Consider the following 72,089-nt stretch of genomic DNA (forward strand, 5'->3'; position numbering starts at 1 on the left):
AGAGTTTTCTTTTCCGTCATTTCAATTGTACATTTTATTAAAGAATAATGGAAACATCAAAATTATACTGACGCCATTGCATTTCACTACTTCCGTAGATTCTTCAGCCAAAGTTCACAAATATTTTCACACTCTTTTCTTCTGCATCACACCTTGCCAAAATTGTATAAGGCAATCTCATTAGTATAGCAGTCACCTTTATAGGGCCAGAATTTTTTTTTAACATGTTAAAAAATATTCAAATAGTGTAATCCGAATTGATTTCACACTCCCTGGGAATATAACTGTTCATAAAGGAACTGTGAGAATAAGTGTAGACATTACATTTTGCAAATTTAACCCATAATCTAATGTAATTTGTTTATTGCTCACGCGAGGTTTATATTTTTTGTTCTGTAGTTTCGTATTGCAAACGAATTAATTCAGGATGTAATTATCACAAATAGCCACTAGATGTCGGCATTGCACAATATTGTAATACCCCATTCATAAAGTATAACTGTCTCATTATTTCCTTTCTATGTGTTGTTCTATGTAATTCAATATAAACACGGTACCTGCCTTCTAATTCCAACTCAAAATAGACACTTTACCATTTATTTGACATGTTTCATTTTCTATTTACACTTTTAGGATCTTGTCACTGTAACAGTATTGCAGATCTGTAGTCGTACATTTGTCACCCGTGTTATTCAGTGGCATATACGAATGCATTTTCAATCACGTAAAAGTGTTTGAGGATTCGTGTATTTTGGAAAAATACAATAAAGCTGGATTCACGTTTCGTCAGGTAGGCTTAAAAATCAACGAAGCGACACACGCGCAGCAGATCAAATACCTGGCGAAGTTAAAAGTCTCTTAAGTCTCCATTCCAACTTCTTTTAAAATCGGACTAAAAAGCATTTGTAGGCAATTCATATTCATTTTTTTAATTCCAAGTACATTTTAAATGGCCGAATATGGTTACATTCATAATTTTCAGCATGAACTTAGTAGTGTTGCGGGCATAGACGTCTTTCGGGGTCACCGGTGTTTGCATCTGCGAACCCTAGCATTGCCTCTGCTACTCCTGGCCTCAGAGGTGGCAAAATCAGGAACACAGGGCAGCTCGTCCTCATGGACGCTGGGCAGGCATTGTTCTCGTTTTCTGCATTTGTTTATCACACTAATAGTAAATATTAAAAAAATAACTATTTGTGTAATAGAAACGTAGAACAATCAGCTGGAATATGACCCTCCCTGGCACCTGTGGTAAGTACAAAATGCGTTTAAATATAACTTGTGTGCGTGCTTGCGGGTGAGTATGTGTATGTGACGCAGTATGTGTATGTGTGAAAGTGTGCATGTGTAAGCACGTGTGTGTGTGAGTGAAAGGAAGGCCCATATTTATACTTTTTTTGCGCCGCATTTGCGTCATTTTTTTACGCAAAAGAGGAGCAAACTTAAAAACAATTGTATTTGTCAAAAAGCGGCACAAATGGGGTGCTAAAAAAGTATAAATATGGGCCTAAATGTCCAGTGGCATGTAATGTGACTTCCACTGCCCCTGACATTTTGGTGAATTGGGGCTCATGGCTGCGGGGTTCACATCACAGTTCCTGGCATATAACGCTGTTTCCCTCATTAATGATCTTTCACAGACAAGACTGCACTATGACTGCCATTCATTAGCACAGACAGCCAGAACTGGTTATCCTAACATGCAAGTGGCTGTGGTCTTCACCTAGTCACCATTAGTGGTCAGTGTTCTGACGTAACTAAACATGAACCTGCCATCCATGCTGTTCAGGGGCAAACCTGCAATGTGACTGTCTTTCCCAGCCACACGGGCCTTTCATATGCAATCCTAGAATGTGATGGAGATGTCTTAAAACAGATGGAATTTCTAGCCAGACCTAAAATAATATTCACGGCTGAAGGCAACGGGTAGTCTTTATTCTTCTCTAGGTTTGCCTGGGTTAAGGGCAACTGCTGAAGCCACAGTGCTTTCAAAATACTATTGCACGTGTGAAGGACAGATGTCGACAAGAAGGGTCGACGTTTCTGAAGATATAGCCCAGCGCATAAAAAACCTTCAAAGAGATGGTAAGCTGTCGTTCTTCGGACTCCTGGGGAGACTGGAGCTTCCAGGGGGCGCTATAGCACCAAGCAGAAGTGAAATCTGATCTGGATTCAAAGCTGTAGAATAACTACTGACCGATTTCACTGCTACCTATAATGGCTAAACTAGCAGAGAAGCATGTACATACTCAGCTCTTTGCTCTTCTGGAAGAGAGAAAGATCTTACATACCACACAGATGGGTTTTAGGCCATTGCATGGGACAGAGACCGCACTGATCGCTATTATGGAGGAAGCAAAAAAGAGGATGGATAAAGGAATTGAAACAGCCATCATCCACCTAGATCTGAGTGCGACATTCAATACGGTTGACCTTAACATTCGTAAAGATAGAATGCGGGGGATTGGAATCTCTGGAGTAGCCTTAGATTGGATCCCATCATTTACTCATGGAAGATCCTTCCAGGTGTTGGACAGATCTTGCACATCCAAGTGTATCATATGCAGCTGTGGAGTCCCACAGAGTTCTGCCCTGAGCCCTCTGCTTTTTAATATCTATATGCTGCCATTAGCGGAGATTGTTCAGTCATTTGGTCTGAACTTAGTATCATATGCAGATGATACTCAACTTATTGTCTCCCTTTCCAACACACAACCGGATTTGGGGCCAGCATTAGGTCCCTGCCTAAAAGCAGTTGCTGTATGGATGTTGGGAAGTAAACTGAAGTTCAATGATGGAAAAACTGAGGTTATGTTCTTTGGGCAAACAAAAAATGAATTAGCTAATCCAATTATAACAACAGGAGTGGCCACTCTCCCGTCCCCTAAACACCTTATAAAAAGTCTCGGGGTATGGCTGGACCCCCAACTCTTAATGTTGCAACACACCAACGGAGTAGCTGGAACTTCCTTTGCCCTGCTTAGGACTTTGAGGAAGGTTTTAGCAATCCTGCCTTTTCTAGCCAGAAGATTGGTTATTCAGGCATTAATAGGATCGCCCCTTGATTAAGGCAATGCTCTGTTTGTAGGATCACCAAGATACGTAATAAAAAGACTACAGAGGGTGCAAAATGCAGCTGCACGACTACTTTTAAAAACATCCAAGCAACAATCCATACGGATCAGAATCTCCTCCTTACATTGGCTCCCAGTAAACAAAAGGATTCAATTCAAGGCATTATGCCATATTCATAGAGCTTTATACAATCAAGGCCCTAAAATGCTAAAAACACTGGCCTCTTTCTACATACCAGGCAGACCTCTTAGATCCTCCTCAGCTATGTGAGTCACAGTTCCAACAGTGAAGAAAGCAAGATGGGGAGGAAGTTCGTTGTCATATCAAGGTCATGTACTTTGGAATAGTCTTCCTCTTAATATTAGATTAAGTTCTCAAGAGATCCCCTTTAGGAAGGCCCTAAAAACCTGGCTATTTAGAGCATGATTTCCTATGCGGTTATGAACAGTGACGATTCTGCGTTGCAGTATAAGCGCTATGAGGGCCCTGGGCAGTTTAGGCGCTATATAAGCAATTTTAACATAACATAAGGAGACACGACTGAAAGGAAAAACAACCGGGAGCAGAATATTGAAGGAGCAAAATAGGGTCAAAAATGCTGACATTGAAAAGGTGATCAACCCGCTGAAAATACTAAGGCTGCATTACCATGCAACTTCGGTGGGGAAAGGCCAGTGTTTAATAAAGAAACAGAACAATACAGGAAGAATAAATAATCACATGACTGGCATTCACGGTTGAAAAAATGGAAACAAGTAATGTATCCTGAACTGGGTTAAGAGACAGCTTTCGTTCCAATGAAGGTGCGGATATGGCCAGAGTGCTTCTGCTCCGGAAGCAGCATCATGTTTGGGAGCAGCACTTCCTGGGAAGAGTCACCAGGCCAGCACTGAAGCACCAGGGACCGACGAGGAGGAAGCGCCCATGCTCCAAGAATTTGAGGGTAAGTGAACTTGAGCCTTGTGCTCCTCCCTGCACTGACACCTGCCCGGCTCAAACTGCGGCCTGCTGGAGCCATGGGCTTCAGGAAGTGACCTCTCGAGACCAGACACAGGCGTAACAGTGTACCCTGTCTCCGCTGCACATGATTTCCAAGGGAAGGCCTGAAAAAAGTAGAGATATTGTTCTTTGGGAATTTGTGGATGAATGGGGAATCCAGGATCGTCCACTGGAAGGATAGCCATTCCAGGAATCCTTTAGCCATACTGGTAGCTGATTGAATGTCACAGAAAAATGAAACAATGTGACATCTTGGACAAACAGGGCTACTGTGACCAGGAGAGCACACGAACTATCGGAAGGTGGAATATCAACGATAAAAACGGTTGAAATGGTATGTCAAGGTGGAAGACGTACTGGCAGTTGTTGGAGGTATCCAAAAGGTGTATTATGAAATGCCTTAGCTTGGATACACATTTGACACTTCACATAATACTTGAAACTTTGACGAACTGACGACCACCAAAGTGCATGTAGAATTAAATCAAGTGTAGATCTCATGCCTCGATGCTCAGCTACCACCGAATCTGACACACCAAGAAGACCTCAGTTTGTAGTTCTTTGAATTAATTGAGAAGGAGCATCTCTGACCCATTGTCGGAAGGACTGATTAAAACTGATTATCCTTTTGGTAAGTAGAAGTGCTGGAGTATCTGAGGAATCTGCACCTGAATAACATCCGTCCAAGCCATCTGCCAGCCTTGGAGTCCAGAGAAATAGGCGATATAGAAGTCATATTTAGAGAAGCCGTAAGCCAAACAGGCCCGTCGACGGGTCCTTCCTTGCATTTGTGAAGGAACTGCACCTGTGACCTGTTCGGATTTCGAATGGTTCAATTACCCCTTCAAAAGGTATCTCCATTCCATACAGGCATGAGTGAGATGAAGGGAAGGGAGCGTCTGGCAGAGGGTCAAAGACACGTGAGTTGCAGCCGAGACCAAAGAGCCTTGGTATTCGGGGCACTGACATGTAATAGCTCCGACCGCGGGCTTCTGAGCACAACTTTTACAAATTAAGCACTGATCCCCAGGAGTATTCCCAGAGAACTAAGAAATACTAGATTTCCAGGCATAGACCACCTTTTCCCAGTCGTGCTCCTGAGAACTGTCCACATGTGGGCATGATGCAGATTTAGAGCTGGGGAAGTGTGTACTAGGATGTTTCTTCTTTCTTTTTCCTCCACATGGAAAATGTTTTTTCATGTTCAATCGTCCCTTTGAATATATGGTATATGCTTGGGGAACTTTCCTGCATACTTGCTCACATTTGCTCACTATTGGGCTGTTTTTGGTGAATTCCATAAAAGCTCAGGCGCTGTGGGTATTATCAACTTTCCGAGTGCCATCGTCCGTATCCCACCGAGGATAACCCCATTCTTCCGCCCTTTCCAAAACGGAAAACGTTGTGAAAATTCTTGCTCCTTTGGCGACATTCCTCACTTTGAAGTTCTGTCTGGGACCGTAATTACCACAGAACCTGAAATCACGACACAGGATATTTCACTTGTCATTGTAGGTTACTCTTCTAGTAATTGTGCGGACGTTGAAGTGCCCATTCTCGAGTTTTTTTTTATTTCACTAATATACACAATTGCAAACGAAAACAGTATTTTCACGACCAGACGTTTTCAAAGGTGTGCAATGCAAACATATAGGCGGCCGTAAAGATGAGTCCAGAATAACACTCCCAACTAAGCAACCCGTAAGGCTTAATTCGAAATAGCATGCGCAGATGGTCATCGTCGGATAATTGCAGTCTTCCGTAGAACCGCTTGGTGGCAATGTTGCTCTGTTGCAGTTAGCTGTCTAGTATTTTGTTAAAATAATGTAAACTTTTGATAAATGTCTGAATAGATGCTTTCTAGCTGAAATGGTAAACGAGGCACCCTAGAATTGCACGTTTTATTTTTAACTTCTGGTTTGGTGGCGTAGCTGGCTGCTGTACCTATTGTTAGCAATGCTTAAATAATACACAGACTGGGCTTTGGCTCAGCCCACAGGTGTATTTTCTCTAACCTCATTCTATCGGCTGTTTGCTGTATCATTCGTCCTCTTGTGAAGTAAGTGCTTGTATTGTATTTCACGAGCGATTTCTTACAATGGGACCCTGTATCATCACACGTTATACTATCGCATTCACATATTGTGTACAACATGTAGTTATTTTTGTTTTGACTGATGCAGTTTTTAACATGTAGGTTAACTGATTTCAAAACATGACAACCTTTTCCAACAGTTGACAATCCCCCGCCCCCCCCCCCCCCTCCACCCCACACCTCCGGGGACACCATCCTTCTTCCAGAGCATCATCCTCCTAATGGCGTAAGTGGGTACCTCAGTCACTTTGTAGTTGGTCGCTGTGTGTGTGCACTAGGTATTGTCCTAAAATGGCCAAGAGCCTGCCCCTCCCACTCCGCCAAGTCTCCTGTTGCTTGCCGTACGCCGCTAGTTCTCTCCCGTCCCATTCTACATTTTATCAAATGTTTTGGGGCCGCCTCTCCCCCTATAAATCACCGTTTTCTGAGCATAACAAATATCCATTTCACGTTTGGGGCCCATATTTATACTTTTTTAGCGCCGCATTTGCATCATTTTGTGACGCAACAGCGGCGCAAACTTGCACATTACAATTATATTTTGTACGTTTGCGCCGCTTTTGCGTCAAAAAGTGACGCAAATGCGGCGCTAAAAAAGTATAAATATGGGCCTATAGTCTCTCACTGGTGGTACCTGCTGGCTAGCCCCATAACGCACCAGGTCCCTCTGGGTCAGAAGAAAACCCAGGTTGAATAGCAGTCTTTTGTAGGAAGAAGCGTCTCTCACTCTAAATCCCCAAAAGCAGTAACTGTGCCCCAGGTCCTATATATTGCTGTTCCGCCCTCTAATTGTCGCCACTCCTTCCCCATAGGTGAGGAGCTGCGACAGTACCACAATGTATTTATAAATGCGCCCCTCTGCCCACAACCTCAGAGGCACCGCTCATCAGGAATTTCCCCCATTTTCTGCTGTGGGACCCTAGTGTAGTGTAAACAATATAGAATTTTCAGGTGCATCAGTCGATAACTGGCCCTGATTGCTGCTGTCCTATGGAAGTGCAATGCACCCTCCCAGTCCTCATCCTCTATACCTCCCAAACCCCCCCTGTCGCCTGCCCCCTAGGGGCTCTGGGTCCCTTTGCGTGTTTCTCAATAGTGTTTGACATGTGAGGAAAATCGCCTTAGTGAGCACCGGGCCGTCCAACAAACGGTACTTCAGGGGAGAAGTCTCCATAACGTTCTCATCCATCGGCACCGCGCTCACAGCGCATCTCTCAGTTGGGGGTACTTAAACACTTGGGAGGCCGGCATATCGTATTCCATCCTAAAATGGTCAAACGGAACTACCCATCTGCATCCCACACCTCGGCTAGGATATTGATTCCTACAGCATCCCACTCCCGGAAGCCTGAAAGACCGGTACTGCGCCCAGCTTCGTGCCGAGCCAGAGAGTTTTCGGTGAGAGTCACCTGACACTCCATTTCTGTATTCAGCATGTGCCAGACCGCAAGTACTGTCCTCTTCGTGGGGGGTGGAGGGACCAGAGGGCACCCTCCCACCATACAATGCATGCAGATACCCTAGCGCCTCCCAATCTAGGCGAAAAGCTGGGCCATCCTGCTGTGCACGTGCCCATTCATTAACTACGCTGACCTGAGCAGCCTCATAGTAGCTCTTTACATTCGTGAGCATTATACCCCCCTTGTACGTACAGCGCCATCCTCGGTGGGCCGCCCTGCCACAGCAATATTTCTCAACAATGCATTTACGGCCTGAACAAACTACTTGGGTATGTCATACGGACAGTTTTGGACTATGTGCGTGAATCGAGGCAGGGTTACCATTTTAAACAATGCGGCTCTACCCATTGGATGGAACGATAGTGCCCCCCAGTGGTTAATTTCCGGATCAGCAGTACTAGATTATCCTCGTAGTGGGAGTCCTCCCCCAAGGAAGTCCACAGTCTCAGATATTTAAAATGCCGTCGCTCGATTCTGAGCCTCATGGGGAGACGCAGCTGCGCCCTCCGTGCACCCACTGGAAAGACAAGGACTTTCCCGATTAATTAGCAGCCTGGAGTATCTCCCATAAATTGCACATATGTCACCTACTCTTCCCAAGTTCGGGTCAGGCCTGACTAAGTACAACAGAATGCCATCTGCATAAAGCGAGATGCGATAGGAGGGGTCCCACCTCCTGCCTTCAATCGGGGCATCAGTTCACACTCATTCAGCAAGTGGTTCCATTGCCAATGCAAACAGCATTGTTGATAGAGTGCAGCCCTGTCTGTACGTCTCCAAACGGCAAGTCATGAGAGAGGGCCCCGTTTACCTGAGCCTCGCCCTATAACTGGTATGTAGTAAGAGGACCCAGACCAAAAACCTTGGCCAGAAGCCCATCTTATCAAGGATAGCGACTAAGAAGGGCCCCTCCACGGAATAAAAGGTCCTATGTTTATAAAGGGAAACCACCGCCAATGGCGCCCCCACCCCTTTGGAGGCTGCAATTTTATTCTGAAGCCTCAGAAGAGTACGTTTGATAGAACTATGAGGCATAAACTCATCTTGTTCCGGATGTACCAAGTCCAAGATAACACCCCTCAATCTGTTGGCTAAAGCCTTGGTCAATATTTTTGTGTCTATATTGAGGAGGGAAATAGGTCTATTTGAATCCCACCTATCCGGATAGGCATCACTGTAATCATCTTCATATCTTGTGGGAGCTCCCCAATCTGGTGGGCTTCTTCATACATCTTATGCAGCAGGGCTGCAATTTTAGCGGACAGCATCCTCATGAGTTCCACAGGGAGTCCATGGGGGCCCAGGGCCTTCCCAGCCTGCAGCTGTGAAGCACAGTTAGTGTCTCACACTCTGTCTGGTCTTCTTCTAACTCTAGCACATTGGTGAGCTTTAATGCCCTACAGGGACAGTCCCTGCCAAAATCTGGAAGATCTGAACAGGCAGCCTCTCTGAACAGAAACGCCTCAGGTACTCCCCATGACCTCAGCTATTTCTTCTCTGCCTGTGACCTTCTCTCCAGTGGGGCCAATGATCTTGTTAATGTGTGATCTATTCACTTTCCCAGCTGCCAGCCATGCTAGAAGCTTTTTCGTCTTGTCTCCCACTTCATATATCCTTCCTTGTCTGGCCATTATAGGAAGCTGGGTTCTGGTTGCCTTACCCCTCTCCACACTTTTTGCCTGGTTTGTGATGCAACTTTGACTGAAGTGCACTGGGTTTCTACTAACCAGGTCCCCAGTGCCAGTGTTCCTCCCCCAAAACAAGACAACTGGTCACTTGATACCCAAGTGGCCAGGCCCTTTAGCACCTCTGTAAGTTCCTAGTAAATGGTACCCCTGGTACCTAGGGCATGGGTACTGAAGAGGGCCCCTAAGAGCTGCAGCACAACTTGTGCCACTCTAAGGGACCCAGCACCAACCTCATGCAGACTGCCATTGCAGACTGTGTGACAAGGTGCTCCCTAAAACTGAAAATACACTATGGCACACAGCCTGTGTGCCATGTCCCCTAAACACTGCATGTAATATTTGTAGGCACCATTACAGTAGGCCTTACAGCCCAAAGGCAGGATGCACTATTTTACATGTGTGGACATACCTGCAAGAGCAGATATGCCCCTACAATGTCTGTGTCAATTCTCAGACATAGTAAGTGAACAGGGAAGCCATTTTACATACATGTGCTGGACACCGGTCAGTACGAGTTCCCCAGCTACATGATGGCTTCACTGAAAATAGGGATGATTGTAATCAAACATCTCGTATTAATGAACCCTCACTGACTCACACTAAGTGATGGATTTATTAATACATGCACCCAGAGGGCACTTTTGAGGTGCCCCCTGAAAACCTTCCAACTGCTGCTGAGCTCACAGATTAGTTCTAGCCAGTCTGCCACCAACAGACCAGAATCTGACCACCAAGGGTGAGAGCCTTAGGCTCTCCGGGGGTCAGAAACAAAGCCTGTTCTGGGAGAGGTGTTTACACACACCTCCCAACAGGATGACCTGCAAATCTGCAATCCAAGGCTTGAAGCTGCAAAGAAGCCCATCGCCTTTGGTAAGCAGAACTGGCCTTTCTTAGAGAAAAGATGCCAACCCACCTGCTCGAGGGCCCATCTGGAGCTCGGACAGGTGGGAAAATTAGACGGGTGCAGGAGGGGTGTGGCACTTCCAGGTTGAACACACCCTTGGGTGACCAGCCTGAAATGAACACAGCCTCAAGAATTCCGCTATCTTGTGTGTGGTGGAATTAGTAATTCTGGTACAGAGTGATGCCCATTCTACAAAGCAAGTGATCATCAAGGGGGGTGTAGTAACCCCAAGGGTAAGTAGCCCATTGGCTACCACCCTTCACTTCCCTTAATCCCCCTAAATTGAGTATTTAGGATGCGCAAACCGGGACTGGAGGGACTACATATCCCAGACTGCTTTGTGGCCCCAGGAGGCGGCCATCTTGTGCATCATCTATTCCCACTTTTCAGATCCAACGAGCGCTACAAAGCGCGAGGGGGCATACCGCAGTGCGGGACGCGCCAACCTGGACCAGAGGGACTACATATCCCAGACTGCTTTGTGGCCCCAGGAGAAGGCCATCTTGTGCATCACCTGCTCCCACTTGCCAGATCCAACAAGTGCTATAGAGCGAGAGGGGGCATACCGCAGCACAAGACGCACTAACCGGGACCAGAGGGACTACATATCCCAGACTGCTTTGTGGCCTCAGGAGGCGGCAATCTTGTGCATCACCTGCTTCCACTTGCCAGATCTAACGAGCGCTATAAAGCGTGAGGGGGCATACCGCAGCGCGGGAGTCGCTAACCAGGGCCAGAGGGACTACATATCCCAGGCTGCTTTGTGGCCCCAGGAGGCGGCCATCTTGTGCATGACCTGCTCCCACTTGCCAGATCCAACAAGCGCTATAAAGCGTGAGGGGGCATACAGCAGCACAGGACACGCGTGAGCCGCGTCAGGGCCCTGTGTGCCCATTCACGACCGTCCGGGCAGGGCCACCGTGCTGAGTCTGGATCCTTTTTTTCTTCTTTTTTATCATTAGCCACCTGAATAGTTTTGTCTGCGTCTGGTCCTCCCCCAATTACTATCCCAGGCCCCCTGTCCCGTCCCAATACATTGCCACAGACATGGGAAAAAGAAAAGCAATTGAGGGCGGGGGTGGTGAAGCACAAGAAAAACTCCAAAAAGTTGGGCTGCAATGAACTACTTGATCGCATTGATTACCTCCTAGCTGATTGCGGGGTAATATTAGCCCTACCATCCGGTGTGGACCAATCACTGGGTCCCAAACCGTGCCTTGCAACCCAACCATTGACCAGTATGCAGGAAAGCATATCTAATATGTTCAACAAAGCCAGGGTACGGATGAGAATGAAGACCAGCACAGTGCCCCAAAACTCCGCAGACTCAGGTCCTAACTCCGGCTCCCCTCATGATTCAGCAATGGTACCCCCTCCCTCACCCATCCTCTGTGCCAATCGCTTTCTTCTGCTATCACATTCCTCAGACCCACACACAACTCAGGATTTCACAGTTCCCCCCCGTCCAGGCTAAGGTAGGTGGTTTTCCAAACAACCAGCCACCCCCCCCACCAAATGACGACTTGGTAGGATGCATACAAACACTCAGGTCAGAAATAGGAGCCCTTAAGTGTATGATAGGCAACCTTGTGGTTACAGTGGGGTGCCTTATGGAAGAGAGAGGGAGAATTGCCAGGGAAAGTGCCGCCACCTCAGTTTCGATCAACGTCGCTGCTCTGTCACCATCCATTCCCACCATGCCCCAGCATGCAATGCACTATGGAGGCCACTCAGGTCTATCACACGAGGATACCATCTCTAGGACTTCAGTCGGAGCCCGTAGACTGGGTTCCCGTACACCAGCAGGTGTGCAAATTGAATGTCCTTTCATCAACCTCCAGGACAAAAGTTTCAACTCCACACCTTTCACACTAGGGGAGGGTTGTCACCTTGGCAGTATACATGTTCCCAAGAACACCACTCTCCCTCCTTGGAAAATGTTCATGACCAACATGCCTAAATCTAATTCTCAGGGGGGAGAGAAAGGGAAGACTCCTTGATTAACAAAGTCACCCACTCGATTCAACACAATAGAGGATGTCTCTCAGTAATCAGAAAATATATTCTGAGGGCCAGAAGGCACAGGTCTCAGAGCTCACCATCTGACTGCATCAAGCTATTTCTAGAAAATGGGCAGCTAGCCCATGATTTAGTAGCTCTAGACCAAAGAACTAACCCCTCGGGGTTCGAGCCACACACCACTTTTCGTGTGCCAACCTCCCAAGCAGCTTTACATGATGCCACTGTCTGTTCTAAGATAGATTGACCAACAGAGTCCGAGGCACAGGCTTCCTACAATAGACCTGATAGGAGCATAAGCGCTGACAATTGTCTCCGCACCATCAGTCAATCAGCGGGCATCTCCGACCAGAGAAATAGAATGGCCTCCATTGCATCTCTCAACTTCGCTGCACCAGTCACCTTAGATCTCCAGGTAAACCCGCTCCCATCGTCCATCTCCACGACCACCGGTTGGAAAGTTAAGATCGTCTCATGGAATGTGGCAGGTATCAAATCCAAACTCCTGTTGCATCACCGGAATACCTTTATCGACCACCACAACATATGTATTTTTCAGGAGACCTGGCTAACCGAACCTGCCCACAAACCTGGCTTTGCAATCTACTACGTACCCGTGGCACGCGCAAGGCGGGCCGTCCATCAGGGGGCCTCCTAATTTGGTTGAAAACTGCACTACAGTGCGGAGTGAAACTGATACCCACTGACAGCCCAGATATTCTTGGTATCAGTCTCAAGGGAACAGGGTCCACTGTCACCGACATTTTCAACATCTACGCCAGGGGGACAAGGGGGCCTAACCACTCCATCACCTTGCAGTCTCTTGAGACCCTATTAGGTGAAAGATCCTCCAAACATGCCCTCATTGTAGCAGGGGACTTCAATGCCACCTTCGAACCCCGCGGTCTGGATCACATGGGCGATTTCAAAGAAGAAGATAACATATGGCACACACCTAGGCTGGAGCTCCCCCTATCATGTGACACCTGGCTGCCCTGCAACTAAATGACTTGACTCTTGGCCAAGGCCTGAGGGCTGTAAACGGAAGAGCTAGATCCGAAAAGCATGCTGCCCACACGTTTACTGGCACACAGGGGAAGAGCTGCATTGACTATATACTGATGGAGCTCAGATACTGGCACTTGGTAGACAACATGGCAGTCTGGACCCAAATGGACAGCGATCACAATCCACTCTGTCTCAGTTTAGAGCCACCGTGGGGAAGGGCGCTCATTGCAACAACTATTGCCAAAGTAGCCAACTTGGTCCAGGTTGAGAACAACAGACGGCGACTTAGATGGAGTAATTTGATCCTGCGAGACGACATTCTCTCCTCCATTGATTTAGATCTGACACATTGTGTAGCACTGATATCCACAATGGGAGAAGATGTGGGAAACTGTTCCTCTCTAATCGATATACACACTGAGTTTTTCAAATGATTGGAAAAGCTACTATCTTTGCCAGCTGCCCACAACACTGGTAGTGCTCCTCCCTGTGAGGGATATAACTGGTACAATCGAGACCGCCGGATGGTACGAACAAATCTAATCAATGCAATAAAACAAAAGGATGTCGCCCTAGTTAGGACTCTGCGGAACTTGTACAAGCAGATCCAGAACAAGGCCAAGAAGGACTAGGAGGACGAAAGGTGGAAATGCTTGAAGATTGCCTGCGAACGCAGGGATTCCAGATCCTTTTGGCTAGCAAAAGATACCAAAAGGGAGTTCCTGCAATCAGCAACAATATCCAGCCCTCAGATTGGTTCCAACACTTCAACTCCCTTTATAATGTTGGAAGCCAATTCACACCTATTTCTGTCCCTTTACACCCACCACAGCCGAATACCAGCTACTGGGATGGTCTGGTCAACCTGGGAGATATCCGACATGCAATAAACAATATAGTTCGATTGAAAGCTGCTGGCCTCGATGGCATTTCCGGTGACCTTTTTCTCCACAACATCGACAAATGGGCTGAGTACATCCTTCTACTATCCATTGCAATTGTTAGGGGAGCCCCCATTCCCGAGTCCTGGAGGGGTGCTGAGGTAATACCCATTTACAAGAAAGGCGATAGGCCCCTACCCGCCAACTAGAGGCCCATAAGCCTTATCGATACAGTGCAAAAGGTAGTCTGTTGTGCCCTACTATCGAAAATCCATGTTTGGATTCTATCACCATTCCAGGCTGGCTTCAGGTCCAAAACAAGTACCATAGATCAGGTGTTCAGGTTTCTGCTTCTGTATTGGAAGGTTGCAGTGATAGGGAAGGGGAGTCTCTACGTAGCCTTCATAGACATTAAATCTGCATTCGATCTGGTCCCTAGAGGTAGCCTCTGGGAGGTCCTCAACAAGATGGACATGCCCCCAGGGCTCCTGACTACAACCATTTGATTGCACAAGGCCAATTATGCAAAATTACGCTGGGGGAACCAGGGCGATCTTACCGATCCGATCAAGGTAATCAGGGGTGTTCGGCAGGGTTGTGTACTAGCTCCAACTCTCTTCTCCCTGTATTTGAATCAGGTCATCCAACACCTTACCTTGCAGCCCTCTGACACACCAAACCTAGGTAACGAAAAGATTGCAACACTTTTCTTCGCAGATGATACCCTGATAGTATCCAAAACCATGATGGGCCTCCATTCCTTGCTGAATCGATTTGACGATTTTTTCTCCAAGAGAGGCTTAGAAATAAACACCTCTAAAACCAAGTTCATGGTCATCAACCTACCTTTCCCTAGGCGGGTCTAAATTAGAACAATTTAACACCTTTGACTACCTGGGGATCAAACTATCTGACTCAATGTTCTGGAAAGCCCATAATACCTCCTCATCATTAAAATTTAGCCAGTTAGTTGGCGTCCTTCTAAGGGAGCACCATGCATCAACTACACGACCAATAGCTGCTGCTCTCCGTATCTATAACATGAAGTCTGTTAGCGCAGCACTTTACGGGGCCGAACTCTGGGGCTTTGAGGATGTAAAGAAGCTTAGCGGTATTGAGAACATGTTTATGAGAAAACTCATCTCCCTGCCCCCAAGTACCCCGCTTCTCCCTTTACACTTGGATCTGGCCCGCAAACTACTAGCTACCACAGTCGGTCTCAGACTGTTGCTGTTTTGGAGGAGAATCATGGCAACCCCTGAACTTTCCTCCTATGCCACTGTGTTCAGGGAAGTCTGCCTTTGGACACCTCTAATAAGATATGGTGGATTCATTCACTTAAGTCAGCATTGATTGCCATTGGGATGGGAGACTCATGGAACTCTTCACACACAGGGCCACTACCGACCAAAGAAAGAGTGAATTCCTGTTACTGGGAGTGGGTAACCCAGTCCATATCTCGCTCCCTCTCATTGGGGTGACTAACTAGTGAGTTTCTGAACTTCAAGTCTACCTGGTCGCTTGAACCTTATCTGGTCAGCATTCTAGACCCGACCGATAGGAAGCTCTATATGCATTTCAGATTTGGTTCCCTCCCTTTTAAAACCTTTACCAGCAGATGGCAGAACAAGGCCCCTTGCAATAAGTTATGCCCCAGCTGCAACCTGCACCAGGAGTCTACTGCCCAAGTCCTCTTTGTATGCCCACCCTACGCTCACCAATGAAGGAAATGGCTTATGCCAATCTGCAAATGGCTTGGGACTCGAGATTACTCTGCAGCATTGATAATTTTTAAATCAGACTCTATTCTGCCCATTGCCATTGCAGTTGCCAAATTCCTCAGAGGCATATGGCGCATTAGAAGGAAATTGGCTAAGTCTGCTTAGCTTTTATGTCCATGCAGTCTTACATGTATACTTTTTATCAATACTGTACTTCGGAAATGTGCTTTGCTAGATTTCTCTTTGATCATACTGTTTTTTTTCCTTTTATTATTTTTGATCTATGTTAGCCAAAGTCCATTTTATGAGCTTTAATTTGTTATCTATAGTGGTGTGATGTGACTTTTATGGCACTGGATGCCGAAATGAAGTTTTATGATGATGAGTATTTAGGGGATCCCCTAATACTAGGATCTCAGATCTTCGCTGGACTCAAAGGAAGGAGTGGACAAGAAGCCTGCTTAACCCGAGAACAGAGGAGCACAACAGGCTTGGCACCAATCCTGCTAGCCTGCCTGTTTCACCCGACCCTTGAGGAGCAACTGACCTGTCCTGACGTTGCAGCCTCCAAGAAACCGGGAAAGCTGCCAGTGCTTCAAAACTTGCCAAAGACAACTCCGTTGGAGCAGAGGAGCTACTTCCCTGCATCTGCAGGCACCCAAAGAAAGAAATGTAAGGACCGGGGACAGCCAAAAACCTGACGCTGGACAGCACCACTGTACCCAAGCCGCCTAGTCTGAGCTGAAGTGGACCGACGGTGTCAGTGTGGTTCCCAGGCTCTCCAGAAACAAAGCCCATCCCGAGCTTGCTCTCTGTGGACTTCCTGTCGGCGTCTGCAGCCTGATTCCGCAGACCCCCCTTTACAAGACTGCCTCTGGTGACGGACACCCAGCGGTACACTGCACTTCTGCACCCAGACACCCCAGACTGCGGCGAAGAGGACCACTGGTGTCCCCATGCCCCCCAGACTTGTGACACCTGAGTTCACTTGTTTGTTTGGCCGGACTGGACCCTCAGTGTCTGCCTGCAGCCTGTTTCTATAAGCCCCTTCCACGTGACCGCCCCTGGTGACAGTAAACCCGATGGTCCAAACCACCTCTGCACCCGGATGCCCCAGACCGAGAACAGGAGCACTGGTGTCACTACGTCCCCAAGCATCGCAAGACTTGAACCCCCTAGTTGGTTTGCCCGGACTAGACTGTCAGTCCATCTCGGCAGCAGCTCTGTTACCGGATCAATCCTCATAGACTTATACGGTGCACCCAACACTGAACTGCACCACTGCACCCGGCCGCCTCAGTGCCACTCGAGATGACCTGTTGGTGTGGCCTTGGATCTCACTCCATACTTACCTTAAGTCCAGGAGATTGGTCCTGTAAGTCACTGTGCTATACCTGTATGCACACCACATGTGAAAAATGCACTGTCAACTTTTGCAGACTCTAAAAAAATCATAACTTGAAAAGTATTGACCTCAGTCCGGTGAACTTGGTATCAAAGTTTATATAAAAGTACATGTTATTTTTATAAACTGGTGTTGGCTCTCTTTATTGAGTGTGTGCCTTATTTTCTGTATGAGTATGTGTCTTACATGCTTAGCATCACTACCTTCTGATATGCCTATCTGCTCGACCACCCTACCACGAATGAAAGCATCTGGGAAGTAATTTGTGCCTCTGTGATACCTCTTGGATTTGCCTGGACTCTTTGCACAGTGTACCTCATTTTGGTCCACTATATAAAGAGCCAGCTTCCTACATTGGTAGTACAGTGGTAGGAAAACAACTTTGCGTGTAGTGTACCACTCTGACAGTATTATGATTCAACTAAAGAATCCACAATTGGCTTTAGTTGCCAAAAATATTTTTCGATTTTTGCATTTTTTCAAAACAAATTATTTGGTATGTTAGGGCCTTGGCCCTCCAGTCACGTTGTGTTTCAAAACTTAAAAAGTTATATTATAGCCAGGCCTCAAAAACTGTTTAGGATTTTTGTGTAAGATTTGAAAAAGGTCCCAGCCATTTAAAAACCATGCCTGAAGCAGCAGGTCAACCTGGGCCCCTACAAAAACCTTTAGGTTACCCAACTTAAGGCACTCTGCCAAGCTTTGAAACTTGCCATGGGCCCTAAGCCCACAGAAGCCCATCTGCAGCAGTTACTAGCAGAAAATGATAGTGCCATGGCAGAAAAAGAAACCCCCACCAGAGAAGAGGAGGATGAGGATTTCCTCAACACTCCCTCTGATAGTATCGCCACTGGGAGCACTATAGACAGTACCCCAGTGGATGGAGACAGTATAGATGCTGATCTCACAAAACTAGCTTGGAGAATAGAATTAGAGTCTAGACTCCTAGCTATAGAAAAATAAAGGACTGAGATGGGCCTCAAACCTATCTCTGATGGCAGCAACAATTTACATAGGGAAAAATAAGTAGCTTTTGACCCTAAAATCCCCAAAGGGATTGACCACCAAATATGAGGAAAGTGATGACCACCAGATGGCTCTCAGCCTTTGAGAGGGCTGGTAGAATGAGGAGACTCAACAAGAAGTATTGGGGCTCTCTACTCTGGAGCTGTTTTCAGGCAAGTGCAGGGATAGACTCCTGACACTTGGGGAGACAGATGCTGAGTTCTATGACCTCATAAAGGGATCCCTGATTGAAGGCTTCGGATTCACCATTTAGGAATGTAGAATCAGGTTCAGGGAGACTCAAAAAACCCTGAGTCAGTCCTGCTTTGATTCTGTAGACTTTTCAATGAAAACACTGAGTGGTTGGTTAAAGGGAAGTCAGGTACACCAATATGATGGACTTTATAATTTGATTATGAAGGAACATCTGTTAAGTAATAGTACTTCTGAAAAGTTGCATCAATACCTGGTAGACCTTGGGCCAGTCTCTCCCCAAGAGTTGGGGAGGAAGGCTGATCACTGGGTTAGAACTAGGGTGTCCAGGAAAAGTCATGAATGGAATGACCAAAAGAAAGGGTCAGGGATGCCCCCCATGAGAGAAAAGAGTGGACAACTCTAAGACTAAAGAAAAGGAGTCCCTCTTATGCCCCTAAAAATATGTTGAGGAGCGTGGATCCCAAGACACCTCACTGAGAAGTGGGAACAAGTTTGCTCTAAATTCATGTGATTTTAGCATGAAATCAGAGTCTTCATCTTGTGTTTGTATTGCTATACCATCTGGTGTGCAATAAATTCAACAGTTCATTTTGCACAACAAATCATGATCCAACAAATTAACAGGAGGTTTGTCACATTAAATATTGATGATCATTTTCAGTTGAAGCAATTGTCACAGGGGCAATTGCTTGCACCTTATTGGCAATCTGTATATTTGAAAGAGCAACATGTTGGACTTCTTTTAATGAGAGGGGTACCTTGGGAGCCTCCATTTCTCTAACTATGGTGCATTTATCTCCTGAATCAGTCAGACAATATGTTTGATGGCCATTCAGCTCACCATCTAGATGTGGGCCACTCTGGCCTACCATTAGGACTGCACCAAGCAGGAGCATGCAATCCTCATCGCCCTATAAAACTGTCATTGTGCCTGACTCAATCCAGTAGTAACTCTGAGAGTTGCAGCAATTTGTGGAACATTGTTACTAATTAATGATGGATTGTGTTGAAAACCAGAACTTTGTTAAAAATGTTACATTTTACTCTGCATATTATGATGTGTCATTGGGGGCTGTAGGCAAGTTTCCATTCAATGCCTTTGATTTTGTATGTTCTGTACACAAGTGAATTAGGATGGGGCTATATATAGATTGTGTCATCCCATCTTATGCCATTTGATTCATCTTCCCACACATTTCAGGAGACATTTGGGACTCAATTTATATTCTATCTGGATGAAATCTACACTTTGATTTCCAATGCTAAGATTTACACAAATGTGGCAAGGTGCATGTCTTTTCTGCATGTCAATGTTGGTATTCCCCACGTCGAGTATTAAAAAATTTCTACATGTGCTCTGTGAAACATTTTCAGTTTGTACGGGTTAAAAAAATCACTGCTCTGCACACCAATACCTTACATGCTCAAATTAGTACCTGCATCAAAACCAGAATCAAAACTAGGATCTGACATGTGATAACCTTTTCTGCCACCTTTCTGGAAATACTTGCCTGTGCTACCATCATCTTCTCCTTGATTTTTCTCTGTTTAGCACCAAAACAATCACTACAATATTTTGCATATTAAGGATCTTAGCCTGCCAACACATTACACTTTGCTGAATATGAAAACTAATTTCAAATGCAAACCCAACACAAACGCTGAAACAAATCCACTAAAACCCTTTTTTGTAGGGTCTCCAACTCCACTATACTGCCTATAAATCTGCATTAATCTCTCATAAATACATGCACTGGTTCTTTAGGCTTTTGTGTCATCCTCATAATTTTTAATCAACGTATTTCTCTCTGTGGAACTTTAGTCTTCAAATGCTCATCACTAATTTATATTTTTCCATTATAATAGGAGACTGTTCTAGGGAGCTACTCTTGGAGGTTCTGCATCTGACTAGTTTACATTTCCTTTGTACTCTAGCCACAAACCTTTAGGGATGATGATCTCAAACAAAGTATTTACATGTATCCAAAACACCTTCAAAACTGTCATAATCCTGTCTGCCTCTGCATAATACTTATCTCTATGCTTTGAAAAGTTTTCCATAAATGTCAGAACATCAGATTTAATTCATGCATATGGACATACACTCCTCTATGCACTTCTGTCAATGGATGTCCCGAGGACACTTCATACTCAGAATCATTCAAACCTGTTTCTATTTCCTTTTTCAATTTCTTTTGTCTTTGTATCGTTCCCTTTTCTTTGACCAATTATCTCTACATCCTTTCAAATCCTCCCACTCATTCATACTTTGTACTAAATCTCAGGGATATGTTCTGAAGTTGACATGTACCAAATCTTGCATTTTTTCATCACTCAAATCCATTCTTTAATTTCTATGTTATCTGTTTTTGTACAAATCCACATCAAATGTATTTGCCAATTGTTCAAGTTCGTCATAGGCATCACACTGATGTCTTGCTGCTTCTTTACTCATGTATCACAATTCTTTGACATTATATCATGTTATTCTTTTAACAATTGCTCCAAATTCAACCTTGGGTTTAGAATTGTGAATTTTGTTAGTTGGCTCACTGAGTGTTGAGGCAGTAGCAAGAACACCAGGCCCTGCTTCACTTCCGTGTCCAGCACTTCTCTCCTACTCTTTCAGTCTTGGTTCATCTTTATACAGAGATGGTAATATATTTAACAAATATTCTGAAACCCATCTTTCTGATCAGATGGATTAAAAGTGATCCGTCTCTTTTTCTTCTTTCTCACTTTTGGTTTCATCTCTGTCTGCATTTACTTTCTATTTTCTGTTTTTGACTAATAATAGCAGGGATCACACTCACACTCTATATCATGTCTTCTCTCCATGCCTTCATTTGCATATGCCATTTCCATTCCAACCAATGACTCACTGCATTTCTAAATTGTCCTTTCAACATTTTCTTACACTATTTTTCATTTGCTACTTGATCCCATTCATTGTGCAGGTCTCGGCTGTGCCTTTGCCTCATACAATGCATGGCTCAAATACTCAATCTTTCTCATATTGAAATTACCATTCAATGGAAACTACATGCATTCAATGGAATTGCATTATTGTTTGTAATCTTATTCCATTCTCAGTGACATAAACATGTATGAAGTCCTAAATCTAGCTACATTCCGTGAGCAGGGGAACCTTCAGGTGAAACTTTAGCTCCCTCACAAACCAGTGGCGTAACAAAACTTGATGGGGCCCCCGTGCAAAGTAGATAGAGGGGCCCCCACCTGAACTCACTTAGGAGCTCTCAGGCCAGGGTATTGTGCTGAGGGGGCCCACTGGAGCTTGCCCCCCCCAGACTGCAGGGGCCTTTGTTACACCACTGTCACAAATAGGGACTGCAGACTTTAATACACTAGGTTATATCAGTGCATTGAGAAGTTTGTTTTTAAAATGAACTTAGAAACATTTATGCCACCCCCTCCAACCCTGATAAAAATGCCAAAAGTGAACTAAGAGGCAAGTCAGTTGTCTTGTGCACCCTATGGGATGCCTGGGTTGTTATTATACATTGACAGCATTATAGTTTAGTAAATCAAACACAAGAAAAGGTTGTGTACAGTGCACATCCTGAACTCTTGAATTTCAAGGTGCTCTTATATGTGATCATAAAGATCACATATAAGAAAAAAGGAGGTAAAGTGAAATCAAACAATTGCCTAGGATCACACAATTTAGTCAAGTGGGGAAGCCAGGATTGATCCCAGGTTTTCGGGTTTCGTATTGCAATTCAGCCACTAGCTGGTTATCGCTTTCCCTCTTTCATTTTACATAACAAGTTAATGCTCTGTCTTTAAGTCTTGGTGAATGAGGTGAGACCGTGGGTGGAAAAAAGAAGCTACATGAAGTATTGACGTGTTTTGGGCAAGAGAAACTTGAGGGGAGCCACAGCAAAGCACTTGGTTTGAGCATTTCATGGCTCACCCAACTTTATCACTTATGGGCAGTTAAGGGGACAAAGCCATATGAAGGATATGGTTTGGCGCTGAATAACATCAGCATCAAATCATTACTGGCAAAACTCATAAGCTAAATTGACATTGATTACCAATTTCAATGCCTGGAAACATTATAAAAATTAGTATTATTCAAGGTAAACAATTTTCAAAAAGCAATTTATAAGATCACTTTTATCAATACAATTTAAAACTAATCAGTCTTACAAAAATTCGAATTACGTTCAAGAAACTTATCTATTGAGACCCTTCTACTTAGGCCCCCATTATGGGTTGTGGTATTTTAACAAGAGTGGTAACTCTGAGTGAAATAATGCAATTTAGAATTACACATTTATCAGGACCTGGAATTTCTGGGTCTGAAATCTCGATCCAGACCCAGAGACACTGGGCCTCTCAGAAAGGGTGCGGGGATGGAGGGGTGGAGGGGGGGGGGGGTTTGGCCTGTGACAATCGGCATTGCACAGCTCTGCTGGCTGCCTGCTGCAGTCTTTGGGGGGCAGCTGGTGTTCAACCCCAATCATGCCCATTACCCCTGCCCCAATCAACACCCCCACCACCAGTCTCGCTGACATTTTCCACTTGCTCAGAGTAGGAGTAAAATTGTGAAAAACTGCATGGAGAAGCACTGGTCAATCACGGGGCAAATAGTTATTCCCATTTTGTAGTAAACCTTTTAATGTGGGAGTTTGCAGGGAGATACCGGCTGGTAAACTTTATGCTGACACACTGGTATCTCACGGGCAAACTCCAGCCGCCTCATAATGCTGACCTTGAACTCAAACCTTGAGGCTAAAGTAACAAGCATTGGTAAAGCCAATAGGTCTTGCCTTTGTAAGGGCTACTTGCTTTGCAAATATGTTTTAGCCATGTTGTTCACCAGCGTGGCTGCTGTTCAGCCTGGCTAAAAGTTGGTGGATTAGAGAGAGTAGAGTGGAGTGTCATAGAGTGGAATGGCGAAGAGTGGAGTACACTGTTGTTGAGTGGAGTGGTGGAGAGTGTTGTGCATTGGAGTGGCGGAGTGTGGAGTTGTATAGAGTGGCATACACTGGAGTGGCGCAGAGTAGAGTGGACTGGTGTAGAGTGTTGTGCATTGGAGTGGCGGAGTGTGGAGTCGTATAGAGTGGCATACACTGGAGTGGCGCAGAGTAGAGTGGACTGGCGTAGATTGCATTGGTGTAGAGTTTTGCAGAGTATAGTGAATAGAGTGGAGTGGCATTGAATTTAGCGATGTGCAATGCAGTGGCGTAGATTAGAGTGGTGCATAGTAGAGTGCAGTGGTGCAGAGTGGAGTGGCTCTGAGACGATTGGGACAGAGTAGAGTGGTGCAGAGTAGATTAGTGCAGAAGAAAGTGGTGCAGAGTAGAGTGCAGTGGCGTAGAGTGCAGTGATGTAGAGTTGTGCACAGTGGAGTGGCATAGAGTTGAGTGATGCAGAGAGCAGTAGCGCAGAGAAGAGTTGAGTGGAATAGGGTGCAGTGGCATAGAATGGTGCAGAACAGAGTAGCACAGAGTGGTGCAGAGTATAGTATAGTTCCACAGGGTGCAGTGGCATCGAGTGGAGTAGTGTAGAGTGGTGTAGGGTTCAGTGGTAGAGAGTGCAGTGCTTCAGAGTAGAGTGTCAGAGTGCAGTAGTGTAGAGTGGAGTAGAGTGGCATAGAGAGCAATGGCATAGAATACAGTGATGCAGAGTAGAGTGCAGTGGCATAGAGAACAGTGACAGAGTGCAGTTGTGTAGAGTGCATTGGTTAAGAGTAGAGTGGCAGAGAGTGCAGGGGCATAGAGTGGAGTGGTGCAGAGTGGAGTAAAGTGGCATAGAGAGCAGTGGTGTAGAGTAGATTGTTTCAGAGTAGAGTGAAGCGTTGTCGAGTGGAGTGGTGCAGGGTAGAGTGCAGTTCTGTAGAGTGACAGAGTAAAGTGGTGTAGAGTGTAGTGCCATAGAGTGTAGTGGTGCAGAGTAGGTCAGAGTGGCATACAGTGGTTTGGCGTAGAGTGCAGGGGCTTAGAATTGAATGTTACAGAGTAAAGTGCATTGGTGTAGAGAGCATTGGCATAGAGTGCAGCAGCGTAGAGTGCAGTGTTGGCAAGTGGCATAGAGTACAGTGGCGTAGATTGGAGCTGTGCAGAGTACATTGGTGTGGCCTAGATTGGAGGAGGTTAACGTGCAGTGGTGAAGAGTGCAGTGGGGTAGAGTGGTGAAGAGTGCATTAGCATATAGTAGAGTGGTACAGGGTACAGTAGAAAGGCGTAGCATAAACTAGTATAGAGTACAGTGGCATAGAATGGAGGGTTGCAGAGTGAAGTGGCATGGAGTGCTGTAAAGTAGAGTAGTGCAGAGCAGAGTACAGTGATGTGGAGTGGTTCAGTGTAGAGTGAAGTATTCTTGGTTGTAGCACACTGCCATTACAAACAACACATTTTCAGTGAAATGGCCATTACATATGCACAGACGTACAGTTTTACTAGTAAAACTTTACAGTGGCAGACTAAAATGTGTGGTAATTGCATCACCTAGTTTCGTCATTTGTTTTGATCATATTAAAGTATTTGTTTCCAACACACTTCAGAAAAAAACAAAAAATGTGCTTCATTTGTGTGTTCATAATTCTGATACATTCTGAAATACTTACACAGTTCATTTAAATGTAGTTTTGTGCTAGAAATTACTCTTTTTTACCCCCAGTATCCAGAAAGATTGTCACATAAATCCTCTCACTTTGAAATCAGAGAAAGAAAAGTAAACAAGCGTCCTTGGAAGACAGTGCCTGATATTTGACCTTGGTCTCTGAATGCATGGCAAGTGTGACGAGATAAGAACAAGATTTAAAGGCCTGTTAACAGAAAGCAAGTTTACGAGATAAGAACAAGATTTAAAGGCCTACTAACAGAAAGCAAGTTCATGGAAGAATACAGAAAACACGGTTTAGGAAACAGGAGGGACAAACTGAACCTGGAGAGCCTAAAGCAAATAGAGCCAGCAAATGGAAAACCAGAAAGTGTGAGTTACACATCACAAAGCCAACGGTAATCAACGAGTAGAATGCATTTCTAGGTCAAATTTATGAAAATCCCCAAGATGTCTTTAGCAAACCAGATAGTTGCATTGTCTGGTAGGCTGCGGCATAAAAGCGGACTTCTTACGATTATTAAATATTCCGATCTTACAGATCAAAGGTGTATGGTTTAAATTGTGTAACAATTGAGATCCTGTCATTCATGTTCCAGAACAGATTAAACCTTGGAACATATAATTTATTTAGGCCTGGTTTTGATAGAACTAGATAAAAAGCTCTTAAAAGCTGTTCGTGAGTGTTTGTAGAACATTATAAGAGTCTACTGTGTTCTTTTCCGTTTAGAAACAACTAAAACGGGTGTACTTTTTTCATCATTGTGAAGTCTTGAATTGTTCAGGCTGCGAGTAACCACTTTTTTATTTCTGTACAAAGGTTCATCCTATATTTTTTGTTTGTGCTTATTATTGTGGTTATAACATTTCATTTTGCTATTGCGAATGCTATTTTTTGTAATTGGGTTTTAAGACAGGCAATGACGTTGCATACCTTCCTATACTTACCTGTATTTGCTTACTTCCACGATATTATGATAGCCCATATTTTAGCCACATATTTTGAGAGGTCAATGTTTATGTCATCAATATTATGACATAGAAACTGTCTCTGTCACCACATGGTAGACTTCCTCTCCTGTAGGGATAACGTTTGAACCAATGTGGATCGCTCCTGTCTTGTAAATTGAAGCTTCAGTGTCTGATTACTTTGTGGGAAGAAAGAATTGCTTAGTCACCAATCTGGGACGGGGGGGGGGGGGGGGGTGGGAGGTGAGTCATGCAGTTGAAAGAGCAGGAATGGGGTGATCACTGTAGCGTGTTAGGAGCACTCCAGACCGGTGAGGACTCCCTCTGGAGCCGTCTGTATTCAACAATCATTGACAACGCCAGAAGACTGATGGTCAATCCGGACCTATTGACTTTGCCAAGGCTTGTTCGTTTCTCTAACCACAGTGTTGTCCAGGGGTGGCGTGCAGGAGGCACTACGCGCGCGCTCTTGGAGGGATGAGCTGATTGATGCTACGTGTGCTCAGACATGTCCACGCGCCAGCAGCACCTTATCTTTATTGAACGCTGACGCAGCTTCTCTTCTCTGAGTGATGTGTGTGAGTGCGTGTGTCCCCTGTCTGGAAGAAGCAGCACTTACAAGTCTAAAACGAGGCCCCTAGAGGTGATTAGAATGTATGTACAGTTGCAGTAAAACCTCCCGGAAGGGGAAGCTGTGTTCGCAAACATAACCACATGGTGTGGTGGAAGGCAGTGGCCATCAATGTCAAGAAATTTTACTGACAAGACAACAGTGATACACACACATGCCAGAAAGCGGTAAATTGAGATGCATTGCTCCCCCTAGTTTTTTAATCAATGCCTCATCCTTATCAATTCTTATGGACGATGTGCTGCACCTCGGATGGCAACATAAAGGGAAATCCCTCATTTATATGCCACGAGGTTTCTTCACTAAGCCCGTTAGTTATCTAAGAGCGTTATGCAGCATTTGCTTTGGAAGTGGTCCACACGTCAGCCCAGGAGGTTGCCTCATGGCCAGCAACTGTAAATGGCCACTAGAAAAACTTGGGCAACAGAGTGGTAACTTTCTAAAGTTGTCCTTTACTCACAAGTTACTGTAAATTAGACATGGCCATCAGGTCAGGCTTAATGTAACAATTCTTTTGATACCTTGAAGTGCCAACTTTAGTAGTCCCATTCAGAAGTTAGCACAGCTGAGAGGTCATTCTGCAACCTTGTAGTTGACAATGGGGCTACTAGCCTTTCCACAGTAAAAGCAACACTGTAAGGACATATAAAAACATGTCATACTTTTTAATATTCAGCACTCTGCCTCTGTTTTCGACAGGCCTATGCTAGGGGTGACATATATATTAAAAAAGAAAGTCTGGATTTTTTCATAAGTTTAATTGACAAAGTTGAGTTAGGTATTTAAAACTGCTCTACCAGCAATGACAGGTTGGGAAACACATTTTACTTTGTCAGACTCATAGTGGTACTATCAGTGCTGCAGCCCATAAGGGACACTTTATCATACAGACCTGGAAACTCCTGGTACCATATGTTAGGGACTTATAAGTTAACTTAGATCAATTGGGTGTAAGACAATTAAACATACACTTTTAAGAACTAGAGCACTGGCACCGAGGTCTGGTTAGCAGGGTCTAGTGCACTCCCAAAGTCATTACACCAGTACCTAATAGTCAAAAAGTGGAAGTGAGCCTGCAAAAAACCATTGTCACGACTTACGCGCTGCTTTAACCTGGAGTCCGCTGAACGGGTGGCGAGGCTCTTGTTCCTGAATGTTCGGCCTTGGCCCAGGTAGGGGAAACTCTATCTGGTAGCCACGGTGCAGCAGGCGATAGGAACGCCAAGGGCAGGCCATGTCCTACAGAATTAGTGCCAGAGGGGAAAAAAACCCTAAAAAGGGGAAAAAACCTCCAAAAAGGAAATTTCCTGGAACAGTAGCAAAAGTCAAAAAGTAAATACAAGATCAAAAAAGAACAGGAAAAACACTGGAACTGATGTGAACCAGTATCTGACACAAGGAAGAAGGAGCGAAGACACCATCCAAACAGAAAGTGTTGCAGCGCAAGGAGGGAAAGAATCACAGCCCTTAAATACCCAAAAACAGGAAGCGACCAACAGGAAGTGCAAGGACACCATATTAGATAGGGAAAAACACATAAAAGGTAATGGACAAGGAGCCATAGAAAGTAGGAAACCAATGCATGCTGGGAAGAGAGGGGAATAATGGGAAAGAAGGAAAAACATAAAGGGAGGCACAAATGAGGGCGACAGAAAGAAAAGGACACAATAGCAGGTGAGTGGGGAGGGTTAAACATGCCTGAATGTGTGCCGCACGATAAAGAAATGAGGCCCCATACCCAATTTGGGGCCTCGTATGCAGCACGATAGGCTGGGGGCGCGGCGTGTCTTTGTGCCGCGTGCCGCGGCCCTAGCCGAATGTTGGGCTCACGCCACGGCGCAACAACCATTTCCTCACACATAACCTGTGGCAGAACTTGGTAAGTGTGCCAAACAAGACATGTTTTTTTTTAAACTCGGGGATTGGTGACCGCCACTGAGGTCAGTTCATGGTTGATGCTGGACACATCTTTTTCTAACCAAAGATGGATCTTCAGTCTCCAGATACACACATGGGGTATCTCCTACACTAAGGAGAAATGCCCCTTCCAGTGATTTTATGGGCAGATGGTCAGGTAACCAGTAGCACAGCAGAGAGTAGCTCGCAGATGATGGTAAACTGTGAGGCAATGTCCAAGGCAGTGAGGCAGTGAGATGACCTCAGGTCCTTGGAGACATCCACTCTGAATCTGCCCAGGCATGGAATTGTGATGCATTTTTGGTGCTTCTTCACAGATTCAGATGGTTTAGAAGCTTTTAGCTTGAATGACATCTTCAGTCCTCCTTTCTTGCACGACTATAGTTTCCTTGCATGACTCCTGTCCAAAACTCCTTGACCATTTCCCTGTGATTTTATTGAGTAAAACGCCTTGAACCTCAGCCACTAGGCTCAGATTTGTTGAGTCTGAACCCTTGTACATACAATGATTGGTTGAATTCCAGCTCAGGGAAGATCAACACTGAATCAGAGCTGCATGGACCCTAATGTGGTGGTGCCTTCAGATGGACCTGAGTGCTGCTGAGTTTCTGAAGCCTAGCACTTACTCTGATGTCCTACTGGAGCGCTGATGGCATGCCCTTCTGGCTGCCTCAAGTAGTCCAGAGACTTGGAAACAAAATAACAAGAAGATCTCTCTGCCCCTCACTACAGACTAGAGAACGGTGTCCAACAATCTACCATCTACAAGGACCACAGCCTAGAGAACAGTGTCCATGAATCTACCATCTACAAGATTGGCTGAGTGGAGACTCTACCTGGTTAACACACTCTCACTCTCTCAGTGCTAGTGTTTTATGTACTATGTTAGATATTTGTGTGGCCATTTCCCGGTAGTCACTATCCTTCACCTGTCATGGCAGTTGCCCCTCCAGGAATCAACCATGACCTAGATGCTGACGCAGTGCCCTTGAATCACACCTGAGGCCTCCTAGCCAGCCTTCCAGAACAGAGATACAGCACCAGGTTCACTTGCATTATAGGTAACTCCAGTTAACTTGAAGGTATTGAAGTAATTGGAGAATGTGCCCTTGTGCTTCTGGGTTCACAGAAGGTTGGTCAGAAAGCTGTCAATCAATGCCAATATCAATGCCTGTCCCCATATCAATCAGTGCCTGCATCCATTGCCCTAGACTATACAGAGCTGATGACTAGGGGTTATCAGGCCACCAAGTCATAAGATAATCAATTTTTCAAGGACCAGCAGACTCTAACACTAAACTTGGGGCTAAATATCCCTTCCTAGTTCCGGGACTTCGATACATTTGATTGAACTTTTCCTTCATTTGCAGGTTGTCTCAATCGTGCGCTGTCATAATATTTCTGGTGTTCGTAATTGGTTAGTGCCAGCAAATAGTGCTTAGGTCGTTGGTGTGATTTGTGTCAATTTTCAACTTCAGTATGTTGTGCTTGGCCCTAATCCTGAACTATGTCCTGCTTGGACAAGGCTTCAGTATATAAAGGAAATGGTGTGGTGCTCAAAGCACTGTGCATGCATGTCTAAGCAAGTCATGCTTAGAGCATGTTAGAGGCATCTGTTTAGGTGCCTTAAGGTCAGCCACAAATGTGCACATGGCGAAAAGTACTTTCTTTAGGTCTTCAAACGTGACCTTCAAACATAGGGCAAAATCCACAATATGTAATTTCATAGAAAAGTAAAATCAAAATGGAAACTCATTTCTTTTTTGCAACAATTTTTTATTTCAATTACAGTTGCACTACTGGAACATTTCGAACTAATTCATCATTCACCCGGGACCAATCTGCCATTCAGCTCTTGCAAGGCATGCACCATAATGTAGTAAATCTCTTAGAAAAAGTAACAGAAAAAATATACAGGTAAATCCAGACTGTCTGAACTCCACACCACCCCCTCCTAAGCATCAGACACCTGAGAAAAACATTTCCACATAGTTTAGTGCCATGCTACAAGTGCACATCCAAGGTTAAAGAATATAGGCCCTCATTATGACATTGGCGGTAAATCCCGCTGACTGCTGCAGTGATGCCAGCTAACGTACCATTGCGGTGGCGAACATCCATTCGCCATATTATGAGACACACAAACCAAACCGACAGAATACTGCCACAAACACATATCCACCAGCCCAAAGGTCAGTGTTAAAGTGTCAGTACGAACACCCATACCGTTACGCCAACAAAACAACGCCCACCACATTATGACCCACGTTTCACCACGGCGGACATTCAGTGGCAGTAAATTATTGGTGGGCTCAAAATGGCCACCCAAATATTAAACAACACAACATTGGCCAAAACTAAAATCACACACCTGACATTCATACACACACCACACACACCCACCCACAGCACTATAAAACACACACTCACATTACCCACAAACCTTTACGAACACCAAAAATTGCCACGAGACAGACACGAAAATCACAGAGACAACTACACACACACACACCACAAACACCCATTCATCCGTCACGCACCCCACCACATTACTCAACACCGTCTGCACAACACACACCACACAACACCCATGTCCCCACTGAGGCACCCTTGTTTCACTGATGAGGAGTTGCGGGTCATAGTGGAGGAAATAGTCAGGGTAGAGCCACAGCCGTTTGGAGCACAGGTACAGCAAATATCCATTGCCAGGAAGATGGAGCTATGGCAGAGGATCATGGACAGGGTGAATGCCGTGGGACAGCATCCAAGAACAAGGGACGACATCAGGAAGAGGTGGGACGACCTATGGAGGAAGGTACGTTCCGTGGCAACCAGGCATCAGTTCGCCATCCAGAGGACTGGCGGTGGGCTCCCACCCCTTCCCCCACAGCTCACAGCATGGAAGGAGCAAGTCTTGGCAATACTGCATCCTGAGGGACTCACTAGAGTAGCCAGAGGACTGGACACTGGTGAGTCAATATTTTCTACTTATCACCCCCCCATACCTGCATGCCATCTCACCCCCTCACCCTGTCTCCCATCACTCCACTACATCCCACACAGTGCACCTACACATATGACTAACCCCAATGCCAAGCCCTGCATGGCCTACCAATGCATGGACAGCCCTCCCAGCCCTGCATGTACACCCATCACAAAAGCATGCACAGCATTGAGAACTAACAATCACACAATATATAACCATACATAAACAAATGTGCCCGGGCAACAGCAACGATAGAGGGGAAGCTAGGGATGTACAATATGTCACAGACATAAAGCATAATACATCACTTACATCCCCACAGGTGCCCCAGCCAATCCCAGCGGCGAGGAGGTGCCACGACTATCCAGTCTATCCAGTCCCCCAACAGAAGACGCCCCCAGTGATGACAGTAACTCTGGACTTCAGGATCCGGATGAACTACCTGGCCCAACAGGGACTACTGATCAGTCGGCCACCCTAGCCCACTCACAGTCCACCACAGAGCCTCCCCCATCAGTATCCAACACCACAACACCTACCAAACGTTTCCACACCCCTGTCTCCAGGACACGTCAATCAGCAGTGTGCCCACCTGTACAGGGACCCTAGTCCACACCTCACCCCCAAGACAATCAGGGACCTGGGATCAGTGGCAGTGGGCACACCATTCAGGGGACACAGGCACAAGCGAACAGGGACACTGGGAGGAAATCTGTGCGCCAGGGGAAGGACAGGCCCAGGGACCCGACTCTGCAGGAGGCACTCACTAATGTCCTGGGGGCTTACCAACAATCCCAGGACAAGATGGGTTAGATCCTTGCCAACATGCAGGAGAACAAGCGGCTGCAGGAGGTACACCATCAGGAGGTCAGGGAAGATTTGCAGGCCCTCAACACCACCATGATCTCCATAGCAGGGGTGCTGGCAGATATGACCTACATCATGAGGGAATGGACAGCACACCAGCGGGCCCCTACCAGTAGCCAGTCTACTGACAAGCCCATCACTTCTGCTGCAGCTAGTGGACAGGAGGACCGGCCACAGAATCTACAGGCCACCAGCACACCACCCCCTGCAGAAGGTGAACCTCCCCACAAATGTTCCATGCAACCCAGACAGAAGCCAGAGACACTTGCCAAGACCACGACCACCACCAGGAAATGAGCTTCTCCTGATTGTCCCCCTTGTATCCCACTCTGTCACCTTGTCCACTCTGAACTGCTTTTGCTCCCCTTCCTCTGGCCCCTTGGACTCTAGACCTGTTCTACAAACAGAATGGACCCATACCCTGGACTTTACCTCTACCATCACCCCATTCCATTGCACCTTACAGTCTATAATTTGCACTACAGTGAATACCCTTGAACACAACATGAGTGACAATGTTTTATGCTATGAAAATGTGCAATCATGGAAACAGTCACATCTGGGCAAATGATCTGAACACTGTGATAGCATACAGATGAAGACCTGTAGATGTCTGTGGTCATCACATAAGTACACCATTGTTATAACACCAACATCTGCACAATTAGAAGGCATAGGTGACAGGCAGTTGAGATGCAAAGGAAGTGAATGTCATCCTGCTACAGCCACACAGAAAACATCAATAGTCAAAGGAATGACTCTCCACGACCAAATTTCCCTCGGGATGATATGGTGAGGAGTAATGGAGTTCAACACCCATCGTCCCCAAGGTGTCCCTGAATGCCTTAGAGGCAAATGCAGGGCCCTGGTCCGAATGGAATGCTGCAATCGCATATGTACCAATGAAGATCAGCAAGCCTTTTATAACAGTTCGAGCGTCAGCGGACCGCTGCGGCCATACCCACAGGAATCTAGAACAAGAATCTACAGTGACTAAGATGTATTTGTATGCACCATCAGGTTGGAGTGGACCGCAATGGTCCAGGTGCACACATTGTAGTGGCCTGCTGGACACTTAGGGGGATGTCTGTGGTCTGTGGAGGGTGTTTGATATTGGAGCCTTTTATTTGCTGGCAAATGTCACAACAAAGGACGTACTTTTTTGTCCGTCTGCATAGACCAGGCCACCAAAAGCGTTTCTGTAAGAGTGTTATTGTGGCCGAAATACCAGCATGTTCAGAAGCGACACCCTCATGCGCTGCTTTTACTAGATCTACTCTCTGGTCTTCGTTGGGGATCACTTGATCTCCAACCACAGGAATTGTTGCGTAGGCAACATTCTATGCACTGATATGGTAAGAATAATTTGTAGGGTATCCTTTCGGGAGGGACTTGCCTTCAGCCGAAGCTTTCACGGCAGTCAGTATTTCATTATCCAATCTCGTCTGTGAATGAGTCACTGCAGCCACAGAAGCTGTAGCTACTGCAGATTTGGCTGCTTCATCTGCCAAAGTGTTGCTGATAGCGAGTACTCCTACACGTTGATGGCCCAATGTATGTACTACATGGACACACAGTAGCTAATCCTTAAGGTCAGCCACCCTTCCCCACAATGTTTTGTGTTTTATGGTGTTCCCTTTGGAATCTCTAAACCCGTTCAGCTTCCAATGATTAAGATAATCATTGTATGACTGGACGCAGTAGTACTAGTCGCAGAGTATTAAAGTCAGGCATCCTGGCTCTGTGTGTTCTAGTGCTAATATAAGGGCTTAAAGTTCAGCCAACTGAGCTGTGCAGTCCCCTAGGGTCTGCGTGCAGGTGTTGTGAAGGTGGAAGACTCCATCTTCCATCACACCGCTCACGGCTGCGCAAGCGGCTGAGTATTGATGTTTGGTACCTACAGCTGGTTGTGCTGAACCATTAGTGTAGATGACAGTATGGTATCTGACAAGTGGCAAGATATTTAGAGGAGCAGGGTACCCCTGTTCATACTGGAGAAACTCTTGTGTCTGAAGTTTTGGATCAAAGATGTAATCAACATCAGTGGCGGTCAGAGACATTGGCCACTGAATCCAACATGGATTTAATGCTTTAGCGTTGGGAACGCTTGCTTTGGTGACAGCCTCTAAGGCTGGCACCGGGGTAACAACAATAATGCGTTTCCCTTGGGCAAGTGGCCTCTCCTTTATGACAGCCATTTGAACTGCAGTCAGAATCTTTTCTGTTGGTGCGAAACGTTGGTCTGCATTTGAGTATAAATCTGATTAATATGCTATGGGTACCGTGTCGCCATCATTGAAGGTGACATAAGTAAATCCAATGGCACCAGCAATTATTCTGATGACCAAATTCGTTTTATTGTCATGTGTGTGCAAGTGTTTAGCTTCTAGCATGTCCTATTGCAATTCCCTAAGGATGCGCGTGTGTTCAACTGTCCAGTGTCTGCTAGAAAAGTTTGGCAGTATCAAGTCATAAAGTGGCTTGATGCGCTGTGCATAGTCTGGAATGTATGTTCTGCCAAAGTTGAAGAAACCTAGTAATGACTGTAGTTTCTTGAGAGTGTTAGGAGGGTGCAATTGTGCACATTTCTCTAGAAAGGGCGGGCCAGGCTCTTCCCCTCGTTCGATAGCTCGTATCCCAGGAACAATACACTGAGAAAGGCAATTATACTTTTCTTAAAGTTGAATTTGTAACCGAGGTCTGCAAATCCCAAAATGATCCGATCGACCCTTACAAGATGAATGTTGAGGTCGTCGTCTGTGAGGTATATGTCATCCACGCAGGATAACGCCTCGGGATCAATATCATGTAATATTGATGTTACATGGGCTCAGAATAGCCCTGGGATGTTCTTATAGCCTTGGGGTAAATGGCAAAAGCGTTTTTGTGAGCCAAATGAGAATGCACTCAGGTCCCGACTTTCATGTGCTAAGTTCTGGCAGAAAAACCCATTAGAAATATCTAACGTTGTTTTATATTTTTTACGCACTATATTGTTTATTAGTGCCGTGCTATGTGAGTTTTGTATAGCATATGTACATGTATGACTATTTAAATGTCTGTAATCTATGATTATTCTGTAGGAATGGTCTGGCTTTGCAACGGGGAATAACGGGTTATTCTTTGCAGATGTACAGGGCTCAATTACTTCCTGGTACTCGAGCTGAGTGAGGATCTCCCTCACCGGAGCTTTTGATTCATGTTTAACAGGATATTGTGGCTGAGGTTGTGGTGTAGACCTAATAGGAATTACATGACAAGGAGAGTCCTTGTCCCAACCTACACGATTGCGGTATAACGCAGGTGCCTGCAATAAAGCCCATTCAACAGCATAGGCTTGTTTTTCTGCTTCTGGAACAAGATTAGAGAAAGAAGGCAAAATGACATCTTCCCCATGTGGGAGCTTACGCACGTGCTCAGGTGGCCAGTCTCTTTCGGCCAACAGGATATCACTAGTAAGTTCATCCCAGAATATCACACCAATGGTGCGATCTACATCTCCCTCTATTTGAATTTTTAAATCATAAACCCTGTCGGGTGGGAGAACGTGGCCGTCAGCAGTCTCAACTGCAATAAAATCGCTAGTTGCTGTTGCATCCAGATGATCTTTCAGACTCTGGCGACATATCGTGACCTCTGCTGCACTGTCCAACAGTGTCATTGCCCATGTCCTATTCTTCAACAACGTTCTCAAGTGTACTGGCATTTTTAACTGACAGTGCTGCCACCTTTTTCTTTTTAAACTGTGGCTTCTGCTGAGGAGTCTTTTCTTCTTTTTTGACTGTAGACTGTGTTAAGTCTTTCTTTTGTTTCACGTATTCAGGACGTCAAATAGGACGGCACCATCTCTCGCTATGTCTATCCGGTGCATCCTGAAAGGAACGAGAGGGACATGAATCAGTATATCTATCATGAGTTTTTATATTTTCTCTATTTCTGAGATTGTATCTCCTTTCGGAGTTCTCCGGGTGTGGAGAAACAGCTCTCTTATTTCGCCTATCCTTAAATTCTTTTTGTTTTTCCCAGTGCTTTTTAGAGCCCTCTTGTGCCTGCTTTGTACCTTCCATAAGGATGGTACTTTGTAATTCCAACTTCTTTGGTTTAGCTCCCAAACTATCCCGCCCTATACTAGTATAGGTGTCGGAAATTATTTTTGGTAGCTGTGTCTCTTGTTCCGAATTTGGAGTTTCTGGGAGACGCTGGCGTATAGCCAGTGCTACTGCTTCCCCCTTAACGTTACTGAGTATTATTGAGGAAACTGCGTCAAAGTTACGCATTAATTTCATCCCCAAATCTAAGGCTGTTGCAGCCCGTGCTCTTTCTGTATTTGTTTTAACACTTCCGTTAAATTGGCAAGTGTCGGGGTACCATGTATGGTAGTATATATAGCAGCGATGACTGTACCCCATGTGGCGCAGTCATCCACTGAGGGAATCATCCCGAAGGGCAAGCACATTGTGAGAAGTCTATGTTTTTCCTGTGGTCCTGTATGGGGAAGTACAGCTTCCAGCTGGTTTGTTTTCTGGGCTATCCAGAACTGTATTTTCTCTTGTTCTGTGGGTATTTTACCCATGATAGTATGCAGTTTGTGGATTAATCCCAGTAGCCAATTGGTATCCACCAGGTGCTGGTGGAGCTGGACGCGCTGGTGTTGTGTTCAAAGTTCGCATTACGAACTGGACTAGTCGTCTATAAAGTGTTACTAACTCATTATATAAATTTCGCAGATCTGCTATTGGCATATTTTGTATGCCTGGGAGGTGTGTATGTCGCAAACATAGGCCACGTTGGTCCATCATTACTTAAAGGACCTAATCTCACTATTTGTAATACATGTGGTAGGGCGCCTTCAAACCAGTTCTGATGCTCACGGTATGTGAGCGATATTTCATGATACTGGTATGCTTGGTACAGTTGACGTACATTTGCAATTTTGTATGTGTTCTTTGGTTCACCTCAGGAAAGGTGACCCAACAGTAAAATGTTTCTGTTTGGTATGCTTCATTAGCTTCTATTAAAAGAGTAACATCCCCGCCCTCTTCTGTAAGGCCATGCACTAGCATGTGTCGTGTTAATGCTTGTCTAGCATTCTCAGGAATTTCTATGGTGCTAGCCATATTTGTAACATTGGTAAGAGAAACGGAACACCAAATGGGGAGTATAGTCGTTTTATGAGTTCGAGCTCGAACAACCTACAGCCTAATCAGGTGTTACCTTTTCAGCTGAGGAGGATCTTCCCAAAGACCACGGACGTCTCAGTTTAATGGTACTTAGGGAACCTGTTGTCTGTGAGACAGTGATAGTCAGGGTATCCGTAAATTGGTGCCTAAACACCATCGTTGGTGGCGCCATGTCGTAGTTTGGACTCTTGCTCTAGGCAAGACTGCTGGTTTAAGGATGACAGTACTTATGTGTGTAGGCGACTATGCCTATCCTACCACAAGTCGCAGCTGTCATCCCAACCCTTCCGGCTCACTAGCGGCACCTCACCAAAAACCCAAATAGTAAAAGGTGATTTGTGGCAGCCTTTACGCATGGACTCGAGAGTATGACATCTCAGGGACTGTCGTGGTTAAGCGGAGATTACCCCTTTCTCACAGATATTTCATGTCTCATCCAAACACAGGCAATAGCGAAGATGCAGTAAAGTTTCAATAGTTTTTATTTAACACAACTGCAATCTGCGATAAGTTGCATGGGCTGCAATGATTATGATAATGAACAGTGCAAGAAACAGAATTGTAAAGACAAGAGTCATTGGAACAAAGACCCCCACCATCTTGCAATAACATGAAAAAACATAAAGGGGGTCATTACGACCTCGGCGGTCTTATCACAAGACCGCCGAGGTACCGCCGTGCTGAAGACCGCCAGTGGTGGCGGTCTTCCGCGCCGCGTATTATGACCGCTGGCAGCCCGCCATCATTTTTCGTATGGAAAGCCGCCAGCAGCCATACTGGCGGACGGCGGGAAAGTGGAGGTTGCTCAACCTCCACCGCCACGTCAACAGAACACCGCCCACTGAATCACGTCCCATGATTCGGTGTGGCGGTGTTCTGGTGACGGAGCTGCCCCCATGGATCCCAGCCCCTCCCGGAGGATCAACGGACAAGGTAAGTTGATCATCCGTTAGGGAAGGGGGTGGGTGGGTGTTGTGTGCGTGCATGGGGGTGTGCGTGTGAGAGTGTAGAGGGGGTGAGTGAGTGAGTGTATGTGTGTGGGGGGTGTTGTGTGTATGGGAAATGTGTGCGGGTCGGACGGTGTGCATGTCTGTTTGTATGTGTGCGGGTATGTGTTGCTGGGGTGTATGTGTGCGTGTAGGGGTGTGTATATGTGCATGTTCGAGGTCCGGGTGGGGAGGGGGGTTGTGCCACCTTTGGGGGGTGGCAGGGGGGTGGGGGGTGTTGGGGGAGGATTCGTGGAGGGTTGCGGGGGGTGGGGGAGACCCCTATCAGTGCAAGGGAAGGAATTCCCTGGCACTGATAGTGCCTACCGCCATGGATCTCATGGCGGTTCCCACCACCCCAGATCCATGGCGGTATGCAGGGTCCTGATACCGTCGGCGGTCTAGTGACGACTGCCGGGCTGGAGACAGTAATCTCCAGCCCAGCGGTCTTCACCGCCATGACGATCGGAATGGTGAAGTGGCGGATGACCGCGGCGGTAACCGCCGCAGTCATAATTCCATTTTTTTTCCGCTGGCCTGTTTGCGGTCTTACCGCTGCTTTACCACCGACCGCCAGGGTTGTAATGAGGGCCAAAGTGTGTAATATGTCCTAATACCCTATCATGATAGGCCTAACCTCCTACCTAAAGTAGAGCTGGGTATGTTAAACCTAATCTGCCAATGCCATGTCCATGAGAGGAGCCACCAACCCTCGTTACCTTGGAATGAGGTCTCTATTTCAGGAGCACGAAGACTGAGTCAGCGTCAAGACGACGTGCAGCATCGATATCAGCGATGGTGGCGATGCCCTCTAGTCGGAATCCCTCTGATTATCTGTCTAAAGTGTGATGTATTTATACAGATCAACTTGGATCCCTGACTTAGGTGTGTTCTCAAACAGTAGATACCAGCATGCTTAGGGCGGCAATTATTATATAAACAATTCCCTCGAAAGCATGAAGAGGGAAAGTCCCTAAATGTGAACACCTACCGTTTGTTTGTCTTTGTCACTTGATTTTGACGCCTTAACGCAGTGGCACTGATAATGCAAATCATAACAAGTGGCCTAACTATAAACAAGGCAGCCATCTTAGAAGAATTAAATAATTAAATGGGCGAAGACAGAACAAGCTAAGTAGGTTAAAAGTCACTAGGTGACTGGGACACGAATCCGCAAGCCAATGGCTAAGCTAACTCCTGTTATCCCATTAAAACAAACTAGGATTCACTACAGTTACACGTGTCTCACCTGTGTGTCATTGGAAGTACTGACCTATAACTGATGTTCTTTTGTCCACATCCTCATCCTCTGTCTCCTCATCCTCACTGTTTTCAGGGTCCACTGCTGTCACAGGGGCATTTCTGATCTCCTCCTGCAGATATGGCACATGTCGTCTGAGGGCCAGGTTGTGCAACATGAAGCATGCTACTACTATCTGACAGACCTTCTCGGGTGAGTAGCACAGGGATCCACCTGTCAGATGGAGGTATCTGAACCTGGCCTTCAGGAGACCGAAGGTCCTTTCAATAATTCTTCTGGTTCACCCATGTGCATCATTATACCAATTCTCAGCCCCTGTCCTGGCATTTCTCACAGGGGTCAGGAGCCACGATGGTTTGGGTAGCCAGAGTCACCTGCAAGTATTGAGGGACAAACATTAGCCTTACACAATGGTATGGGGTTAACTCCTGAAGGCACACACTGACATACACTGGGTGGGGACTCAGGCTCACCTATTAGCCACACCCTGTGCCTCTGTAGTTGTGCCATCAAATTTGGGATGCTGCTATTCCTCAGGACGAAGGCGTGATGCACTGATCCACAATATTTGGGAGTGACGTGGGAGATGTACTGGTCAGCCAGGTACACCCTTTCCACATTGAGTGAGTGAAAACTCTTCTGATTCCTGAACTCCTGTCCGTTGTGGCGGGGGGTGGACAAACGCTATATGTGTTCCGTCAATCGCCCCAATAATATTAGGTATATGTGTCAGGAGATTACCCATTAAATCAAACTTCCACAAGAGCAGATGCCTTTACCCAACTCCCTCCAACAGATGTATGCTCAGACATTACTGATTATCTGAACCCTACATCCGCTAGGAAGAAAGGGGAAGGGGAATAGAAAAAGAGAGACCGCCTCCAGATCCAGTTCCAGCCTGTGTTTACCACTTGAAGATAGGATATTCAGTGTGAGCTTCTGTAACCTGCACCTTTCTTCTTAGTGGGATTTCTTTAAAGGAAGGACCTGTAGTCGGGTGAAAAGAGCATAGATAAGTACATTCCTACTGCGCATTCAACTGCTCAGCCATTCACATTCACCCAATTCTAACATTCTCCTCACCTGGATCTTTTGAGAGACTAGCTTCTCTCTAAGAGAACAATGTTAACTTAATATCTTCTTTTATCTAGGAGTCAGAGGTATCCAAGGTTCTCTGGAGAACACTTCAAAGGTTCCTAAATATACTATCTACTAATGTCTTTTGCAGGAAATGAAAACTCCTCAAGGTTCAGTTTTCTCAATCACAGTCTCTAGGAATTAGTCTGAGCACTGAGGTTTGTCTCTAAGACTGGCAAGTCTGCAAGGCGAAGAGTTTTTTAATATATATGTACATATATATTTTGGCAAGTCTGGAAATCATACAAAAGGATTCCTTACTGTAGTTGCTTGAAGTTCTGTTAAGCCAAAACAAATTCTCCTTAGAAAGCCGATAGCCAGTTGTTGGAAGAAGGAAGAAATTCAGCTTCTCTAGAAGGGAAAAAGTAGCTGGTGTTCACACCATAACAAGAAAAATAATTAATTACTCAAAACTGGAAGAATTCTCAATGAAACAGAGTGCCTCAGAAACACTGCTCATTCTCCTCAGGATGATAGTTGAAGTGCACAGCTCAGAAACAAGCTGGAGGGAAGCTTTAGCACGAGACTAAGGTAGAAACACTAGAGTGCTGACCTCACGAAGATTTGGGGCCAACATCTTGAGTGGCAGTTAAACCGGAAGAAGCTAGTTCTAAGAACAGCCTCAGCAAGAGCCAACGGTAGTGAGGACGCCACTGCAACCACCGTAGGAACAAGGAAAAGGGGAATTGTTTTTTGCTGAGGGAAGAACTTAACAACACTGGCAATAGTTTTCCTGACAATATGTCCCATTGCATAGAATACTGCCTTGACAGTGGCCAAATCTTCCACCTGGGGGAAAGCAATGTAGCCGCTCATGTGTATGACCAAGGCAGACAAAACCATTGCCAGCAAGATTGGGAACATTGGCTGTGACATTCCTGCTGCCAAGCCCACTGTCTCTTGGAAAGAACCAGTTGCCAGGAAATGGAGCACAGATAGAAGTTGCATAAGAGGGGGGATCCCAGTGGGATGACGGATAGCTGATATCAGATCAGGCTCCAATGGAGCACACAGCTCTGTGATTGTGGCCCTGTCCATTCTATAGGTCAGTATTATGTGCCTGTCCTGCAGTGTAGCCAAGTCCACAAGGTGTCTGTACACAGGGTTTTGTCTCCTCTTCCTATTCATTCGCAGTGGTAGGTATCTAAGGGACACAAGAGTGAGTAGGGTGTCACAATTTGTACAATGGAACCGCTACCTCAGTGTACATGGAGCCTTAATGTGTTGGCACTATGTGACTGGCAACGTATGTGCAAATCATAGCAATGACGCAGTTCTTGATTATCTGAATGTTGTCCACCACCATAAAATGACAACCGCCTGTCCTGTATGTAGGGACAGGTGAAAGTGAGGTAACTCCGCCTACATTGGGCGTCATGGCGGAAGGCGGTCTTGCACCGCCGTGCTATTCCTCATTGGCTAATATGGGGCTCTATGGAGTACAGTAGCCAATGGGGATCACTGGCGGCAGATCCAGTGTACAGCGCCGCAGACGTGACCGCCATTTTCTATCTATGACCTCACTTGATTCCTTACTTTCCACAGGACAACACCTACACAGCGTGTGCTGCTGTGAACTGTGTCTGGATACTGTCATGGCCCGTGTGACCGGAGAAAGGGCCCCTGCCTTCACTTCGGAGGAGTTGGAGCGCTTGGTGGATGGCATCCTACCCCAGTATGGACAGCTGTATTGGCCTCCAGACCGACAGGTGTGTACACCATTGGCATGATGCATGTGACAAGTTTGCATGGAGATGTGTGTACAAGCATCGTGACATTTGGGGGGGCGGTATATCTTATGGTAGTGTACATTGTGGGCGACGGGTGATGTGTGTGCAAATGGAGATAGAAATGGGATTTGTGGGTTAGATGTTTGACAGACTGGATTGTATGTGTAATGGTGTACTCCTGTCTGTATTACCTCTGCAGGTCAGCGCCCATCAAAAGAAGGGATTGTGGCATGCCATCACCAAGGACGTGCGGACCCTGGGGGTCTACAGCAGGCGAAGCCCCCACGGTAGGAAAAGGTGGGAGGACCTGAGACGCTGAGCCCAGAAGACCGCAGAGGCCCAGCTGGCGATGGCCTCCCAACGAGGGTGGGGTGCCCATCGGAACCTGACCCCTTGATGGCCTGCATATTGGCGGTGGCCTACCGAGAGCTGGATGGGCACTTGAGGGCATCACAGCAGCCACAAAGGGGTGAGTACAGTGGGCGTTACAACTATAATTGGTAGGTGGCATGGGATCCTGGTGGTGGGTGTCAGTTAGTGGCTGCCCCTTAATGCCAGGTCAGACATTGCAGCGTGATCCAGCTAAAGGGTAATGGATGTACTGCAAAATCTGGTAACCTAGCTAGGTTGCATTTAATGTCAGACAGGGCTAAGGGGGTCCCAGGAGGGGTGCAGATGGCGGTGTTTTTTCTCTCATCATGCTGTGGTACCTAGGGAATGGAATACCAGTGCGATGCACTTGTACTCAATCCTGATCCCTGTGTGTGACGGTAATGTGTATGCCATCTGTGGTGTTGGTGCTATAATTGCCCCACTGCTCCCTTTCTCCCACTCCCTTTTTACTTCTGTCATCCTGTCCATGTGTGCATTAGCATCATCTGGCGGAGGAGCAGGGGCATCCCACAGGACCCAGGAGGCAGAGTCCACCGAAGCCGAGGGAACCAGTTGGACGGAGGGCGAGGGGAGCATCAAAGCGGAGACAGGAGGTGACTACACTGACTCTGATTCCTCCTCTGATGGAAGCTCCCTGGTGATGGCGGACACCTCTGGGACTATCCCAGCTACAGGTACAGCCGCCACCGCCATACCAGCACCGCCCTCCCAGTAGCCCCTCACCAAGTTGCTGGTGCCCGCTCACCCAGGACGGTGGGCATCTCCTTCGCCTCAGCCACCTCAGGCCCTGCCCCAGTCAACCCTGCTGCCCTCAGTGAGGAGGCTATTGACCTCCTGAGATCCATCTCTGTAGGGCAGTCAACCGTTGTGAATGCCATCCAAGGTCCGGCATCCCAGATGCAGCAATGCATTCCTGGATGGCATCCACAGTGGATTGGCAGCCCAACAGATATCGTTTCAGGCTCTGGCCTCCTCTCTGATGGCAGCCATCATCCCTGTTACTACCGTCCCCCCTCCAACTACCACTTCCCAGTCCCAGTCTCCTCAACCCCGACCCATCCCATGCACACATACAGACAAGCATGCACACAAAACATCATACAAGAGTGGCACAGACAAACACAAGCAGCACATTTCAGGCCACAAGCACTCACACAAACAACAGACAGTTGCACACACAACAACATCCACTGCATCCACTGTCTTCCCCTCTTCCTCCTCCTCCCTCACAGTCACATCCACACTCACACCTGCATGCACTGCATCAACAGCCACCACCATCACCACACCAAGCAGCACACACACCTCACTTGCAGACACCTCCACAACATTCATCCATGTGTCCCCTGTGTCCTCTCCCACCCTGCCTGCCCCCCCCGCGACACAAACGCATGCACTCAGACTCCCAACAGCTATCCACCCCACATCAGCACACTGCCCATGCACCCAAGTCTAGCAGACGTTCACCTCCAACAACCACTCCCTCAACCTCCATTGCCATCCCTCCTCCCGCCCCACTGTCCCTAAGAAGCTTTTCCTTGCCCAACTTGACCTCTTCCCTCCCCCTCCACCCCTCCATCCTGCCCTTAAGAGCAGGGACCCAATGACCCAACCCAGCACCTCAGCCAAACAGTCAACGGGGACAGTGGAGGCACCTCCTAGTCTTGGAAGCAAAAGGGAAGGATCCCACTATACCACCCAGGAAAGGGAAGGATCCCACTCCACCACCCAGGAAAGGGAAGGTTCCCACTCCACAAACTAAGAGAGGCAAGAGGCCCCCTCCAACATCAGTGGCCAAGGAGCCCTCACCTCCAGCAGAGGCTGGTAGGGTAACACCTCCAACAGCAGTGGGCAAGGAGCCTTCACCTCCAGCAGGGACACAGAGCCCTCACCTCTAGCTGGGACACATCAGCCCTCACCTCCAATAGAGGGCATATAGCCCACCCACCAGGGACTGTTATACAAGGAGCCCCGTCAAGTTCCCCACCTCAGGGACTGTGACCTTGCACTCCCCAGCAAAGGAAACTGGGCATTGAGCCCCCTCCAGAACCAGTGGGCAAGTTCCCCACCTCAAAGACTGTGACCTTGCACTCCCCAGCAAAGGTAAATGGGCATGGAGCCCCCTACAGAACCAGTGGGTAAGTTCCCCACTTCAGCTTAGGTGCCCCCCACCACCCTTAGGTGCTTTCCCTTTTCCAACATGATTCCCCTGCACAGTGTAGTGCTGATATTGTCAGGAAACAAGTTGGGACTTGGACTGTGCCATGTGTCCATGTGGGACTGTTATACTTTGGACTGGACATTGGCCCTTTCTGAACATTTACTCCAATTTCTTTTTATCACATGGACAATATGGTGGCTGTTGGCATCAAATTACAATATCAGTTATACCTATGGACCTCATTACAACATTGGCGGTAAAAGCCGCTTACCGCCATGCAGAAGACCGCCAACACACCGCCGCGGCAGCGGAAATCCGCCACAGCTATTATGACCCACATCTCGGAATACGCCAAAAGTCAGACACCCACACAAGTCCGCCACACCAAAGGTCAGTGATAAACTGGCAAAAACAAAACCTCCACCATCACGCCAACAGAAATACGCCCACACTATCACGATACACGAATCCACGCGGCGGTCTTTCAACCGCTGTATTCCATTGGCAGTACACACCGCCGCGCTCAAAATACACACACACTTACAAAACACAGCCACATTGGACAATTCAAAATACACACACCTGATACACATACACACACCACTCCCACACACCCAATACAATATAAAACACACACCCACATCACCCACAAACCCCCACGACACAAAATTCCGAAAGAAGGCCAGAGAGAGACACCACCAGCAAGAACAGCAGCATCCAAAGGTGCACAACACCATCACCCACAGAACTTCCACGCACCTCACACAACACACCACTACATATCACCACACAATCCACCCCACTCATCACCTACACCACCCCATGGCACGGCAAAGACACCCCAGGTTCTCGGAGGAGGAGCTCAGGGTCATGGTAGAGGAAATCGTCCAGGTAGAGCCACAGCTATTCGGAGGACAGGTGCAACACACCTCCATTGCAAGGAAGATGGAGCTATGGCGAAGAATAGTGGACAGGGTCAACGCAGTGGGACAACACCCAAGAAATCGGGAGGACATCAGGAAGAGGTGGAACGGCCTACGGGGGAAGGTGCATTCCGTAGTATCAAGACACCACCTGGCGGTTCAGCGGACTGGCGGTGGACCCCCACATCCTCCCCCACAACTAGCAACATGAGAGGAGCAGGTATTGGCGATTCTGCATCCTGAGGGCCTCACAGGAGTAGGTGGAGGAATGGACTCTGGTAAGTCAAAGCTTTACTATTACATCCCCCACCCTACCTGCATGCTATCACATACCCCCACCCTCACCCTCACTCCCAGCACCCCAACTCCTCACATATGTCTCAACATCACAAACCACACATCCCAACACCAAGCCCTGCATGCTACAACAAAGCATGGACACCCATCACCAAAACATGCCCATTGCACATACCCATACACCCCCCTAAACCATCATCACACAAGCTCCCACACAAGAATGCTAGCACTGGGGTACACGGTCACCCACCCATTGCACACCATTACACACACAGATTTAATAAACACCCTTTTAAACCCCTGCAGGACCCCTACCCAACGTCACCGGACAGGAGGGTCCACAAATGTCCACACCACCAACAGAAGAGGCCCACATTGATGACAGCAGCTCTGTCCAACTGGATCTAGATGACCAGCCCGGACCATTGGGGACCTCTGGACAGTCGGTTCCCCTCACACAGGCACAGGCCATCACAGACCTTCCCCCCTCTGGAACACCAGCACAGCACCCACCCAGCGGGCCCATACCTCCGTCCCCAGGACACGTCAATCAGCAGTGTGCCCACTACTACAGGGAACCCGGGATAACCCACCACCCCAACAACAACAGGGACCTGGGGGCAGTGGTAGTGGGCACACGGTCCAGAGGACGGAGGCCCAGGAACACAGGGGAACTGGGAGGGCTGCTGTGCGACAGGGGGCGGACAGGCCAAGGGAACCCACTCTCCACGAGGCCCTCTCCTCCATCATGGGAGCCTACCACCACTCCTAGGAGACTATGGCAACGGTACTGGCCAAGTTTCAGGAGAATCAGCGCATGCAGGAGGAACAGTATATGGGCTTCATGGAGGAACTCAGAACCATCAGCTCCACCCTGGGCACCATCGTAGGGGTGCTGAAGGAACTACTCAACACCAGGAGGGACACTGTGGCACTACAAGGGGCCCCTGACACTAGCATGGACGATGAACTGCCCACCACCTCCGCTGGCGCTAGTGGACAGGACGCCCTGCCACAGGACCACCACACCAGCACCTCACCCCCTGCAGAGGGAGAACCACCCCGCAAACGGTCCCTGAGATCCAGGACAAAGACAGAGCACGATGCCAAGACCCCCGCCAAGAAATGAGACCACCCTGATTGTCATCCTACTGTCCCACTTTGTCACCCTGTCCATAATTAAACTACCCCAGCTCCACTTCCTATGCCCATATGGGCAATGCACCTGTGAGACTAATAGACTGGACTCTGCCATTGGACACTCCTCTGCCATCACCCCTCACCATTTCACTACCCCCTCCAATATTGAGCATTTAAATAAACACACCTAAAGCACAAAACAATCTGGAGTCTGTCTGTGATTTCCAAATAGTGTATTAGCAATTACAGTGCTAAAATGTTTTTTAAATAGTAATGTCAACATACCTATGTCACACAGCTCTAGTCCATGAGGAATCTAAGCAGATGTCACACAGTGGGACCCACATCTGTGAAATCGTAAGGGAAAGTGACAACTCAGTGACCATACACTGGGTGAAAACGACAGACAGGAGAGAGGTAGTAGTGTCAAAGTACATGTAGTAGGCAGGTTTGTAATCCTACCTGTGTCTCACTGGAAATATTGCAGGATCACTGAGTCCCTGTTGTGCATGTCTTCTTCCTCTGCTTCCTCCTCATCACTGTCCACAGGCTCCACAGCTGCCACAACACCGCCATCTGGACCATCCTCCTGCAGAAAAGGCACCTGGCGTCGCAACGCCAAGTTGTGAAGCATACAGCAGGCCACGATGATCTGGCACACCTTCTTTGGTGAGTAGAATATGGATCCACCTGTCTTATGGAGGCACCGGAACCTGGCCTTTAGGAGGCCGAAGGTCCGCTCGATCACTCTCCTAGTTTGCCCATGGGCCTCATGGTAGCGTTCCTCTGCCCTTGTCCTGGGATTCCTCACTGGGGTCAGTAGCCATGACAGGTTGGGGTAACCAGAGTCACCTGCAAATGGCGAGGGACAACTGTTAGACACACACTAACCTGTAGGGATAACCCCAGACCCAGACAACCATTCCTAATGACTTGCTTCCAGGTGCTCACCTAATAGCCACACACGGTGCCTCTGGAGTTGACCCATCACATAAGGGATGCTGCTATTCCGCAGGATGTAGGCGTCATGCACTGAGCCAGGGAACATGGCATTCACATGGGAGATGTACTGGTCTGCCAAACATACCATCTGTACATTCATAGAATGATAACTCTTCTGGTTTCTGTACACCTGTTCACTCCTGTGGGGGGGGTACCAAAGCCACATGGGTCCCATCAATGGCACCTATGATGTTGGGGATATGTCCCTGGGCATAGAAATCACCTTTCACTGTAGGCAAATCCTCCACCTGAGGGAAAACGATGTAGCTCCGCATGTGTTTCAGAAGGGCAGACAACACTCTGGACAATACGTTGGAAAACATAGGCTGGGACATCCCTGATGCCATGGCCATAGTTGTTTAAAAAGAGCCACTTGCAAGGAAATGGAGCACTGACAGCACCTGCACTTGAGGGGGGATTCCTGTGGGATGGCGGATTGCTGACATCAGGTCTGGTTCCAACTGGGTACACAGTTCCTGGATTGTGGCACGGTCAAGCCTTTAGGTCAAAATCAAATGTCGCTCCTCCATTGTCGACAGGTCCACCAACGGTCGGTACACCAGAGGATGCCGCCATCTCCTCACATGTCCCAGCGGACGGTGCCTATGAAGGACAACAGCGAGCACAGAGTCAACCAACTCAGAGGTATGTACCCACAGTTTACACAGAACACCATCCATGCACAAAAGGTGGCCTGTATGTGTGTTGAGTCTAGGCCTAGGTATGTGTGACGCAGTTGAAAATGAAGCCATGTGGGCCCCTGAAATGGCGGCTGCCTGACCTCTAAAGTGGGACAATGGGATGTGAGGTAACTGCGTTGTACACCGTCGCGGTAGGCGGTCGAAGACCGCAGCGCAATGCTGCATTGGTTAACATTGGACCCTATGGGTCCCAGGAGCCAATTACGATGTACGCCGGCAGTGGCGGTACGCACCGCCGCTGACGTGACCGCCATTTTCTATCTGTTCAATCACTCGATACCTGATCTTCGACAGGAGAGGACCTACACTGCAAGTGCTGCTGTGACCTCGGTCTGGAAGAGACAATGGCTCGTGCGTCTGGGGAAAGGGCCCCTGCCTTCACATCGGAGGAGTTGGAGAAACTCGTGGACGGGGTCCTCCCCCAGTACAACCTACTCTACGGTCCTCCAGACAAACAGGTAAGTACACAGGGAGCATGTTGTATGGGCTAGGCCTGTGTGGAGAGGGCTGGATGTAAGAAGGAAGGGGGCAGAGTGCTGCGTGCATGAAAGATGGTGAATGCATGTGCCACATGGCAAGGGTAGGGATGGGGGCCAATCACTTTGATGGTGCAGTTGGTAATGACTTCTCTTTTTCCCCTTTACATTTCATGTAGGTCAGCGCCCACCAGAAGAAAGATATTTGGCGTGCCATCGCCAAGGACGTCCGGACCCTGGGGGTCTACCACAGACGGAGCACCCACTGACGGAAAAGATGGGAGGACATTCGCCGCTGGAGCAAGAAGACGGCGGAGGCTCAGCTGGGGATGGCCTCCCAACGTGGGAGGGGTGCTTGTCGCACCATGACCCCCCTGATGTTCAGGATCCTGGCGGTGGCCTACCCGGAGTTGGATGGGCGCTTGAGGGCATCACAGCAGACACAAGGGGGTGAGTACACTCTCATTCTGCTGACTTTGTGTGCAGTGGAGGGGTCTGGGTGGGGGAGGAAGGCTGTGGGTTTCCCTAGGCCAGGGCGAGTTCCGTAGGCAAGGCCCCTCCGTAAGGCAGACCATGTGGCACCCCACCCCACCTCTGTAGAGTGCCAAGTACAGCTATTCATGCCCCTGTGTCATCTATGTGTGCAGATTTCGTCCATAGCCTTGTAGGCCATTTCCCAGGAATTGAACAGTGGAGCCCAAGAGCGCGGCGTAGTGCAGGGGCTTCTGTGTCTGTCGTGTCTGCCAACGGTAGCGGTAATCCATGCACTCAACATGTCTTTCTTCTGTCGTCCCCCCCCTTTTTGTGGTCTCCCTGTTCTTGTGTGCATTAGCATCATCAGGCGGAGGAGCAGTGGCACCGGAGCACGAGGGAGCTGAATCCCACATGGCCCTGGAGGGCGACACTACGGACTCGGAATTCACCAGTGGGACAGAGACTGAGAGGAGCTCCACGGCGGGGACAGGAGCTGACACCAGCGACACGGACTCGTCCTCTGATGGGAGCTCCCTTGTGGTGGCGGCAACATCTGTGCCCCCTGCATCTACAGGTACAGCCACCACCCCCCCTACCAGCACCGCCCTCCCAGCAGCCCCTCAGCCTTCGCCCGTGCCCGCTCACCCAAGAGGGTGGGCATCACCTTCGCCCCAGGCACCTTAGGCCCTGCCCCAGTCACCCCTGCTGCCCTCAGTGAGGAGGCCATTGACCTCCTCAGGTCCCTCACTGTTGGGCATTCTACCATTTTGAATGCCATCCAGGGTGTAGAAAGGCAGTTGCAACAAACAAATGCATTCCTGGAGGGCATTCATTCTGGTCAGGCGGCCCTTCACCGAGCTTTGGCCTCAGCACTGATGGCAGCCATTGTCCCCGTCTCTAGCCTCCCCCCTCCAACTTCCTCCACCCAGACCCAATCCCCTGTACCTCTGCCTATCCCAAGCACACCATCAGACCAGCCTGCACACACCTCAACACACAAGGAAAGCTCAGGCACACACAAGCACCACACATCCCACAGGCACTCACGCAAGCAACACACACATGCAGACACACCAACATCCACTGCCTCCACTGTGTCCCCCTCCTCCTCGTCTCCCTCCTCCCTCCCAGTCTCGTCTACACTCACACCTGCATGCACTACCTCTACAGCCACTACGTCCCTCACCAGCACACCCCGCTCACGTGCAGTCACCACTCCCACTACCATTCACACGTCCCCTGTGTCCTCTCCCAGTGTGTCTGTGAAGCCCCCTCCCAAGATACACAAACGCAGGCACACTCCCACCCAACAGCCATCCACATCACGACAGCCTCCAGCGCATGCACCTTCACCCAAAGTCACCAAACGTACACCTCCTACTAACACCACCTCTTCCTCCGCTCCCAAACCCCCTCCAGCTACCCGTCCCAGTGTGTCCAAAAAACTTTTCCTGTCCACCCCTGACATTTTTCCCACACCTCCCCCACCCCGTTCATCTCATAGGTCCCGAAGTTGCACCTCAGCCACAACATCTCCGGGACCAGTGGTGCCTGTAGTCACCGGTATGTGGAGTGCACCGGCCACCAGGACAGCCAGTGTGGCACGGAGCCACAGCACAGACAGTCCCCCACCTGTAAAGCATCAGAAGTTGGCCAGTGCCCGGCGGGAGAGGGGGAAGACTCTAGCCACCAAAGCCGCTCCCAGGGGTCCCGTTGGGAGTGTGGAGTCTGCTGTGACACCTTCCAAGGTGGGGAAGGGCCACAAGAAACCCGGCAAGTCTGGGAAGAGCAGCATGGCAGAGAAGACCGCCATCATCCCCGCTGCCCAGGAGGCCACTGCCAGCCCCAGCCCAGCTGCCCAGGAGGCCACCACCAGCCCCAGCCCAGCTGCCCAGGAGGCCACCGCCACACCCAGCCCAGCTGCCCAGGAGGCCACCGCCAGCCCCACCCCAGCTGCCCAGGAGTCCACCGCCAGCACAAGCCCCGCTGGGCCATGAAGGACCGCCAGCACAAGCCCCGCTGGGCCATGAAGGACCGCCAGCACAAGCCCCGCTGGGCCATAAAGGGCCGCCAGCAGCTGAGAACCTGCAATGTAGACCGCCATCTGAAGCACCGCTGAACAGGGCACCGCTATCTCAAGCACCGCTGAACAGGGCACCGCCATCTGAAGCCCCGCTGAGCAGGGCACCTCCATCTGAAGCACCGCTGAACAGGGCACCGCCATCTCAAGCACCGCTGAACAGGGCACCGCCATCTGAAGCATTGCTGAACAGAGCACCGCCATCTCAAGCACCGCTGAACAGGGCACCACCATCTCAAGCACGGCTAGCCCATGAGCGGCAGGGGCACTGACGCAACTGGGTCCGTCACGGGGTGAGTGATGCACTCTGGGCACCAGTCCCCCTCCAGAACCAGTGGAGACTGTCATCCACTTGAGAGACTGTGGCTTTGCACTCCCCAGGATTGAACAGTGGGCAAGCCACCCACTGTAGAGACTTGAGAGACTGTGGCTTTGCACTCTCCAGGATTGAACAGTGGGCAAGCCACCCACTGTAGAGACTTGAGAGACTGTGGCTTTGCACTCCCCAGGATGTGACAGTGGGCATGTGGCCCCCTCGTGGATTTGGCGTCATGCACTCAAGCGGCTGAGGTGCCCCTCCTTTCCCTCCCCCTGAGGTGCCTGTTTTCGTGCTGTCTGATGCCCCTGCAGTGTTCTCTCCGTCATGGTTGGGGATCTTGTGTGGGCCTCGCCCATACCGTGTGGTCCCAGTGTTCCACGGACTTTCTTTGTGCAGTACCTGGACTACTATGCCTGGTATTTATTTTGTACATTGTGTATATATATTTTTCTGCCTACTTATTTTTAATATATTCCGATGGTTACACTCATTTCCTTTGGTCTTTGCATTCCTCCGGAGGGCTTTGGGGGGTGTAACTGTGATGTATTGATATGCATTAGTGTGTGTGTTGTGGTGGGTGAGGGTGGGGGTGTTGCATGTGTGTGACCCTGTTTTTTGCCTCACCCCTCCCCTGTGTCGTAGGTGCTGTACTCACTGTGGTCTTCGCCGCCGGCGTTCGTGCTCCTGGTAGAGGAGCAGGAAGACTATTGCAGGGAGAATTTGGAGTTCTGGTTCCATGGTGTCCTCGTTCCTCGTGGAGTGTGTAGAGGTGAGCGTTTTCCCTTCGAAATTCCTGTTTCCGCCGTGTTTTTATCCGCGGTGAATCCGCCCCGGAAAAGGTGGCGGATTGGACTGTCATAATAGTGTGGGTGGTACATTGTCTGCCGCCTGTCTGTTGGCGGTGACCACCGCGCTGTTTGTTTGTACCGCCATGTGGTCTGAGTGTTAAAGTGGCTGTCTTTGTTGGCGGTTTCCGCCACGGTTGTAATTGCAATTTTTTAACCGCCGGCCTGTTGGCGGTCTTACCGCCGCTTTAACACCGTCCGCCAGGGGTGTAATGACCACCTATAGGTTGTCCTTGCATTATTATGACGTGGGTCCTGTGACATTGGTTTTCCTCTGCAGCTGGTTGTGTGTATGGTGTGTGTGTTAGAATGGTGTGTTTTGTGGGTGTGTGTCTCACTCTCCTTTTCCTCCCTCCCTCCCTTGTGTGCTAGGCGGCTCTACTCACCGTCGTCGTCTTCATCGGTGTTGGTGTTCCAGGTGGAGCATGGCATAGAACAGCATTGGGAAGACTTGAAGTTCCAGTTCCATGGCAGCGTTGATCTTGTCTGTGTCTCTGATGGCGAGTCTTGCGTCTTGCATGCAGGGTTTCCGCAAGGCTTTTGATGGCGTTTGTACCGCCCCAGAAATCGTGGCGGTTTGCTATGTTATAATATGGTGGGTGGTACCTTGGCTGTTGATGGCTGCCGTCTTGGTCAGTGGTGTTAACACCCTGGCGGTTGGTGTGGCATATTGGCTGTCTATGGGAGTTATCACCGCCTGTTGGCTGTATTACCACCACTTTAACTGTCACCACCATTATCATAATGACTACCATAATCATTACAGTTTTTCACACCTAACACTCAATTAGTAAAACATTTGCACAGTCTGGGAGGGCACCTCATGATTATCCTCTTCTATTTCTTGTAGATCAAGCAATCAGATGACCAGAGAAATATTTTTGTCTTTGCTAAGATGGGTGGTCATTCTTTCTACAGCCATCAACACCGTGCAAGCACGACAGGATGGGCTAGAACGTTACTTCCACTGCCATGCAATGACCACTTTTGCTACCAGCTATAATTGATAAATCAACTTCCAAGTTCTGGGGTTGACCACTAACCACACATCAGGTCATAAATCCCACAATTGTAAGGCCGGATTGATTTCTATCATGAACTCCATTATTGACTTTATGGAGGAATGCACTCCGTTCCAGTAAACAATTAAACTTAGACAATTCAAAAAAGACAGAGGGAAATATTTACAAGCCCGTAACTCCTTTCTGTGTCACATTAGCGTCATTTGTTTAACACTAATGTGGCGTTAGGAAGGTTTTTTGCCATGCCATATTTACAAAGTGATGCAATGCTCGCATTGTGCCACTTTGCACCCCCTTGTGCCATATTATGCCTGCGCCAGGCATAATGTAAGCAAGGGGGGCGTTCTGGCACTAGGAGGTCTGCAAAAATGGCGCCTTGAAATCTACAAGATTTCACTGCGCCATTTTTGGTGTCATTTTTAATGCCTGCTCAAAGCAGGCATGAAAATGATGCACCCATAGAAACCTATGGGCCTTCTTGCACTTTGCTACACTCGCGTCAAAACTTTGACGCTAGTGCAGCAAAGTGTCACAATAGCATCAAAAATTCTGACACTGTTGTCCTAACACCTGCTGTGGTGGGCTCCATTGTAAATACGCCGCACCAATGGTGTTGTTAGGAGGGTCAGGGCGACGCAAGAAAACTGGGATTTCAGCACTTATGCACCAATTTCTTGTAAATATGCCCCAAAATGTGTAGGGAGTTCGCTTCACACACTTCCTCTTCAACACCTATCAGGGTACCAGGAACATTTTGTGAAATTTGTAAGAAATCAAATAGCCCCCATCATGATTTGCAGATGATTCCCTTCTTTTTGGAGCTGCCATAATAGCTGGCTACGTCACCAGCAAACGGATTTCATTAATTTAGATCCATAGCTTGAGAGAATCAAAAAACCTTATCTGGTGATATCAAAGCTTACAGATTCCATCAAACCTTATGCTTGCTTACAATTCTCAGATTACCTAATATGGTTGTTCATGAACATGCTGGATATCATTCTGTAATATCCATTTTTGGAAGGACAGGCTCATATTTGCCAGTTCGAACTCCTGGTTGTTTTGTAAGTATCAGCAGGAACATGGTTATCTCATTGCATGCACCCACAGAGCGCTAGTGATTTGAAGGTGAGATGCAATTTGGTGTATCTTTTTTGCAACCATGTCAAATCCCACAGTAATATTCCAGTCAGGGCGTTGTCTGTATAGAACCTGTGCTTGTCAGATTCTCTCTTTGGCAACTCTATGACTATCTGTAGTGGGACAATCTTATAATAATCCATTACACTTGGGAACTCTAAGCCCCCCTCCCCACAAAGCCCTCACTAGTTTGCCAACAATCTGGTGGTTGTCCACTTCCGTATGAAGCCCCCTTAATCTTTCTGGAGGTCAACATGGGTCTTCTTTTCTATTTTGCTTATTGAAGCTTGGGATACCTATAGTAACTTCGGTACTGTGGACATTTTAATCGCTGTTATTCAAGTCAACCAGTAAATGTAAGTCTTGTAACCATCTCATGTCGCATTATACATCTTTAAGTACATTTTAGAATTCACTTGTGACAGTGACTGCTTATCTGCTTTACTAGAGTGATGTCTGCACACTGCAGCATGGCCCCAACTTCTGACGTGGTCTCTGAAGCAAAAAAAGAAAGAGAAAACTGATTTAGGTTTGAGGGTACAGAAAGAGACAGGATTTAAGGAAGAAGAAACAATACAGATGGAAAAAAACTAAACAGAGAAAAGTAAGGAAAAGGGACAAAAGAGGAAACAGAGGAGGGGTTGAGATCCAGAGAACAGGAGGAAGGAAGCCGAACTAACATTAAAGATGCAAAACCAGGTTTTATGAGTGATAAGCATCTCCCAGCGCTTAGCCAGTGGGAACCTGTAATACCTATAGTCTGGAAGGAGACACCTAGAGGGAAAGCCCAAGTCCTGAGATGAACAAAATCTAGACTGAGAAGTGGTGGCACCCTCATGCTTCCACCAGCTAATGGCAAGCAACCTGGCCACAATGCGAAGATGGGTTTACAGAGCATGCCAATCATTGATGCACCATTCCATATTATATGAACGAATTTGGCAGTACCTTTAGTGCCCTCTAATAGAGAATACAAATATATATTGGTAAGCTTAGATTCTTCCACCTAATAACCAGAAGCCATACCTCTCAGACAGATCGGAACCACACAAATAGCTACTGTGATAACAGATGTCTTCTCCAGAACCAATTATCCTAAAGAAATGTTAACTTATTAGGGTCCCTCCTTTGTCTTCAAATTGACGGCTCAAATCTGTGAGCAACTGGACATAAAACAACTCCAAACTTCTGCTTACCATCCACAAACTGACAGATTAGTTGAAAAATATGATACTACTTTAAAACTAACTCTAAAAAAGTGATATGGAAAGTAGAAAGTGGGACAAAATACTATCTATTGCCCTATTTGCCATTAGAAGCTTAACTATAGCAAGCAAGCACGGACTTTTCAACCTTTAAGTTAATGATCGGAAGGAAACACCTTAATTTTTTTGAAATGATGAGGGAAGTATCGGAGGAACACCCCATTAGTGAAAAACCTCTACTCGTGTATGTCAGACCACTACAAAAACGTCTAGGCAAAATAAGCGTATTACTTTTGAGAGGGCTCAGATGCATCAGCATCATTATTATCAAGGCAATACGTTAGGAGAATTCCAATTGGGTGACTGGACTTTACTGTTATTGGCAACCACTGAAAATGAGATGCAGGGTTTTATAAGGTTCTCAAAAAATCTAAAATGTCACCTTTCAGATAGACGAATGCTCACAACCCTGGATATGTCTATAGCTGATCAACAGGTGGAATTGCATAAGGAATGCAGACATCTCACCTCTTTTGTGATTCGAGAGAGCACGTATTGCAGTAGACGCCTGTCTTTTGGGCTGCATTTGTGTTGTTTGTGTTTTATTAAGTTACGAATGTGTTATTAGGGACTTGGTGCAGTGGTTTGCTTCCAGGATTATATTATGGTTTACGGGGGAGAATTTAGCTTACCATGAAAAGAGGCTCAGAAAATCTTCGAAAATTCTCGCAGGTAATAGGTGCACCTTAAGAAAAGACATATAGATTTGTGCAAGATGGGGTACTCTATCTAGTTCACCACATGTCTTAAAAGGGCATTGAGCCATAGAAAGTGGAATGTTCAGATACAAACTATAGAGGAATAGAACATAGAAGGCCAATTAACGTCCAACCTCCCAGCCCAAACCCACAAATACATTTTAGAAAATTGCCCTGTGGCTGTTCTTAAAACTATTCTAACACACTGTCAATTAAGTGAAGGTTTTAGAATTACTCTAGTACAACTATTTTCATATACTAGTGCTCTTACTTAATCAGATGAACATGCTCCGACTTCTTAGATTAACTGTTTCATTGGGTTTACGTTTCCCACAGCCAAGTGTGCAATCACAGACTTAGGTGGGGTGGGTCCTGCCAAGTGCCCAACATCAGCAATAATGAAAAACTGACTTTGAAGTGGGTTACTACGAGGCTTTATATTCATGTCCTTAACATTACTGCCAAAAACTCAGATTAATTCATTGACAATGACTGTAAACACTTTTAAGGTAATGTATGTGAGCTATTCAGAATCTCTTTATAGTTGATGTTTTCGTTCACCTTGCATTCCCTCAAACGATATGCCTTTCTTTGAGGCTGTGTTTTACAGTTTTGTTTTTTATGCAACATATGGCTTTTCCAGTTTGCTTAAGTTGAACTGAGCCACCTCTAGGTGTCTGCATGAGTTCCTGTTGGATACGGGGGTTCATGAAAGAGCAAGATTAGGAAGCCTCGAGAAAAAACCCATAACCCATATACTGAAGTTGAGGACTATATATGGGATAGCCATTGTGGGAAGGGAACGTATTAATGATGATTGAAAAGTATATTTAAAGACTACATTCTCCAGAAGGTAGAATCACACCCACCAGCTGACATCATACATTCTCCGCAGGAGGATAGACTCCTGTGTTTGACAGGGCGACAGCATCTAGCGCTGGAGGCCCTTCTTAGAGTGGACACATTCAAAGAACTAGTGGAGGTGTAAATAAAGTTATGGTACCAGGAGTGGTAGGCATCACAGCGGAGTTCTACCAAGCGATGCCTGCTCTCCTACTTGAGAGGTTGCTGGTAGTATTTAATGATCTTATCAAGCTACAAGAGTAACCCTTAAACCCATGGGAACCAGGGGAAGGAACAATCTTAATGCAACAAAGGTTCTCATTGCTTTCATTTACTAAGATGATATTTCCATTAAAAATACTAAAAAGCCTCATGCACTTAATAGCATGTAGAAATTAAATCACACTAAGCCACCTTAATTGACTATTAGCAATTTATAAATGCAAGTGTTCAAAAGGTTACATAAAATGGCACAGCTACAATTTAAAACAGTACAATGTTTCTCCAGTGCCAAAGTCATAACTCAAGCAGATGCAATAATCAGAAGGTAAACATAGGCTAATGTATAGGTAACAAACAACTACAAAAGTTCTCAAAACATTCCATATTGCAGTGTAACAGGATCCTTGTTTGTTACTTAGAAATGTTGACAACATTTTGACCCTGTGGCTAAATTACCAGGGTCTCATCAAGACTAAAGAAATCGGGGCCATCCTGTAGGGGGGCATCCTGTAATAGCGAATGAAAAGAAATAACAAGTAAAGGTGGCTTAAATGGTGTGGTTATTTAAATTTATCATACAAGGAGTTACCTTGTACCTCTTTTTGATATTAGTGTTGAATACTACTGGCATGTCAAGACTTGCTTTGTCGGTCTTTTCGGGCTTTGGGGTTTCACATATAACACTTGGGGTGCAGTTCAACTGTAAGGACAGGTTGCCAAAACGGTTCTTGTGTATCCATTGTCTGGTATCTATAAACCTCTGCTTTGCTGTACCAGACTACTGTCACTGAGGTAAAGGGACTGCGTCAAACTGGATTTTGATATTAGCGTTGGGAGGACACGAGGATTACCATAGTACACTCCCCCCACACACCTTTAGCCCTTAGAGTCCAAATTTTGTGTGGCCGAAGACTTTTGACATCTTGAAAATGCTCAAAGGTGATGGGGTTAGCCTTCAGAACCTTTGCCCCATCGATTAGGGAATTCTCAGGGGTCATTCCCACCAACTGGCTTCCATGCACCCTCTTCAGAACACTCCTGGACCTGTGGAAGATCAGAAGAGGACTGAACGTACTGTCTGAGCCATGTGAAGAGCCTAGAAGACTGGACATGCTCTCTCTCTTGTACCCATGACAAAGAAGTGGACTCTAAGAGTCAAAAGACTGACCTTCTTTTAAAGCTACAAGGACACAAAAAGCTACAATGGTCCTTTACCTGCAGCTTCTCAGCTGCCCAGTGGCAACTGGACCTAGAACTGGATTCTTCTGCGGGCCACTGCCTGCCACCATGTGAGTCGGTAAGTGCCTCCACTGAGGTCTTGGGGGCTTTAGAAGTGTACTCCTGTGGAGGACTGGGACTTAAAGAACTAAAAACAGAAGGTAAAATCATTGACCAGGATGAACCTGGTTAGTGTATACTTCCTGAGCTCCATCGTGGTCCGCATCAAAATGCAATTAGGTCCTGTACTACTGCAACTAGTGACTGTCATTGGCACCGTGTGTTTCTTGGAGTTATTTCTACTTAAAAGTTTAAAAATTAATATCTCCAGTTTCACTTATTGGATTTTTGTCATTTTTATGTCATTTTGTTTAGGGAATTTTACTATTGTTTTCTAATTTTGGGGGATTATTATTGTTTTGCATTTCTACTTTATTACTGTTTTAGTACTGCATAAATACTTTACACATCGCCTCTAAATTAAGCCTGTCTGTTCTGTGCTATAGACACTAGGGTGTTGAGCTTAGGTTTATTTACTGGCTTCAGTGGTTTCCTCCAACAAGGACTGTAATTATTACTTGAGCTGGGTACGTAGCACCCCCAACTAATAACCCAATGTCTTACATTACGTGTATGTAATAATTAAGTATTTGACTCTAAAACATAATGCATTCAATGTCCCAGCATATTCTTGTACATTAAATGTGAAAAAATGTTAATTTATTTTTGCACCTCTTATGTTTAGGAATGTTGTTGCTTTAAAAATAGTATTGTTTGCATTACTCTTTGAATTAGGGTACATTAACTTGAGTTCCCGCAAAATTATATTCCAGTACTATAAATTACATCCTTAGGGATTCAGATACATGTGTTTGGGTAGATTGCTGCCCATGAAACTGAGTGAGGAGCTCTCAGAAAGAGAATGGAGTACGCCAGTCTTATGATTGCGGGGACTCACCCTACCAAGGATGTCTAACCCCATCATTCCGAGATGTTTGCTACTTTGACCCCCACAGGTGAGAAACGAAAGGGCAGAGTGAGCTGCTGTAAGCCTTAGTGGGGATCTGAGAAGATGTTGCCATAACAGGGGGTTGTTACTTCCCTACTCATGACACATGCACTGCAAAATAATTATTGCTGTTAGGGTAGCCAGCGCTACTGAAATTAATGTTTCTGAAAGGGCAACATTTTTTAAATTGGTGAATGCGAGTTTTAGAAAAAGGGATCTATGTTCTGTCCCCCCATCAAACCATCTACGAGTTGAGTTCATAGCCATGATATATGTGTGTAGATCAATGTAAGGGGGTGTGTGTGATAATGTGACATACAACCCTACAAGAGGAGTGAAATTTGCTGTATTCATGTACAAAATGATATACATATGGAGCTCACTACTAAAGGTTACTTTTTCAGTAGATTTGTCATTTTAAGAAATGTCCACATACACCATACTGGATGCAGAAGCTTTTCACAGTGTGGCGTCCGGAGGCCATGTGGTATGAACCTGGGCCGCAACAGCGGACCGGACCCACAGTGCACTATTGTTTTACGCTCGGAGACTTCATGAAAAAACACCCATCAAAATCATCATCAACAATAAAGTCTTCCACAATATATGTTCACCTTGCAATTGTTGACAGTTTATTAATCCTACTGTTCCTCAATTCTCATTGTCCAATTACAAATGTTGCTTCACACTTACGAGGAGGAAACTGTGAACCCAATGTGATGGAGCTCACTTCTAAAGGTGTTCACTTATAAATGTTACTTTTTCAGATGACTTGCCATTTTACGAAATATCCACAAACACCAGCTGGATGCAGAAGCTTTTCACAGTGCGGTGTCCGGAGGCCACGAGCAACCTAAGCAAACCTGGGTGTTGAGCAGGCCGGCATCAACATGGAGTGACGTATCGACTCCGGTAAGGCATGACTCGTGATGTTGATTCTTTTTTGAGGACATCACAAGTACTTAGAATGTTGAGTACAATGGGTCCAATTACACTGGGGCCATAAATCCCATGCTCAACATGTGGTTGCAAGTTGGGAACAAACAGTGCCCGATGCAAGGGTTTGCTCAGGTCCACATTTAATCCGGGAATATAACAGGTGCTATTGGTTCACTATATTTCATTGGAAGGAGTCTCGCAACTGAGTGCGTGTCTCACAACTAGTGATTGCGGGGTGACTGACAGCATCTGCCAATTTACGCACTAGTTCCTGCTTGTGACCGTCACGTTCTTGTAACCGTCACCAAATGTAAATAGAACTTCTTGCCTGTTCAAAGCTGACGGATAAGGGGTTAGGAAGCCACTGGGGGTCGGGTCATCGTGGGCAGGGTCGGATTTGCAAAGCGGGCAGTCGGCCATGGGCCGATGGACCGTGCCTCAGTGTCAACAGGAAGCCGCTTTTTTTTGGACCTCTGTCAAGTGGGAGAGGATGGAATTCTGTGAAAATTCTGCTTTAAAATACACTATTGGCACTCTTCTTTAAAACAAATTAAAAAATGCATTTATTAAATACTGGAGTACTTTAAAGTTGTGGCAAGTCACTGAAGACAGACTTTCCACAGGAGTTGACCCCATGTAATTCGAAATGCACAACCGCTGCTCCCGTATGTTAATAATTACCTCCATGTGCCAGGGTTAGATATTTGGTATGGATGGGTCCAATGTGTAATTGGCACTCTGTTATGTTTAGGATTATACACAGTATGCCAGTAGCAGAAGGTTGCCATTGACTGCATCTATATAAATATGGTTTGGGACTTGTAGCTCAAAATTTCCACTTGTATGTCAAAGTCAGAATTTTGTTGTGGTTGCCTACATCCCCTGACCAACGTGCTCTGGTTGTCCTCCCTAATGCCTAGACTTATCTTGAGTATAGTAGCACCAGCATTTTGCTATGGGGGTCCCATATGCAAGACTAAGCTCAGATGTGTCAGTGCCAGCAATTTACCACTGGTGTCCCAGAGGCAACAAATCACCTCTAGTATGCCAGCGCCAGCATTCTGCCATAGATGCATCATCCTATATGCCAAGAACTACCCCCAATTAGCCAGTGTCTGCATTTTGCCATAGGTTCCCCTTGTGCCGAGCATTATGCCCAGTACGTCAGTACCAGCATTTTGCCACAGGTGTCTCAATTGCCCGAAGAATTACAGTTTATGAGCCAGCATTTTGCCTGAGTATTCATATACCATGAATTACCTCCTTCACTGGTCTTCATTCTCACTCACTCCTCTAGCTCACACTCTCTTGCACTCACTTTTATTCACTTCTCTTAGTCTAACTTAATCTCACTTTTTCCAACTCGCTCTGACTCACTCAATCTCACTTAGTTACACCATCACTGCGCGCGCACACACTCACACAGTCTCACATGGTTTTATTTTACTTGCCTTCAGCTACCTGACCTGTTGTGCTTCATCTGATGGTACTGTGTGGTAGCCTCTCAGGGCAGGTACACCGCTTCTCCCAGCCTCCAGGACTGAAGCAGAAGCTGGAGTCTGCATACCCATGCACAGGCTACAGCTGTCAGTGAGAACTGACAGGTAGCGCCATGCACTCTTCACAATCACCCACTCTACTCATAACTTCTACAGCTGTCAGTTTATTGCCTCTGCAACTCACATTTAACCCCTTTGCCCCTTGGTTTTGGACTAGAGTTCTGATTACTGCTGTAATCAGGGTCGAGGACCTAGTTGATTTGGGACGTGATTCCCACAACCTTGCACAAGAGGCTGAGAATGCAATAAATACTCCGTTTTTACAGCTAGTGTTTCCGGTCTTCACCTACGGACCCTACATACTTTAAAATGCTTAATGTACCACACGTCTTCAAAAATGTGCCTCCAAGCAATGTTTTGGGGCTGCCAACCCCTGTTTTTGGCCCCAAGCAGACCCTGATCGTGGGAGGATGATTTTGTTTGTGCTACCCCTCGCATTTTGTTGAATCGACGTTCACGCGTGTGTTGGCTAGGAATTATCACCCACTAGGGGATGAGGGCGCTCTTTTTCACCCTGTGTCCCACTAGAAGGCGCGGCCACCTGGGAACGCGGGAAACAGGTGACTAAACAGCCTTCTTGGAAGGCGATGATGAAGGGATCATGTGCCATGTGCCTTACCTGTCCCTTCGTCCTAAAATGGAAGAGGAATGCTCGGCCTCGCATTGTGCGCTAAAACCGCAGGCATTCCGCGCAGGGGGTGCAGTTCAAGCAGTGAGCCTAAAAGCAGGTGAACAAAGCGTCAAATGTGTGTGCGTTCCAGCGGAGCCATGCCCAGGTGAGTCAGAGGCCTGTGAGAGGCCAGGAGCCCTGCAAACAAAGGGAATCCCCTGCGATGATGACTAACCTCGCCTTCCCACTGCTCGGTGGCGGGCCAACAAGAATACATAAAGCTACTTCCAACGTGTTTTATGTTATTTGGGTTATTTGCGTATTACAAACAAAACTGGCTCGGTGGAAAAATCATCCACTTTTGCAGTCTGTGACTGACCACAAGGTTACAGGTTCAAGGCCTGGCAGGCCTATGCAGCCTTTCATCCTCCCGAGGTCGATAACATTATTACAATAACACAACAATAAGCATCGTTTATTCCGCTCAAAGGGAAAACGTGCACTTTATAAATACAATTAAAGTTATGTTACAAACCTGGCTCCAGAGAGCATTGGAGACCTAAGCAAGGGAGAAACACAGAACTTGGGTAAGCATGGCAGTCTTTTTAGGGTTTATAAGGTCCCATGATTATGCTGTATGTAATTTATAATTCAATTATTCAGCAGAGACCGCTCGAGTGTCTCCTCGTGGGAAGGAAGCGCAACATAAATGCTTAAGGACTATATAACAATACCATCACAATTGTTGCACTACGCTTTCGTGGTTACAAGATTTACATTTCAGGTGATTAGTAAACGTGTGTCGACAGATGTGAGCAGGATGCACATCTTAATGGGTCAGACTATAAGCTATGACCCATAGCCGCATTTTCCAGGATACCTAGGACTGTGACGTTACTACTTACCGTGAAGCGAGGGGGCTGTAGCAAGGCCAACTTTGTAGATCAGCCTCGGCCACGAAACGAGCAAAGGGAAAGCTTCAGTGGAGTCAAGTGCACCCACGTGCGCTAAGGAGCAAACAAGTTAGTGCTTGCATCTGCGTCAGCGCGCGCGTCAGCCGGCCTGCGTGAGCGAGTAAGCCAATCAGTGCCTGCATGCTGTATGCATGTGAGTGAGCAGGCCACTGCACGGTGAGTGAGTGTAGCGACATGCAAATGTGTTTCAAAGTCTGAGTGAGACAGTCTGCCTCCACATGAATAAGACACAAAGAAGCGCATGAGTATGTAAGGGTGTACCGCGAGCAGTGTGTAAATAAATTATATGTACTTTCATTCCTTTCAGCAGCCACTGTACCAATTAATGATCAGCTATAACAGCAGGGAAGTGTCCCCAGTTAGAAATCATTTCTGGTGGAGGGAAAAAGTCAATGGCATAGAGTAGAATAGATGGTGGCGAGAAGAAGCAGGCTAGCTGTTCAAGAGGACCAAGAACAGCAGGAGAATTGGAAACCTACGAACCAAAAAATTACAAGCAAGCAGTGGGGGAACAAGCAAAAAATAATTGTTAAGGGAAAAATAGTGGTGGAGAAAAAAAGCTGGATTCCCAGCAAGAAGTAACAAGAGCATTAGAATGTAATGCTACTGCATCAGGAACTCTTTTATAGTGGGTTGTGATCTGGCAAATAAAGCAGCTCGGAGCAGCCACAAACTGTCATCTTGGTTTGGGAATGTTGGGGTTGAATTTACTATGGCGGTCATTCTGACCCTGGCGGTCGGTGTTAAAGCGGCGGCCAACCCGCAAACAGGCCGGTGGTCAAAAAAATGGTATTCTAACTCTGGCGGGAACCACCAACACAGGCCGCCACATTAACACTCCGACCGCCACGGCGGGACCGACAAACAGCGCGGCGGTCACCGCCAACAGGCAGGCGGCAGACAATATACCGCCCACCCTATCACAACTCACCAATCCGCCACCTTTTCCGGGGCGGGAGCCCCGCCGATAAAAACACGGCGGAAACAGACTACGAACGGGAAAACGCTCACCTATACACACTCCACGAGGAAGGAGGACAGCATTGAGCCCGAATTACACATCCTACCAGCTATTGTCTACCTGCTCATCTACCAGGAGTACGAACGCCGGCGCAGACGACAACGGTGAGTACTGCACCTACGACACAGGGGAGGGGGGAGGAGGAAAGCTTATGGGGACACACATGCGCCATACACCCACCCCCCCACCACAAATACCTACATCCCAATGTCGAACAACAAGTCAGAGTGACACCACACAAACCCCCCGGAATAATGCAAAGACACAATTTAAATGTTCGATAAAATATATGTATAAATAGCTCCATTGAAGGAATGGCAAATATGCCATATAAAAGATACAAAAATAAGGAATGAACATAGTCAACAAGATATCCATAGGCAAAAAGTCCGGCACATTCCGTCAAAGTTCCATAGTCCGTGGGCCAATGTGCACAAACACATGGGCAAAGCCCACACAGGAGACCAGATACCATTGGAGAGAACACTGCAGGGGCATCAGATGATAAAACTACAGGCACCTCAGGGGGAAGGGAAGGGGGGGCACCTCAGCCACATGAGTCCACGACGCCTGATCCACGAGGGGCCTCCATGCCCACTGTCCCATCCTGGGGGGTGCAAAGCCACAGTCCATCAGACGGATTACCGACTCCACTGTGATTGGAGGAGGCATGGCGCCCCGAGTGCTCCCTGAAGCCCTGCTCGACACAGAACCGGCACTGTCAATGGGCCAGCGGTGCTTGAGATGAAGGGCCCAGCGGAGCGGTGCTTGAGACGGCGGGGCCCAGCGGAGCGGTGCTTGACAGCAAGGGCCCAGCGGAGCGGTGCTTGAGAGGGCGGGGCCCAGCGGAGCGGTGCTTGACAGGAAGGGCCCAGCGGAGCGGTGCTTGACAGGAAGGGCCCAGCGGAGCGGTGCTTGACAGGAAGGGCCCAGCGGAGCGGTGCTTGAGATGAAGGGCCCAGCGGAGCGGTGCTTGAGATGAAGGGCCCAGCGGAGCTGTGCTTGACAGGAAGGGCCTAGCGGAGCGGTGCTTGACAAGAAGGGCCCAGCGGAGCGGTGCTTGACAGGAAGGGCCCAGTGGAGCGGTGCTTGACAGGAAGGGCCCAGCGGAGCGGTGCTTGAGATGAAGGGCCCAGCGGAGCGGTGCTTGAGATGAAGGGCCCAGTGGAGCTGTGCTTGACAGGAAGGGCCCAGCGGAGCGGTGCTTGACAGGAAGGGCCCAGCGGAGCGGTGCTTGAGATGAAGGGCCCAGCGGAGCGGTGCTTGAGACGGCGGGGCCCAGCGGAGCGGTGCTTGAGAGGAAGGGCCCAGCGGAGCGGTGCTTGAGAGGAAGGGCCCAGCGGAGCGGTGCTTGAGATGAAGGGCTCAGCGGAGCGGTGCTTGAGATGAAGGGCCCAGCGGAGCGGTGCTTGAGATGAAGGGCCCAGCGGAGCGGTGCTTGACAGGAAGGGCCCAGCGGAGCGGTGCTTGAGATGGCGGGGCCCGTTCAGCGGTTCTTGTCCCGGCGGGGCCCTGTTCAGCGGTGCTCCTCCCGGCGGGGCCCTGTTCAGCGGTTCTTGCCCCAGCGGGGCCCTGTTCAGCGGTTCTTGCCCCAGCGGGGCCCTGTTCAGCGGTGCTCCTCCCGGCGGGGCCCTGTTCAGCGGTTCTTGCCCCGGTGGGGCCCTGTTCAGCGGTGCTCCTCCCGGCGGGGCCCGTTCAGCGGTTCTTGCCCCGGCAGGGCCCTGTTCAGCGGTGCTCCTCCCGGCGGGGCCCTGTTCAGCGGTTCTTGCCCCGGCGGGGCCCTGTTCAGCGGTGCTCCTCCCGGCGGGGCCCTGTTCAGCGGTGCTCCTCCCGGCGGGGCCCTGTTCAGCGGTTCTTGCCCCGGCAGGTCCCTGTTCAGCGGTGCTCCTCCCGGCGGGGCCCTGTTCAGCGTTGCTTGTCCTGTGTGTCTAGGGAGCCAGACCTGGGCAAGACTTCCCGCTCATTCACCATCCGAACTTGCGGTCGCGGCGCCCTCCTGTGATGGAGTCCTGGGCCCGTGGGTGTCGTCCGTCACACCCGGGATGGGTCTGGTGGGGCCCTCCTGGCCAGCTCGCCTGCTGCCTGACTTCTCCGCCCTGCTGCCCTTGCCCTCCTTCGCTGGAGCTCTGTGGCCCTTGCCTCCCTTGGATGATGTGGCAGGTGACGGGGCAAGACTACTGTCCTTGGTGGCAGCCGTCTCAGGCTTGTCGCGCTGGGCCTTTTTCTTCTTTGTCCTCTTCCCGGGGGGGGGGGGGGCTGGCTGTCCCCTTGCTGCTGGCCGATGTTCCTGCCTTAGGATCTGGTGGACTCCAATAGCCCTGCACTATGGTCACAGTAGATGCAGGGCTGGTGGTGGCTGAGGTGCTTTTTTTGGTCTTACCAGATGGAGGGGGTGGGTCAGTGATTGGAACGAGTTCAAGGTTGGAAAGGAAAAGGACTTGGGGAGGACAGGGACGGGTAGGTGTAGTGGGTTTGGGAGTGGAGGAAGAGGATGTGGTTGTAGGAGAGTCAAGTGTGCTGTCTTTGGGTGCAGGTGCTTGTGACGGAGGCTGTTGTGAGGTGGATGGCTGTTGGGTGGGTGGCTGCCTGCGTTTGTGTGCTTTGGAAGAGGGGGTGACAGACACACTGGGAGAGGACACAGGGGACGTGTAAATGGCAGTGGGGGTGGTGACTGCACGTGTGCGGACTGTAATGGAGGGTGTGCTGGTGATGGAAGTACTGGCTGATGGTGGTGTGCATGCAGGTGTGAGTGGAGACGTCACAGGGAGGGAGGGGGGAGATGAGGAGGTGGGGGACACAGAGGTGGTAGTGACTGTTGGCATGTCTGCATCTGGATGTTGCTTGGGTGAATGCTTGTGGGATCTGTGGTGCTTATGTCTGCATGAGCTGCCCTTGGGTGTAGAGGTGTGTGCAGGCTGGTCTGATGGTGTGGATGGGATAGGCAGAGGAACAGGAGACTGGGACTGGGTGGAGGGAGTCAGAAGAGGGAGGCTGGAGACAGGGACAATGGCTGCCGTCAGTGCTGAGGCCAGAGCGTTGAAAGATCGCTGATGGGCAGCCTGACCCGAATGAATGCCCTCCAGGTATGCATTGCTCCGATGCATCTCCCTTTCTACACCCTGGATGGCATTCAAGAGGGTAGACTGCCCAACAATGAGTGTCCTGAGGAGGTCAATGACCTCCTCACTGAGGGCAGCAGGGGTAACTGGGGCAGGGCCTGAGGTGCCTGGGGCGAAGGAGATGCCCGCCTTCCTGGGCGAGCGGGCACGGAGCGAAGGCTGAGGGGCTGCTGGGAGGGCGGGGCTGGTGCGCTGGGTGGCGGCTGTACCTGTTGTGGCAGTGGGCACAGATGTTGCCGCCACCGCTAGGGAGCTCCCTTCCGAGGACGTGTCGGTGTCGCTGACGTCTCCACAGGTCCCCGTTGTGGAGCTCCACTCGCCCTCCGTCTTACTGGTGTACTCGGAGTTTGTCGTATGGCCCTCCGGGGCCATGTGAGATGCAGCTCCCTCGTGCTCCAATGCCACTTCTCCTCCGCCAGATGATGCTAATGCACACATGAACAGGAAGACAAAGAAAATGGGGGGGGGGGTGGAGAAATGAAGACTGGTTGAGTGCATGCATTGCCAACACCGTTGTCGGAGAGGACAGACACAGAAGCCCCCTGAACTAGGCCGCGCAATGGGGGTAACCTACTCAGTTATTGTGACTAGTCCTACGGGTCTATGGACGACAAATGCACACATGGGTGAGGCCGGACCATGGATAGCTGTACTTGGCACCCTACAGAGGTGGGGGGCGGGGGCACAGGGCCGTGTCTAACGGAGGGGCCTAGCCTACAGAATGCGCCCTGGCCTGGAGATAGCCACAGCCCTCCTCACCCACCCAGACACCTTCCCTGCGCGCAAAGATAGCAGAATGTGCTGATACTCACCCCCTTGTGTCTGCTGTGATGTCCTCATGCGCCCATCCAAATCGGGGTAGGCCACCGCCAGGATCCGGGACATCAGGGGGGTCAATTGGCGGCTGGCACCCCTCCTACGTTGGGAGGCCATCCCCAGCAGAGACTCGGCGGTCTTTCTGGTCCCGCGGCGGATGTCCTCCCACCTCTTTCGGCAGTGGGTGCCCCGTCTGTTGTGGACCCCCAGGGCCCGGACGTCCTTGGCGATGGCACGCCAAATGTCGATCTTCTGATGGGCGCTGACCTATGTGACATGTACAGGGTGGTAAAAGAAATCGCATCAGTTTTCTGCCTGGTCAATGTGAGTGGCCCCCCCCTCCCCAACCTTGCCATGTGGCACATGCTCTCATCTTTCGTGCGTTGCAGTCCTCATTCGCTCCCCTCCCCACCATCTTACATACACCCCACTCAACACAGGCATAGCCCATTCAACGTGCACCCTGTGTACTAACCTGTTGGTCTGGAGGACCGTAGAGTAGCGCATACTGGGGGAGGACCCCATCAACAAGTTCCTCCAATTCTTCGGCAGTGAAGGCAGGGGCCCTTTCCCCAGTCGCAGCAGCCATTGTATCTCCCAGACCGAGGTCACAGCAGCACTTGCAGTATAGGTCCTCTCCTGTGGATGATCAGGTCTCGAGTGATTAATCAGATAGAAAATGGCGGTCACGCCCGCGGCGGTGCGTACCGCGGCGGTGCGTACCGCGACCGCCGGCGCACATCGTCATTGGCTCCTGAGACCCATAGGGTTCAATGTTAACCAATGCTGCTTTGCGCCGCGGTCTTCGACCGCCTACCGCCACGGTGTGCCACGCCAGCGCAGTGACCTCACATCCCACTGTCACACTTCACAGGTCAGGCAGCCGCCATTTCAAGGGCCCACATGGCATGATTTCTACTGCGTCACACAGGCCTAGGCCTTGCATAGCCACTCATACAAGCCGTTCCATGCATAGCGATTCGTGTACTGTGCAATCTGTGTGAACGTACCTGTGGGTTGCTTGACTCTGTGCTCCATGTTGTCCTTCCTAGGCACCGTCCGCTGGGACTTGCGAGGAGAAGGATGAATCCTCCCGTGTACCGCCCGCTGGTGGACCTGTCGACAATGGAAGAACGACATATCATACTTACATACCGGCTTGACAGAGCAACTATACATGAACTATGTGCCCAGCTGGAGCCAGACCTGATGTCCCCCATCCGCCAACCCACGGGGATTCCCCCTCTGGTGCAGGTTCTGTCAGTACTCCATTTTTTGGCAAGTGGGTCTTTTCAGACAACAGTGGCCATGTCATCTGGGATGTCTCAGCCTATGTTTTCTAAGGTTTTGTCCAGAGTGTTGTCTGCCCTGATGAAATACATGCAGAGCTACATTATTTTCCCTGAGGTGGGCAAATTGGCTACAGTGAAGGGTGATTTCTATGCCCTTGGACATATCCCCAACATCATTGGTGCCATTGATGGGACCCATGTGGCTTTGGTTCCCCCCAAAGACAGTGAGCAGGTGTACCGAAACAGAAAAAGTTATCATTCGATGAATGTCCAGGTGGTCTGTTTGGCTGACCAGTACATCTCCCATGTAAATGCCAAGTTCCCTGGGTCAATGCATGACGCGTATGTCATGCGAAATAGCAGCATCCCTTATGTGATGGAACAGCTACAGAGACACTGTGTGTGGCTAATTGGTGACTCTGGTTACCCCAACCTGTCGTGGCTACTGACCCCAGTGAGGAATCCCCGGACCAGGGCAGAGGAACGGTACAATGAGGCCCATGGCCGATCTAGGAGGATCATAGAAAGGACCTTCGGGGTCCTGAAGGCCAGGTTTAGGTGCCTGCATATGACAGGGGGATCCCTCATGTACTCACCAAAGAAGGTATGCCAGATCATCGTGGCCTGCTGTATGCTTCACAATCTTGCATTGCGACGCCAGGTGCCTTTTCTGCAGGAGGATGGTCCAGATGGTGGTGTTGTTGCAGCTGTGGAGCCTGTGGAGAGTGAAGAGGAGGAAGACGACGGGGACGACACGGACAACAGGGATACAGTCATACAACAATACTTTCAGTAGCACA

Source organism: Pleurodeles waltl, chromosome 4_1, assembly GCF_031143425.1.
Source record: "Pleurodeles waltl isolate 20211129_DDA chromosome 4_1, aPleWal1.hap1.20221129, whole genome shotgun sequence".
In the NCBI taxonomy this organism is placed as follows: Eukaryota; Metazoa; Chordata; class Amphibia; order Caudata; family Salamandridae; genus Pleurodeles; species Pleurodeles waltl.